The sequence below is a fragment of the Sceloporus occidentalis genome, unplaced genomic scaffold (genome assembly GCF_023333645.1).
Source record: "Sceloporus occidentalis isolate IW3139 unplaced genomic scaffold, rSceOcc1.0.p SCAF_18, whole genome shotgun sequence".
In the NCBI taxonomy this organism is placed as follows: Eukaryota; Metazoa; Chordata; class Lepidosauria; order Squamata; family Phrynosomatidae; genus Sceloporus; species Sceloporus occidentalis.
This window is the reverse complement of record NW_028316998.1, coordinates 15,833,868-15,905,956: the sequence shown is the minus strand read 5'-3', so window position 1 is coordinate 15,905,956 and position 72,089 is coordinate 15,833,868. Positions and strand designations below refer to the sequence as shown.

At 42.0% G+C, this 72,089-nt stretch overlaps 1 protein-coding gene across 1 annotated transcript; it reads right to left on the bottom strand.

The window, feature by feature from the left end:
* Positions 1-37,429: 37,429 nt before the first annotated feature.
* Positions 37,430-52,464, bottom strand: LOC149302704 (ribonuclease P protein subunit p40-like). Its single transcript, XM_089482347.1, has 8 exons — positions 52,348-52,464; positions 51,577-51,721; positions 41,240-41,308; positions 40,595-40,690; positions 40,360-40,485; positions 39,421-39,613; positions 38,613-38,747; positions 37,430-37,628 (listed from the first exon to the last, which is right to left on the bottom strand). Exons 1-8 carry the CDS (start codon positions 52,462-52,464, stop codon positions 37,430-37,432), a joined length of 1,080 nt encoding a protein of 359 aa, XP_089338473.1.
* Positions 52,465-72,089: the final 19,625 nt, after the last annotated feature.

Genomic DNA, 72,089 nt, shown 5'->3' with positions numbered 1-72,089 from the left:
GGGAGCACTGTGTTTGTTTGTGTTGTGTTCAGTGTAAAGTTTTGTTGAAAAAAGCAAAAAAAAAAGGGGTAAGGGCTATTTCAGGTGTGTTGCTAATTAAGTAATTAAGTCTCTGTGAGTTCTGCTTGGCTTTTGCAGTTGCATTTAGCTTGGACACACAAGCGAATCCTGAGCTGGGGCGAATCTTCTAAGTGACATCTCTAAGTGAGGAGTTACAAGCAAAGAAGGAGTTAAAAAGCAAGAAGGAGGGTAAAGTATAAATCCTTGTGATTCCATATATTTATATATATTGCACCTTACTGTCTGTTTTTGCCAGTTATTTGAGCTATCCCCATTGCCAAGATGTCCTCCATGTTTGACAATGCGGTCAGGTGTACATCTTGCTCAATGTATGCAATCCTTGATCAGCGCTTCGAAGGTACATATTGCTGTGCGAGATGTGTGCGGGTTGCTCATTTGGAAGCACAAATCCTGAGTCTAGAGGAGCAACTGGCAACACTGAGATCTATTGACAACTTGGAGAGGAGTCTGCTGCTCACTGAGCAAGCTCTCTCGGGGGTAGAGGTGGGGGAGGATAGCGGGATGGAGGTACAGGACAGTCAGGCAGCTAGCTGGGTTACAGTTAGAAGGCGGGGTAGGGGGAAAAGCGCCAGGGAAGCTAGTCCTGATCTAGCACACCCCAACAAGTTTGCCCGGTTGGCAGATGAGGGGGATGTTAGTTCAGAGTTAGCAGTACTGCAGCAAGTCACTGCCTCTGACCACCAGAGGGGTGTCTGCTCCAGTAAGGAGGGAAGGAGGAGCGCAGGGCAGGCCAGACAGGTGCTGGTAGTGGGGGACAGACAGGGCGATCTGTCACAAAGACCGGGATCGCCGAACAGTGTGTTGTCTGCCTGGCGCTCGCGTTCGGCACATCGCGGATCGGGTTGACAGATTACTGGGGGGGGCTGGAGAAGACCCAGCAGTCATGGGGCACATTGGCACCAATGACAAAGTGAGAGGTAGGCGGAGTGTCCTTAAAAATGATTTCAGGGACTTAGGTAGCAAGCTTAAGGCAAGGACCTCCAAGGTAGTATTTTCTGAAATATTACCTGTACCACGTGCCACACCAGAGAGGCAGCGGGAGATTAGGGAGCTAAACAAGTGGCTCAGAAGCTGGTGTAGGAAGGAGGGGTTTGGGTTCATGGAGAACTGGGCCGACTTCTCTGTCGGATACAGGCTCTACGGTAGGGACGGGCTGCACCTCAATGGGGAGGGTGCAGCTGTGCTCGGGGAGAAGATGGCCAGAAGGGTGGAGGAGTGTTTAAACTAGGTAAAGGGGGGGAGGGAAACTACAATATAGAAGGGGAAGATAGTGTAGATAGAAAGCTGGGGCTTATAAATGTACCTGGGGGTGGAGCGGAGGGAGGGGTTAGAATAGTCAATAGGGATAGGCTTCATAGGGAAAAAAACCATACACCTCTAAATTGTATGCTTACTAATGCCAGAAGTCTGACCAATAAAACTGACGAACTGGAGTTAATAATGTCTGAAGAAAACTATGACATAGTAGGTATAACAGAGACATGGTTGGATGATAGCTATGACTGGGCGGTTAACATACAGGGTTATAGTCTATTCAGGAAGGATCGAAAAAACCGAAAAGGGGGAGGAGTTTGCCTTTATGTAAAGTCCAGCCTAAAGGCCACACTGCGGGAGAATATATGTGAGGGAAATGATAATGTGGAGTCATTATGGGTAGAAATATATGGAAAGAAAAATAATAAAATACTGATCGGGGTTTGCTATAAGCCACCAAATATAATGGAAGCAGCAGAAGATCAATTATTAAAGCAAATAAACAAGGCAGCAAATAACAATGAGGTGGTTATTATGGGGGACTTTAACTATCCCGACATAAACTGGGAAACAGAGACCTGTGAATCTCATAAAGGAAACCGGTTTCTGACTATAAGTAAGGATAATTATCTGTCCCAAATGGTACAGGACCCGACCAGAGGGGGCGCCCTACTGGACTTAATATTAACCAACAGACCTGACAGAGTAACTAATGTGCAGGTCAGGGGGCATCTAGGAAATAGTGATCACAATATGATACATTATAACTTGTCCTTCAATAAGGGAACTCTTAGAGGAGCCACAAGAACCATGAACTTTAGGAAGGCAAAGTTTGATCAACTAAGAGAAGCCCTTAACACTGTAAATTGGGAAAATGTCCTCAAAAACAAGAGTACAGACACTCAATGGGAGATTTTTATGGATATCTTAAATTCTCACTGTGAAAGGTACATACCGTATGGGAATAAAAGAGTCAGGAACAAGAGAAAACCAATGTGGATAAATAAAAATGTAAAGGGGGTAATAAATGGCAAAAAAAAGGCATTTAAGCTACTAAAACAGGAAGGCAGTGAGGAAGCACTAAAAAGCTATCGGGAAAAAAATAAAATATGTAAAAATCAGATAAAAGCAGCAAAAGTGGAGACAGAAAGACTCATTGCCAAAGAGAGTAAGACAAACCCCAAAATGTTCTTTAACTATATAAATAGTAAAAAGGTTAAAAATTAAAGCGTTGGCCCCTTAAGAAGTAATGAGGGAGAAGTTATAGACGGGGATCAGGAAAAAGCTAATCTATTAAATATATTCTTCTCTGCTGTATTCATAGAGGAAAATGAAATGCCAGGTAATATACAGCAGGATGAGATAACTGCCCCAGTACATGTCGCCTGTCTAACCCAGGAAGAAGTGCAGTGCCGCCTAAAAAAAATCAAAATAGACAAATCCCCAGGTCCAGATGGCATTCACCCCCGCGTTCTAAGGGAGTTAAGTAATGTAATAGACAGACCCCTATTTCTAATATTCAAGGACTCTATAGTGACAGGGTCTGTTCCCCAGGACTGGGGCATAGCAAATGTTGTGCCAATATTCAAAAAGGGGACAAAAAGTGACCCGGGGAATTATAGGCCTGTTAGTTTAACTTCTGTTGTGTGTAAACTGTTTGAGGGTTTCCTAAGAGATGCTATTTTGGAGTATCTCAATGAAAATAAGTGTATGACTCCATATCAGCATGGGTTTACAAGGGATCGGTCCTGTCAAACTAACCTGATCAGCTTTTATGAGGAGGTGAGCTCAAGACTGGATCGGGGTGAATCGCTGGATGTCGTATATCTTGATTTTTCCAAAGCATTTGATACGGTGCCACATAAAAGGCTGGTACATAAAATGAGAATGCTTGGGCTGGGGGAGAATGTGTGTATGTGGGTAAGTAACTGGCTCAGTGATAGGAAACAGAGGGTGGTTATTAATGGTACATACTCTGAGTGGGTTACTGTTGCTAGTGGGGTACCACAGGGGTCAGTTTTGGGTCCTATTCTTTTTAATATATTTATTAATGACCTTGTAGAGGGGTTGTATAGTAAAGTATCAATCTTTGCAGACGATACTAAGCTCTGTAACGAGGTTAACACAATAGAGGACAGTGCACGATTACAAATGGATCTGCATAGGTTGGAGGCTTGGGCTGGGATGTGGCAGATGAGGTTCAACACAGATAAATGTAAGGTTATGCACATGGGGAAGAAAAATCCAGGCTGGGAATATGTATTAAATGGGAAAACACTGGGGACGACTGACATGGAAAAGGACTTAGGAGTTTTAGTTAACAGTAAATTTACCTGTAGCGACCAGTGTCAGGCAGCTGCTGCTAAGGCAAATAAAATCATGGGGTGCATCAAAAGGGGCATAGATGCCCACGACAAGGAAATAATTCTACCACTGTACAAGTCACTAGTCAGACCACACATGGAATACTGTGTACAGTACTGGGCACCAGTGTACAAGAAAGATATAGTGGAGCTGGAGAGGGTTCAAAGACGGGCAACCAGAGTAATAAGGGGAATGGGAGGACTACAGTACCCAGAAAGATTATCAGAATTAGGGTTATTTAGTTTGGAAAAAAGACGGCTTAGGGGGGATTTAATAACTATGTATAAATATATAAGGGGACAGTACAGAGATCACTCCCAGGACCTATTTATACCTAGGACTGTATCTATAACAAGGGGACATCCTCTACGGTTGGAGGAAAGAAGGTTTCTACACCAGCACAGACGGGGGTTCTTTACAGTAAGAGCGGTGAGATTATGGAACTCTCTGCCAGAGGAAGTGGTAATGGTAAACTCAATAAAAGTTCAAAAGGAGCCTGGACGTGTTTCTTGAAAGCAATAATATTACAAGTTATGGATATTAGATTAATAGGGACAGAACGTTGATCCAGGGATTTATTCTGATTGCCATATTTGGAGTCGGGAAGGAATTTTCCCCCTGGTATGGGGCAATTGGCATCTGCTTCATAAGGGTTTTTTTGCCTTCCTCTGGATCAACACAGTAGGGACACAATATGTATATAGGTTGAACTTGATGGACTTTGGTCTTTTTTCAACCTTATGAACTATGTTACTATGTTACTAATGAAAAACCACCTAAACAGATTCTAATATTTGTCCTGGGTTTAGAAATACCCAATGTTTTGTTTAATTTTTATTTTATTTTTTGCTTTTTTTTCTGGAAGGTAGAGTATTGCCATTTCAAAACCAGTGGAAATGTCCAAATTGGGCCCAATTACCCATTTTCCCTCCCCGGTGTCAAGTGACTCGTCTCAGGTGTGAATGGGGAGCAGGTGTGCTAAATTTGGTGCCATGGTCGACCAAAGAAGTTGAGTGCACATGCTCAGCATCATATCCAGAGGTTGTCTTTGGGAAATAGATGTATGAGTCCTGCCAGGATTGCTGCAGAGGTTGAAGGGGTGGGGCGTCAGCCTGTCAGTTCTCAGACCATACGCTGCACACTGCATCAAATTGGTCTGGATGGCTGTCGTCCCAAAGGGAAGATGATGCACAAGAAAGCCCGCAAACAGTTTGCTAGAGACAAGCAGACTAAGGACATGGATTACTGGAACCATGTCCAGTGGTCTGATGAGAGCATAACTTATTGGGTTCAGGTGGTGTCAAGCGTGTGTGGCGGGAGTGTCATGGTCTGGGCCTGCATGAGTGCTGCCGGCACTGGGGACTTACAGTTCATTGAGGGAACTATGAATACCAACATGTACTGTGACATACTGAAGCAGAGCATGATCCCCTCCCTTTGGAGACTGGGCCACAGGGCAGTATTCCAACATGATAACGACCCCAAGACGACCACTGCCTTGATAAAGAAGCTTAGGGTAAAGGTGATGGACTGGCCAAGCATGTCTCCAGACCTAAACCCTATTGAGCATCTGTGGGGCATCCTCAAACGGAAGGTGGGGGAGCGCAAGGTCTCTAACATCCACCAGCTCTGTGATGTCTTCATGGAGGAGTGGAAGAGGACTCCTGTGGCAACCTGTGAAGCTCTGGTGAACTCCATGCCCAAGAGGGTTAAGGCAGTGCTGGAAAATAATGGTGGCCACACACAATATTGACACTTTGGGCCCAATTTGGTCATTTCCACTTAGGGGTGTACTCACTTTTGTTGCCAAGGTTTATGTTTCATTATTGGCTGTGTGTTGAGTTATTTTGAGGGGACAACATATTTACACTGTTATACAGGCTGTACAATCACTACTTTACATTGTACATGAAAAGATATAATAAAACGTTTACAAAAATGTGAGGGGTGTACTCACTTTTTTCAGGATGTACATGGATGTAGGGGGAAGATTCACTTCCATCAAATTATCTGAAGATGATGGAGGTTTTTAGCACTCTGAATGTCTGGCTTCTCTGGCTAAGACGGCAATACATCCAAATTAAATCCGACAACAAAGCCAACGTAGTTTATTTAAAGAAACAAGAGGAACTAGAAGCAAGCATACCCTGAGAATCTCGAGGGTCTGCCAGAGTGGCCACCAGAGCAAACACCAAGGTTAAATTTGTCTTCTCCCTGAATCCAATAGGGTGACTCAAGATGCCTTTGCCCAAACATTGCCCTTCAAGCTGGCTTATATTTTCCCACCTCTTCCATTGTTCTCAAGGGTCATCAGAAAGATTTAAACAAACTCTACATCTGTGATAGTAATTACCCCAGACTGGCCAAAAAGAGAGTGGTATTTATACTTACTACAGTTCAGTGTAGCAAAACTGTTCCATCTCCCTATCAGGAAAGAACTTCTACTTTGCCTCAATCTCGGGACCACCTCGAAATTAAAAGGTCATTTTTGAGGGAATGAGGGTTTTCTCCAAAGAAGAAAGCTGTTTACTTCTTTAAGAAATATTGACATTTGGAACAAATTTTAAGCCTGGTGCAAGTACAGTAAATGATCTATGAAACCCAGTTCTACCTCTCTGATTCTAGACCCGGGCCACAGGTGAAGCTCTCTTCATTGGATCTCAACATAGTCCTCAAACAACACTTTCTCCATTTAAACCTCCTACAGAGGAGTGTCTCTACCCTGTTTATTAAAACAATGGCTTTTCTTATCGCCATAAAGCCAGAAGGATGAGTGAGCTTTAGGCATTACCTATAAAAGAACCCTTTCTCCGCATCCTCCGAGATACAATTGTTCTTCTGCTTCAACCAGAGTGTTAGGAACCAGGAACAAAAGGGACACAAAAAGTAAAGTGCAAAACACCTTAATTGTAATAACCAAGCTGATAATGCCAAATGTACTTGCAGCCAGAAACAACACAAGGGCAAGGAGGAAGTGAACCTTTGCTGTTCAAATAGCCTGAATAGGCTGGCTGTGGGCTGGATAATGGGCTGGTCCAAAGGAGAGTAGCTGTGGTAACTCTGACAGGCTGTTAAGTAGCCTTCCGCTGAGTAACTCTGTTAGCATAAAAGCAGCCAGACCATAAGACATTTGCTTGAGTAGTTAAGTGCAAAATTTCTAAAAAGATCTAATTTGAGCTTCTAACCATTGTTATGTGTGTTTTATAATGGATGCCGCCTCAGAGTAGTGTGCAATTATAATAGTGTATAGTGTGGAATTATTTGTGCAATTAATTGTGAGTGATGAAAATTATTGCGTTTTATTATGCTTAAAAACATTAGTTTAAGATGCATAGTGTGTGATGGTAAAGTATTAGAATCATGTTTAAAAAATAACATATAAAAAAAAAAACACAATCATCCTGAAATCCCGAGAATATTATTTCTAAACATTCACAAAAACATATCTTGAATTACAAAACATAGCCTGCATAAAACTAAATATTAGATAAAAGCATGTACAGATATTTAATTTTAAAATTACTGAAATTATACAGGGTGTTTTTAAAATACAATATATAATTTAATGGAGAATGTCGATTTAAATGCAGAGATACACCAAAAAATGTATATACAGTTGTGCTCAAAAGTTTGAATACCCTTGGAGAACACATTTCTTTTATTTCTTATGGGATTCATATTCAACTGTAGGTTATAACGGAACAGCACAATCATAAAACAAAACATGGCAACAAAGAAAAAAATAGTTCACAAGTATTCATACCCTTAGTTCCTAATAGTATTGCCCCCGTTAGCATCAATGACAGTGTGAGGTCTTTTGTAATAGTTTTCTATCTTGCAGGTGGTATAGCTGCCCATTCGTCATGGCAAAATGCCTCCAGGTCATTTCAAGTCTTTGGTCGTGTTGCATGAACTGCATGTTTGAGATCTCCCCAAAGTGAGCCTATGATGCTAAGGTCAGGAAACTCTGATGGCCACTCCAGAACCTTCACCTTTTTCTGCAGTAACCACTGGAGTGTCAACTTGGCCTTGTGCTTATATCATTGTCGTGCTGGAAAGTTCAAGAGCGTCCCATGCACAGCTTTTGTGCGGAAGAATGCAAATTGTCTGCCAGTATTTTCTGATAACACGCCACATTTATCTTGCCATCAATTTTCACAAGATTCCGTGTGCCTTTAATGCTCATCCCCCCAAAAACATCCGTTTGCCACCACCATGCTTCACAGTGGGTATGTTATTCTTTTCGCTATAGGCCTCCAAACATAGCGCTTATGGTTGTGACCATAAAGCTCTATTTTGGGCTTGTTACTCCAAATTACAGTGTTCATTTCACTTGTTAATATCTATAGTGTCTTTAATGTAAGACTTCTGTGCAGTTAGAAATGGTTGTGGAAAGACATCAATGTAATTGGAGAGATTTGTTGTTAGTGATCCTATTCCTGATATAATAGATCGGCCTAGGGGCTTTTTACAAGTTTTTTATGTATTTTGGATTATATATATTTTTGGGGTTGTTGGGTATTTACAGTTTATAAAGAGATACTCTTGGTCAGTGAGTGCCATTTTGTTTTTCCTGGTGGATTAGTGTTTAAAAGGGGTCTTAGCTTAATTTTTAAAGTTGTATGTAATAGTTGAGAATGAATTCCTTTATCAGTAGTATTTACAGGTAACCTCTGGCGGTAATTGTACTTACTGGTGTCAGATTGAGTTTTTGAGCCATGTTTGGTAGAACTCTATTTGTACTGTTTTTCTTTTTATTAATTTATTTTCTCCTAAAGGTGTCGTTCTCTATTTCTTCATTTATTTGTAATGTTCTACTGGAATAGTGGGATATACCATGATAGTTGTTTATGGGGTTTCTTATATTATTTGAGCAATCACAGATTTTATATGTTCTTATTCTTCCTTTGGCATAATTTTGTTCATCCTGTGAATATTTTTGTTTCTTTAGTTGAATGATTTCTTCTTCTGTACTTTTGAGATTTTTGAGATCAGGATAGTTTTGAATCATTGGTATTGGGGTTATCCTAGGCAGCCACTAATAGTTTCCTATGTATCTTCAATATGTCCAATTTTTGAGCATTTCAATGCATTTGGCTACTAGGATGCCCATTAGAGTAATTTCATCTAATGCTCTGTTCCATTTGTCCATAATACATGTGTCCCATAGACTTATTACCAGGAACTGTACCCCCTCGGAGCAAAGCATAAATATTGTCTGTCTATCCCTGAAACTGCTGCCATGGAACAATATATTGCTGAAAACCGGAAGAAAACCTTTATATGGTGCTTCACTTCTCCTGCAGGAGCCGGATCCACGCATAGGGAGAGGAGGAGGCCTGCATGTCCTGCATGAAGAGGTCACCCGAGGTTATAAGAGCATGTCACAAATGTAACATGCTATATTAAGATTTGACCTGCCGTGTGGTTGGCCATGCGGTGAAAGAGATTTCAACATTTTCTATTGTTGTTAGTTGCTGGTAGCATTCAAGTGTTATACAAAATAAAACTCGTCGATGGGGTGCAGCAACCCGGCAGGACATGTCAAACGTGGGGCAATAGCCGAAGACACCTTGAAAGCAAGTCGCATCAGGAATGCCCAAAGTGCGAGCTCAGGTGAGTACGGGCACTCACGGAGAGGGCGTAAGGCGGAGAGCTAGATAACAAAACAAACTAGAAGATACAAAAAACAAAACAAGAAGAAAAAAGGATGGCGCTTGACTTCATGGACCAAATTATAGAGTGACGGAAAAGTCAATTAGATGGCTAGAAAAAACCAGGAGGGGCAGGAGAGATGCCACAGATGGGATACTAGGAAGGGCCACGGCAAGTAACTGCAACCATAATGCCGGAACACGTCAGGGCGATCGAAGCAGCTCAGGGAACCTCGGGGAGGAGATGAGCCCCTTCCACCAAAACCAGCGCTCCTTACCCCTGGCAGCCCAGACTAGGTCCTTAAAAGCGCCTTTATAAGACCAGAGCTTGCCTGAGAGATCCATTCATTTTTCGCTGTGACTGCTTTGGCAACACTGCTGTGCTGCATCCGAGCGTTACAGAAAGAGATTGTTCTGTTCTGTGTGAGACTGGTAAGCCTCAGCCTGCCATTTCTCACAGTGTACTCTTCCTCACTTCAGTTCTACTGAATTAATAATTTTATTAATTTAGTCATTTTTTTATTTAATTTTTTTCCAGTGCTTCTGTCATCAACTGTGTAATGCTGTTGAGTTGACAGTGCACCCAGTGCCTCAGTGGCACTGGGGTGCCCTTGCCCTGGGCTGGCACTAGTGCCTACTGTTTGTCCTGTCTTCAGTTAGATAAATTAAATAATAGAATTTATAAATAATAATTTAATAGAATATATAATAATTTAATAGTACATTAATTTATAATATATATATTTGTCAGTCATATATATATTATATACTATAGTATACTAATGTAGAGTGTACTGTAGACATTCAAGACACCTACTAGTGTCTAATCTAAAATCATTATATTAGTAATATTATATAATTCATTTTAGCTAGCTTAATAGTTAATTAGCTATAAATAAAATTAATAATTAATTACTACTAGCTTATAGTTCAGCTAATCTTATTAGTACTGGTGCTGCAGCTCTTTAGTTTGTGCTTTGTTTTAGCAACAGCAAGAGACCAAGTCAATTTTTCTTAATTAATAATATTTCCTTTTATTTCATTTGTTTTGCTCATCTGTTTTGATTTTCTCATTTATTTTACATTTTATTTTAATTTTATTAAAAGTACCATTAGTGTTTTGCTCACCTCAGTCCATCAGTGAAGTGAACTTGTTGGGCTAGTGAGTGCAGTGAAGCTAACTGTTTTGCGCTTACATTTTATTTTCTATTCTAATTTCTTTTCAAGAAAGATTGACTGTGTGACGACAACAACTGTACTAAGCAAAGCTTCAAGGTACTAGCTGTAGTACTAAAATAATTCTAATCTTCTTTAATCTTAATCTATAATATATTATAGATATATAATATAATATAAATTGTAATTCAGAATCTATAATATAAGTAATTCTAATTCCTATTCTATATTCTTCTATCTATAATACATAATATAAGTAATTATTTCTAATCTATTAATATTATATAACTTAATATTAATTAATAAATCATATACTGAATCTGATTTAACCTCACTTTAGTTTAGTGGGCTTGAGAGCGTCTGCCTAGAGGCAGACTTATAGTAAGGAAATATAGCTTTAGCATAGTAGTAGGCTAAGCTCTTAGGCCCGTGTAAATTCAAATTAAAAATAAAATACTGCTAGTTATATAAATAGTTAATCTTGAGTTAATAATTTAAATAACTTTAGCACTTTGGCAGATTGCACACAACAGCACAGTGCAGTTGTGCATAGTTTTACTTTTTAAGCAGTAGCACTGAAGAGAACTTCCTCTAATTTTTTTGTCTTTAATTTGTTTTTCCTTTTTTTTTATTTTTATTTTTTTATAGTTTTTTAAACACTACACTACACACACAACACAACATTTTAAATGGATCCTCCTTTTGGGACTAAGGAGGGACAAGCTCCATCTACCACCACCACCAGCACCACCACCAGTTCTAAGATGCAGCCTTTGCGTCAGTCTAGTCGGCCAAGTAGGCCAAGCTCTCGCTTATCATTTGGGGAAGCATTGCTTGAAGGATCATCAAGTAAAGCAAAGGCACCACAAGCAGGCAGTAGTAGAGCTCTATGTTTTTTTACGGAAAGCCTAAAGCACCAGAAGCACGTTCAAAGTTAAAGGGTAGCACAACTAGTACTTCTACTAGCCCAGTCAGTAAAAAGAAGTGCCTTTTGCCCCAAGCAGCATCTTCCCCATCCACGAGCAGCATGCAAGGTACCAAGCAGAGCCAAATTAGCAGCAAGACTCAGAGGGGTTTTCCCAAACCAAAGCGATCTCATTCCTTTGTAGGGAAAACCACCACCACCTCTACCACCACTAGTGCTGCGCCTACTGTTCTCCCGAGTACCGCCACGCCATGTCCTCCTAGCACCTCTAGCAACCTCTTTTGTAAAGACAGTTAGAGAGATGGCTACACATAGTGGAACTCCAGCTAGCGAGGTAGCAGAGGAGCCTGAGACTGAGAGGCCAAGTGCAGAGTCTGTTCTTCCTGCTCGCACTACTACTAGTCACGATATCAGTCTTAGCTCCAGCCTAGAAGAAATTCCATTTGTTTAGCCTTTGGGTGGGAGCAGAGGCAGGCACCAATGTTGAAGTTGGTTTTGTGGTAACTGACGGAGGTGCCAATATGGTGAAAGCGCTGCGAGATGGTCATATTGTTGGTGTGCGCTGTGCAGCCCGCATCATCCATTTTGTAGTGAAGGCAGCAATGTCAGAAGGAACTAATGTAGCAGCAGTAGTTCTGTCCCGCTGCAGAAAGATTGCTGGGCACTTTCACCATAGTGTTAAGGCTAGCCAACTTTTGAGGGAAGAGCAAGAGAGGGCAGGTCTTCCCGTACACTGCCTACGACAGGATGTCAGTACGCGGTGGAACTGCACTTTAGAGATGCTGGAGAGGATTTTGGAGCAGCAGAGGGCAATCCATAATCTTGCCTCAGAGCATAATATTGGGATTACATCTCCATTGAATAGGGAGGATTGGACAGTCATCGCCCAGCTAGTGGCAGTCCTTAAACCATTCAGGGATGCCACTGAAAATTTAAGCTCAAACACTGCCAGTCTGGCCCAGGTAATCCCAGTGTTCTCCCATCTAGGCAGCAAGATGGATGTGTTCCTTGAAAACCGTGAGGCTGTTCAAGGTGGCACTCTACATCCTGACGTAGCAGCCATAGTCAGGAAGCTGAAGGATCTGCTAAAAGTACACCTTCGCAAGCGAATGGAAGAGAGTCCCGAAATGATGCTAGCGTGCCTTTGTGATCCAAGAATTAAGGGAAAGCTAGCTTTGAAATTCAATGTTCTCAGTAGCTACCGGGAGCAATTGGTCAACAAGGTGCGTGACTGGCAGCGTAAAATGGGAATGCTGTCCGAGGAGGGTGAGGTGCAGGAGGAGGAAGAGATGATGTGGTCTGCTACCCCTAGCAGCAGCATCAGCAGCAGTGCCACAAGCAGCACAACACAGCTGAGTGGAGCAGCTGCGTTTTGGGAAGAGGCACTTGGCAGTATAGTTGGACCATCTGACAGAGCTAGCAGCAGAAATGAGAGAAGTGCTGCTGAAATGGTCAAACTTTACCTCTGTGAAGTTCCTTCTGCGCCTAATGTTGATCCTCTTAGCTACTGGGATGAAAAGAGTGTGTGCCCTGCACTCTCATGGGTTGCGCAGCAGCTACTATCATGTCCGCCAACCACTGTCCAAAGTGAGCGCGTCTTTTCTATGACTGGAAACATACTGAGTCCACAGCGCTCACGCATGGCACCTCATCTGATGGAGTAAATTGCCTTTCTTAAATTCAATCTGCCCAAGTTGAGTTACCCAGCTCTTAGCTTGGAAAGTTAATTTTCCCTAATGGAAAGGGTAGTTTCTCCCCCTGGTTGCACTTGCTGCGGTGTGGCAACGCCTGCTACCTCCGCCGGTGTAGCCAATTTACGCTAGGGCCTTGTGTCTGAGCTCTGGAAGTCCGCTCCCAAACGTCTAGGACTGACAGTCTTTGGATGCTTTGCCCTGGGGTGAAACAGGTGAGCGGGTCGTCAATTGCCCACTCATTCACCTTTTTCCGTTTCCAACGCTGCTGCTGGTGGTGGTGGCAGCATCTTTTGCCAGTTCGCTTCCTCGCTGAAATCATGCCTCAAATGTCCCTAATGGTAAGGGTAGTTTCTCCCCCTGGTTGCACATGCTGCGGTGTGGCAATGCCTGCTACCTCCGCTGGTGTAGCCAATTTACGCTAGGGCCTAGTGTCTGATCTCTGAAAGTCCGCTCCAAAACGCCTAGGACTGACAGTCTTTGGATGCTTTGCCCTGGGGTGAAAAAGGTGAGCGGGTCATCAATTGCCCACTCATTGACCTTTTTCCATTTCCAACGCTGCTGCTGGTGGTGGTGCCAGCATCTTTTGCCAGTTCGCTTCCTGGCTGAAATCATGCCTCAAATGTCCCTAATGGTAAGGGTAGTTTCTCCCCCTGGTTGCACTTGCTGCGGTGTGGCAATGCCTGCTACCTCCGCTGGTGTAGCCAATTTACGCTAGGGAAAAGAAAAAATGTCGGTGCGCTAAGCTAGTCTCAGGCTCAAATAATACAAATGTATAATATGAGGCCTACCAAACAGTGTGAGCATGCTGCAAATACAGTGTGTTGGCTGTACAATGTATACAAAAAACAAAATACTGTCTGCGCTTCTCACCCTAATAAAGTTGGCAACAAATATATAAACATAATATAAATGAGAGGTTTTGGTTATATGAATTGGCCAAAGCATAATTAAGCTCACCCGCCACGTCAAGGCACACTCTCAATAGGGTGAGATCCTACTCTCACCTCCTACATAGTGGGCACACAAAGCAGTGTATACTGCTACCAAAACCTTATTAATGTGTTGGGGGAGGTGCAATTAAACCTCCTCCCATTTAACCCCTGGACAGCAAGCTGCAACCAGACTGATGAGGAGCCAACAACCTCAAATATGTGCAAACAGGGAAAAGAAAAAATGTCGGTGCGCTAAGCTAGTCTCAGGCTCAAATAATACAAATGTACGCTAGGGCCTAGTGTCTGAGCTCTGGAAGTCCGCTCCCAAACGCCTAGGACTGACAGTCTTTGGATGCTTTGCCCTGGGGTGAAACTGGTGAGTGGGTTGCCAATTGCCCACTCATTCGCATTTCCCAATCTTGCTGCTGCTGGTGGTGGTGCCAGCATCTTTTATCAGTTTGCTTCCTGGCTAAAGTCATGCCTCAAATGTCCAAAATGTTCAAGGTAGTTTCTCCCCCTGGTTGTACTTGTTTGCGGTGTTGCAACGCCTGCTACCTCCGCCGGTGTAGCTAATTTACACTAGGGCCTTGTGTCTGAGTTCTGTAAGTCCGCTCCCAAACGCCAAGGACTGACAGTGTTTGGATGCTTTGCTCTGGGGTGAAACAGGTGAGCGGGTCGCCAATTGCCCACTCATTCGCCTTTCCCAATGCTGCTGGTGGTGGTGCCGGCGTCTCTTCTCTGCCAGTTCACTTCCTGGCTAGTATCATGCCTCAAATGTCCCTAATGGTAAGGGTAGTTTCTCCCCCTGGCTGCGTCTGTTTGCGGTGTGGCAACGCCTGCTACCTCCGCCAGTGTAGCCAGCTACGCTAGGGCCTTGTGTCTGAGCTCTGGAAGTCTGCTGCCAAACGTCTAAGACTGACAGTGTTTGGGTGCTTTGCCCTGGGTTGAAACAGGTGAGTGGGTCGCCAATTGCCCACTCATTCGCCTTTCTCAATGCTGCTGCTGCTGGTGGTGGTGCCAGCGTCTCTTCTCTGTCAGTTCGCTTCCTGGCTACAGTCATGCCCAAAATGTCCCTAATGGTAAGGGTAGTTTCTCCCCCCTGGCTGCCTCTGTTTGTGGTGTGGCAACGTCTGCTACCTCCGCCAGAGTGGCCAGCTTACACTAGGGCCTAGTGTCTGAGCTCTGGAAGTCCGCTGCCAAACGTCTAAGACTGACAGTGTTTGGATGCTTTGCCCTTGGGTGAAACAGGTGAGTGGGTCGCCAATTGCCCACTCATTCGCCTTTTCCATTTTTCAGTGCTGCTGGTGGTGGTGATGGTGCCAGCGTCTCTTCTTTGCCAGTTCGCTTCCTGGCTAGTGTCATGGCCAAAATGTCCCTAATGGTAAGGGTAGTTTCTCCCCCCTGGCTGCCTCTGTTTGCGGTGTTGCAACGTCTGCTACCTCCGCCGGAGTGGCCAGCTTACGCTAGGGCCTAGTGTCTGAGCTCTGGAAGTCTGCTGCCAAACGTCTAAGACTGACAGTGTTTGGATGCTTTGCCCTGGGGTGACACAGGTGAGTGGGTCGCCAATTGCCCACTCATTTGCCTTTCCCAATGTTGCTGCTGGTGGTGGTGCCAGCGTCTCTTCTCTGTCAGTTCGCTTCCTGGCTACAGTCATGCCCAAAATGTCCCTAATGGTAAGGGTAGTTTCTCCCCCCTGGCTGCCTCTGTTTGCAGTGTGGCAACGCCTGCTACCTCCGCCGGAGTGGCCAGCTTATGCTAGGGCCTAGTGTCTGAGCTCTGGAAGTCCGCTGCCAAACGTCTAAGACTGACAGTGTTTGGGTGCTTTGCCCTGGGGTGAAACAGGTGAGTGAGTCGCCAATTGCCCACTCATTCACCTTTCCCATTTTTCAATGCTGGTGGTGGTGCCAGCATCTCTTCTCTGCCAGTTCGCTTCCTGGCTAGAGTCATGCCCAAAATGTCCCTAATGGTAAGGGTAGTTTCTCCCTCCCTGGCTGCCTCTGTTTGCTGTGTGGCAACGTCTGCTACCTCCGCCGGAGTGGCCAGCTTACGCTAGGGCCTAGTGTCTGAGCTCTGGAAGTCTGCTGCCAAACGTCTAAGACTGACAGTATTTGGGTGCTTTGCTCTGGGGTGAAACAGGTGAGTGGGTCGCCAATTGCCCACTCATTCGCCTTTTCCATTTCCTTTGCCATTTCCATTTCATTTTTTTCCGTCTGATACACAACCAACCAAACATAACACACACAATAACACACATAACACAGTGACATAACACATAACACACACAACACACAACACATAACACAATAACACAGTGACATAACACACACACGTACAATGCACAAATCACAAGGACCTTTCCTCCTGTTATTTACCCTGGCCTTCACTTCTACACTCACTAATAGCATTACATTAACGCTATAACTGACACTTCACCCTATAACATTTTTCCATCCACATACCTGCCAACAGACCCAACTTTTTCAGGGACAGTCCTACTTTTTTCCTGTCCCATCAAATTTAGCTAAACTAGGTATGCTAGTGCACATAGGTATAGCTGGGTAGGGTAGCACTACAAAATTAAATAAATATAATAAAGTAAATAATAAATATAACTTTAAAATAAAATTAAATAAACCCATTAAAATTAAATTATTATTTAGACATAATACATCTTTAACCAAAACAGTGCACTGCTAATAATCTTAAACATAACCGTACATTAACCCTAAGCTATTTTTTAGTTCTTGTCCAACATTTTTCCATTCGCATACCTGCCAACACACCCAACATTTTCGTGGACAGTCCTGCTTTTTTTCAGTCCTGTCCAGTAAAAGTTGGGTTGTTGCAAAGTATGCCATTATAAATAGGTAGCAAATGTTAGGCATGTATTAAAAGTGGTCCAAAATCGATTTAAAAATGTAAAATGATCCCTATTCTTTTATTAAACATCTATGGATGTGTGACTGTGTATGATAAAAAGGAGGCCAAGTTCCTTGGAGCATTTGTCTAGGTCTCAGACAAGACAACTGCTCGGAGGAACGTGGCCCTCAGTTTCGGGCAATGTGTATTGTGTACAGTACATCTCGGTACGTGTGTGCAACTCTATTAGTCGTTTCGGCAGGGTGCACACCTGCCATCAACGAATGAAGTGCATTCTGCAGTTCTGCAATTCATTCGTTGATGCCAGACCAGCCCCCTGCCGAAACGACCAATAGAGTTGCACACTCGTACCTTCACGGCAGCTGCTGCTGCTCTGATGTGTTCTTAACCCCGTATTAACCCCTGCTAGGCAACCAGGAGGAAAACGAAGATGAAACGAGCACGAAGAATGTCCACGAATACGAAGATTTTTTTTCCCCGAAGACGAGCACGAAGAGGAACACGAAGAGCCCCCTGGTGCCCAAGTCTAATGAATATGTTTTTGGGATTATTTCACATTTATACTAGTTGTGGAAAATTTCTATACCTATAAAACTTAAATAAGGTTTTTTTTATTGAAACAGATGTCTTACATACATGAATAGGGATGACCAGAAAAAAATGTAGAAAGGCATAGCAAAAAAAACAAAAATTGCTCTGGTTCTATAGTGTAAAAAGGCCCTAGTCCTGAAACCATATTCCTACATATAACACAAAACTTATTAGACTTAAAGCTGTTTTTTTTTTTTAAAAAAAGGCCCCAAAAAGTTTCACAATTGTTCCCTTTATGAATTGTACACATCTAATGTAAATAAAAAAAAAAACAAAAAAACCCCACAACATAGTAGTAAAACCTTAAATGCCTAGGATTTTCATCTATCTGTAACATCCACTCCAAGTGAAGGCTAATCCAGGCTGTTCAGGCAGTATCCAGTTTCTCCAGGTTTTCCTTCTTGCTGTGTTTCTGGTCTTGCTTTGTTTATTTGCTCCTCCTTTGTTTGTATATTTATATGTGCCACACCAGTGTGTTCTGAGTTTGTTTAGTTTCCTGTTTGTCCAGCTAAAGGTATATACATTCATATGTTCCCTGAGTTCGGTTTATAGTCTTTAGTTATCACTTATTATGTTAGGCAGGTTTAGTGTTAGGACCCACCGATATATTCAAGTATTTTGGTGTAGTGGTGGGCTAAGCATAATATGGCCATAATATGTGACTGAATCTCCAATCTTGTTAACTTAGAAAGGGGTTCTGTTCATGCCTTTGTCTAGTTTGTCCTGTTCAATCCTGTTATTCCTGTATAGCCTTGTCAGTCATGTCATGGTTAACCTGGCCAGTCTTGTCAGCTGCACGCTGTTGTTCTGTTCTGAGCCCCAGTGGTCAGGTGTCCTGAGGGTCGGTAGAGGGGTCTCCTGTCTTAGACCCTGGTGGAGGGGTGTCCTGTCCTATTTCGGTCTGATCTTGTGTTTAGTCTGTCCCTGTAACCTGTATTGTTGATTATGTAACCTGCTTCTACTTCTCTGGCTCTGCTGTGCCTTTTCTGTCCTTGTCTGCAGGATATCTCTAGACCCTGTTACATGTACTGGTTGTCTCCTGCTGCTACTGCAGGGTCCTGGTATGTGGCTGCACAATCCTGGTGGCTCAATACTCGGGGGACTGTGGTTACTCTGCACCAGGTCCCGTGTCTCCGCTTCTGCACTGTGACTCCTGAATTCCATCATTGGGCACTTTGGGTCATTACAATAGTCTGTATGGACCCCGTTCGTGAAACTATAATTGGCGTTTTCAGGAAAATATTAGATGTTGCACAACATGGTGTTGCGCTTACCGGTGCTGCTGATGTCCCACGACGGTCGGCTGCGGGTGGGCGGCGCGCTCGCGAGTACGCACGCGCGCCCTCTCCGAGTGACATGCATACTGCACGCACACGGAGGGGCGTGCGTGTAGATGCGGCGCGCAAAATACTGTTTCGAGAGCTGCCGCAGAGTACCGGCAGCACTCGCAGAGTCATAAGCGAGGTGCTGCGGCACGCTCGCGGCGCTCTACCACTGCTGATGGGTGCTAGACCCGCGATACTCGCGGGTTTAGCACTCATTTACGTTTGTTTTGTTTATTGCACCGACGCCATTCTTTGGCGCCGGTCGCAATGACGTCACTGCCTCTCCCATTGGTCCCCAGTCCGTTTTCCCGCCCCCCTTGTTCCTATTTAAACCCACTCCTTGGTTCTCTCAGTGCCCGTTCAATGAGTCACTGTATGTACTCTGGGTGTTTGTACTCTCTGCCTTGTATCTCATTTGCCATAATTGTGTACCAGACCTCAGATTGCTTCTTGACTTCGCTCTCGTGCTGCCTGCCCCGACCTTGGATTGTTTTTGGTTCTCGCTCCCGTGCTGCCTGCCCCGACCTAGGATAGTCTCTGGATTTTGCTTCCGTGCTGCCTGACCCGACCTCGATATCTCCTGACCACGGTTTCTGCCTCTGGCCCTGTATTGTTCTTCCGCCTTGGACTTTCTGCCTGTACGCTCCGTGACGTACATACGTCTCTGCATAGTGGGTCCATTACCTGAGTTGTCTAGGTCCCGACGTAACACATACACAGCTTTTTGCATGCTATTTTTTTTTCTAATTTGGTATGGTGTAGCTTTAATATTGCTCACTAATTGTTTCTCACACAGCTCACTAGGCAGCAAGTAGCTGCTTGATTGATTCCCAGCTTGTGTTCATATGCCAGATACCCTGCTGCCTCAAGTCTATACCAGTGACTGTCCAGGTTATTGGCTTCTCTGTAAAATCTGATCCAGTTACTCACAAAATCTTTCCACTTAACATCACCATGCAGGATCAACATGCAAAGACTGTAACTTTGGATGTTGTCTCTTCACTTTTGTTGGTACATACAAGTTCTGTATGTTCCGGTGGGCCGGATTAACGTAGAGGCTGATGGAGCTGCAGCTCCAGGCCCCTATCTTAAAATAGGCCCAGTCAAGACCGGACTGACTGGGCCTATGAGGCCTCTACGGCCGTCCTTAAGGCAGGGCAAAAGAGGCACCTGCCCCTTAAGCCCGCAGCAACTGCGACCAGGCCTGCTACTCTAGGGGGCCCGGGCAACCCCCACGATCAATTTCGTGGGGGCCCGCTACTTACCTGGTAGACGCACGCGAGCAATGTCTCTTCTACCACCAGGGGGACGCAGGAATCCAACAGAGTCACGTTACGTACATCACATGACCCTGCTGCGCGTCTGCTTCACCTGTGCAGTAAAACAGGTTGTTCGCAGAAGTCTGCGAGCGGCACGTATATCTTCAGTTCAGGTAAGGGGGTGGGGGAGGCTGTATGAAGGAGTATGTGAGATTAAGTGAGTGAGTGAATTAATGAGTATCTGTGAAGGAGTGAATGAATGTTTGTGAATGAGTATATGTAAATGAGTATCTGAATGAGGGAATTAATGAGTATCAATGTATGAATGAATATCTGAATGAGTGAATGATTATCTGTGAATTAGTGAATAAATATTTGTGAACGAGTGAATGAATATGTGTGTGTGATAGCATGGATGTGTAAGGGGGGCAAAGATGCCATAGGCAGGCTGTTTTGGTGGCAAAGATGCAACAGGCAGGCTGTTTTGGTGGCAAAGATGCAACAGGCAGGCTGTTTTGGTGGCAAAGATGCAACAGGCAGGCTGTTTTGGGGGCAAAGATGTCACAGGCAGGCTGTTTTGGGGGCAAAGATGGCAAGTCCTATTCTTCCAATCTGGGTCCTAGGCAGGTCTGGCTGGCACAAATACACAATGTGGTGCTGGCTGGGGGCAATACGCAAGGGTGTGGGGGCATTAATTCACAAGCGGTTGCTGGCTAGGTCATCACATAAATCAGTACTAAAGTGGGGCTGTCTGGTGGGATAAATATACAATGTGGGGCTGGCTGGGGGCATAAATACACAATGGGGGGGCTCTCTGGAGTGCACAAATACACATGGCGGCTGGCAGCATCAATACACAAGAGGGCCAGCTGCGGCCATCACATAAATCAATACCAAAGGGAAACCGTCCATGGAAACCCTCCGGATGCGGGTGTCAGTGTGGCAGAGCCTGTCCTGTTGTGTGTGTTTTCGGGTGTCGGTATGGCAGAGCCTGTCCTGGTGTGTGTGTGTTTGGGTGTTGGTGTGGCAGAGCCTGTCCTGGTGTGTGTGTGGGGGTGTCAGTGTAGCAGAGCCTGTCCTGGTGTGTGTTCGGGTGTCCGTGTGGCAGAGCCTGTCCTGGGGTATGTGTTTGGGTGCTGGTGTGGCAGAACCTGTTCTGGTGCGTGTGTGTCTTTGACAGTTTAGAATACTAGGGATATATTGAATACTAGGGATATTGAAGGGCTAATGCGGCCAAATAGTCTAATGCATACAGCACCTACAATGTGGATTTTAATGTTTCCATCTTAAACTTTAACAGCAGGAAAAATCAGTTTAGAAAACAGAGGTTTACAATGAGTTTTAAAGCTCCTGAGGCACAAAGGTGACTGGAGAATAGACTCCCAGACCCACACATTCTGCTGGAACAGGAACTAAAACTTCCTTTGTCTGTAAGTAAAGAAAAATGCCCAGGTCAACTGAGAGGATTGAGAGAAAGGGATAAAATCAGAAATCTATGTGAACATATGACTTATCCATATAGGATCTGGAAGATCTGCGTGCTTCAGAAAGGAGCTTAATTTAAAACCTAAGAAAATTCTTGCATTGAGACACCTAGCCATAGGATCAGCAAAATGAGTAGTAACTTCCAGAGGATTAGTGAATCTTCTCTTGACATTTGTCATATCCCCCCAGACTGAAAAAGCATTTAACCCTGAGTGGCTCCATTGGTTCAAAATCAGGTTCAAAATCAGGTTCAAAATCAGGTGTTTAAATGGCTCTAGAACTTTTAGAGTGATTGGCAAATAAGTTGTCAGATTTCTTGTGTATGGCTTTCATGTTTTTACAGGTGAGATGAGTTTGTCTACTTAACTGAAAAAAAGAATGCATCTTTTCTCATCTCCCCTTCTTCTGAAGAAAGAGATTCATAAGACAGATCTTCAGGCTCAGAGGCTGAAAGGCCAGAAGAGGACAGGGACAGGGAACGTAATTTGTTGGCCGAAAACGAATAGGCCAAGCATGGATAAAAAAAAACATTATATGTCTATCAAGGAGGTGGTAAGTTTATTTCTGTTGCTTCTCAACTTATTTGGAAGACGAGTGGGTTACACTCTTTCCTACAGCAGAATTGGAAATTATTCTAGCCTTGGTGCACGAATAATTATAATTTTAATAAAGACAGGAGGCGAGTATTTTGCATAGTCTTCCTTTACTCTCACAGTAGCAGCAAAGAAAGAGTTAACAACATAAGTGGAATAACCAATAGAAAAACACTACATAGGAGCTATATAAACCCCTAAGCCCTCCTCCTCTTCCTCTTTCGTTGCTGAGAACCGGACTGAAGAAACGTCCTCCAAACCGGCTGATAGTCCAACAAACTGACGGGAACCCCGAACTGAACTGGAACCGGAATCCGAGTCCTCCAGAAACGATGGCGTCACCCCAAACGAAGCCAACAGAGCCCAAACACGGGTAGGCTTAGCGTTAACACGCCGCAGTGAGTTCACGCTGAAAGAAAGAGAAAACACATAACAGGACCAGATTCCTTAAATACTGAAGAAAAGATTAATAAAGACCATCGTAGCCTTAAAGAAAACGACAAAATGAGCAAACACAATCATAGAAAAACATGCAAAGGAAAAAACCCCCAAACAACTTACCCAAACACGGGAGGGATGGGAGGGAAAATACTCGCCTCCTGTCTTTATTAAAATTCTAATTATTCGTGCACCAAGGCTAGAATAATTTCCAATTTTAAGGCAAGACAGGAGGCTTCCTATTTTGCATTTTTAACGCCTGAAATCAAAGCCACCGCCGCGGAAGACACCGGGCGAAAGTAAAATTCCCGGAAAGTGGAAGCCCGGGACCAATCCGCCGCCTTGAGGATATCGTCCAGCGCTGCCCCAGACCGAAGGGCGCAAGATGCAGCGGCCCCCTGAACCGAATGTGCCCCAAAGCTAGCATCCACTCCCGCCAGAGAAAGGAGCCAACGAATCCAACGGGCTAAAGTTGGGGAAGAGACGGCCTTAAACGGCTTAACATAAGAGATGAGAAGCTGGGACACCGAGGAAGGACGTACCATAGCAGAGCGAGATAAGTACGACCGAACACATCTGGCCACACAGATCTTAGGATCATCAAGGAAATAAGGATAGGAGACAGACGAGGAAAAAGTCTTAGTCCTCCTGTGGATCTGGAACACCAGACCCTCCGGGGAAAAAGAAATGGCGTGGGCATCGAGAGCCTTGACGTCTGAAACCCTACGAAAAGAAAGAAGACACAACAGGAAGGTAAGTTTCGCCGACAATTGACGTAGAGAAAGAGACTCGTTGTCCGGCCAGGAACGTAGAAAATCGAGCACCACAGCAACATCCCATAGAGAAGTATATTGCGGTGCCGGGGGCCGAGATAAATGAATGCCGCGGAGTAAGCGGCAGACCAGAGGAGCCTTACCAACCGGCTCACCCGAGATGCCCACATGACCGCCTGAAATGGCCGACCGGAAAACATTAATGGTACGGTAAGATTTTCCCGAGGAAAACATCTCCGCCAGAAAATTAAGTACAAAATCTAAAGGGGCTGAATGGGGATCCACTTGCCGTCCCACACCAAGCAGCCCAACTTCGCCAAGCTGCCCGGTACGACTTTCGGGTACCTGGAGCCCAAGATTCGCGCAGCAAGGATTGAGCTGCGTCCGATAGGCCCGAGCCTGCTCTGGGTCCCCCGAGATCGTCCACGCCACCAGGAGAAGACAACCCTCTTGGATGAGAGGATGAAGTTGGCCGTCCGAGCCCGACAGGAGAGAAGGAAAAGACGGAAGTGCCAGAGGGTCCCGCACCGACAGTTGCAACAGAGCTGGGAACCACGGCTGCGCATGCCAGAGGGGTGTCACCAGGACCAGAGAGTCGCCGCTGCGACGTAAGTGGTGGATGACTCTTGAAATGAGGGCGAAAGGGGGGAACGCGTACGCACCCCAGGGAGGCCACACCTGCATGAAGGCGTCCGTCGCCAAAGCCTCCGGATCCGGAAGCCAACTGTAGAAGTCTTCCGTCTGACGATTCGTCCTGGACGCAAACAAGTCCAGATGAAACGGGCCCCTCCGATGTTGGAGATCCTGGAAGATTCTCAACGCCCGGGAGATATTCCGCCTGTAGGGTGATATTGCGAGCTAGGCAAAACTCGAAGATATCCTTCGTTACTTCCGTGAGGCGCCTGGAGCGCGTGCCTCCCAAGCGGTTGATATAGCGGACTGCTGAGAAGTTGTCCATCCGCAGAAGGAGACAGCAGTCTGAGCGGTCAGCTCCAGACAATTGATATGGAGTGAGCGTTCCTCTAGAGACCAACGACCTCCGGTCGCTTCTGAGTCGGAGGCAGCGCCCCATCCCAGCAGACTGGCATCGGATTCGAGAACGAAGTCCGGTTGAGAACCGAAAATCGCCCGACCGTTCCACGCCTCCATGTGGCGCAGCCACCAGAGCAGCTCTTGGCGCACCTCCTGCGTTAGCTGGATCACCTGGTCATAAGAAGGTATCTTTCGCAAATGATGGGCTTTGAGGCGTTGAAGCGCCCGATAATGGAGAGGAGCGGGGAATATCGCCTGAATGGAGGACGAGAGAAGTCCCACCACCCGAGCCAGGAGACAAAGGGAGCAAAAATCTCGGCGGCGAAGAGCCCGAATTTCCTTCCGAATGGAAACTATTTTGGTCCTTGGAAGACGAAGCATGGCCGCTTGAGAGTCTATCTCGAAGCCCAGAAAAAGAATATGTTGACTCGGGATTAGCGCCGACTTTTGAGTGTTGACAATAAAGCCGAGCTCGTGAAGGGTCCGAACGACAAAATCCATCTGCGAGAGTAGAGTCTCTCGGCAACCCGAAAACAACAGGATGTCGTCCAGGTACACTATGCACCTGACGCCCCTGGATCTGAAGAAAGCCATGACCGGCTTCAGGAGCTTGGTAAAGCACCATGGGGCTGAACTGAGGCCGAATGGAAGGGCCTTGAACTGCCAAACCTGTCTGCCCCAGCGGAATTGGAGAAAACGCCTGTGGTCCGAGTGTATGGGAACAGAAAGGTAAGCGTCTGTGAGGTCCAACCTGGTGAACCAATCGCCCTCCGACATAAGGTCTCTGAGGAGATGGATGCCCTCTATCTTGAAGTGGCGATAGACTACGAAGGCATTGAGGGACCGAAGATTTATCACGGGGCGGAAATCGCCGGTGCGTTTGCGCACCAGGAAAACAGAGCTGAGAAAACCTATGGGACCGGGGGCTCGTTGAATGGCTCCTTTGTCGCGCAGTGCCCGTAGCTCCTTCTCTATAAGCGCCTGATCGGCCGCGGATCGGAAAGCAGGACGAGGTCTGCATATCTGAAAGGGGGGAGAGACAAAGTCTATCTGGAAACCCTGGACCATTTGGAGCATCCAAGGGTCGGACGAAATCCACACCCAGTTGTGGAAAAAATGGGATATACGGCCCCCAACCCGCAGAGGGAAAGAAGGATAAGAAACAGTTGGACTTATCGAAACAGGAACGTCCTCTGGGGAATCCCTGAGCGCCTCTGCCTCTGTAACCTCCACGTGAGATGACGGACCTTTGGTGGTAAGGTGGTCTGTATGAGGCCTGCGGTTGAGGGAAGTTCCTGGGGCCTTGTGATGAAACACGGCTGGCGGCCCGGCCCCGCGGTCGTCCAGCCCTCCCAGAAAAACGAAGGTTTGGTTGGAAAACCTTTTTCATGGAAAGCTTAGCTTTGTTCCAGGACGTCATAAGTGACACATGGCGATTAAGCTCTTTCACAAATGCGTCGCCGAAAAGCAAGCCGTTAGCGGCCACTCCTAAATCCTTGTTGCCCAACTCCGCCAGGCGGGGGTCCATGCGCAGTAAAGCTGCCTTACGTCGCTCGGTAGCAAAGGAAACATTAGCGTTTCCCAGGAGACAAACTACCCTAAGGGCCCAATCACGAATAACTTTAGGGTCTAGAGGGGTATTTTGTAGGAATGCCCTGTCCGCCAGGGATAAAATTTGGGTAACGGGTCATACCAGATCTAGGACCTTGTCCTGAGCCGACTTAAGGCCTTGCTCCAAACCCCATCTTGGGTCTTTTTTATGTACCGACAATAGAGCGACCACATTGGGGTCAAACTCTGGAGTAAGAGCCACTTAATCTGGGATGCATGGCCGGGGGCATTCGGCTCGAAGCTTATTAGGAACCTCCTTGGGAAGCGGCTTTCTGAGCCATTTATGGAGGTATAGAGCGATATGCTCGGGGGGAGCCCACTCGGTGGCCCTAGGGTGGCGTATGGTGGTGGGATCAAACATAGAAGACCCAGTAGGGTCAAGGACCGGGAGGTCAGTTGATGTGGAGGCGGAATGGGATTGAGGGGGATCGGCAAGGTGGGGCTCATCCACCAAATACTCGCGGACGAACCCGGAGTCAATATCTCTGGACGAGGCCAGATTCACTGATATATCAGATCCATTAGAGGAATCTGCACGCCATTCGTCCACTATGGACAGCGGATCATTATCAGGAGTGCTGGAGGTTTTAGGGCGTTTAGCGGGTGCCTTGCCCTTGCCTGCAGATATACTGCTGCCCTTCCAGGGGCGTTTAGAGCCGGAAGCCTCCCCTTCCGATTTATCAGATTCTGACTCTGACGGAACATGAGAAGGGCCGGACGGGACAGGAGGTTGCCCTTGGTTAGGTAAGTTGGCGGACAATTTAGAAAATAAGGACTCTACCGAAGTAGAGAACTTTGCTTCCAACCAAGCCATAAAGGCATCTTGGGAGGGCATGTTTTCCTGAGACATATTGTCTGTAAAGAAAAAGAGAGGGAAGTATAAGGGCAGGTAAATGAAGTCAGAAGGCACTGTATATATATATATATATATATATATATATATAATATGTATGTTATAGCATCCACAGGGGCTCAGCCTGGGACCTAAATAGCCGATATTTAATCCCCCAAACAGAAGGAAAATACAAAACAGGGCTTAGCCTGCTAAATATTACCTGTAAAAGAAAATAAGAGAAATAAAAAGCACCTGGAAAATAACAGAGAAATGGAGCTCACCCTTTTTTGAAGTGGAGAGCTAAGTAAACCTGAAAACGTCACCTGGTATGAAAAAACGCAGTTCAATAAAGCCAAACGAATAGAAATGGCGACCGGAATTCACCAGAACCTAGTGAGGGCCGAACGCAATGCTGAGAAAAACGGCCGAAAGCCGAGTATACAAGGGGAGTAGCAACGTGGCCGCCGCACGCGAGGACAGTGTGCAACAATATGGCGGCTAAATCTCGAGATGCGAGACCTCGCCGCCAAACCAAAATGGCGGCTGAACCGCCGGCAGCAACCAAAAAGCCCGCAAACCGCGGGTGAACGAAAGAAACGACCAGGGAAGTGGACTGGAGAGGTAAGAGGTAGGAAAAAACAGAAGGGGAAAGAGAGAAGAAGAAGCCGAGAAAATCGGCGGAGGTAGAAATGGGAAAGGCTATGAGGGGAGAAGGGGAACCTCAGAGAGGGGAAAGGTAATACCGGGAGACCCGGGATACCGGGAAACCCGGAGGCCTGGGAAGTCAGAAAATCGAGGAGTCCCGGCGACCGGGAGAAAGGGAAGGAAAAAACCTCCCCAGAAACTGAACCAGAGTGTCCGTTGACCGGGCGAAATATACATTACTAGAAGCAGCAAACGCACCAATATCCAAAAATACTGAAATCAAGTAGAAATAACAGGATATAGATATGTTTAAATAATTGACAAAAGGAAGAGGACTGACCTGCAGCTACGGTGAGCAGCAAAGAAAGAGGAAGAGGAGGAGGGCTTAGGGGTTTATATAGCTCCTATGTAGTGTTTTTCTATTGGTTATTCCACTTATGTTGTTAACTCTTTCTTTGCTGCTACTGTGAGAGTAAAGGAAGACTATGCAAAATAGGAAGCCTCCTGTCTTGCCTTAAAATTTGTTTACAATACCAAACATGATCAGAAAGTCTCCCTTTATCACAAAATATGGTTTTCATTCAACTGTACTACCTAATGTTGTACCTCACACCCCGGTTACTGATCTGAATACACAATTTTTTTTCTCATACAGTATTCTCTCTCTGATCCAGGACGCTATCAAAGAGGGACAAGAGGGCCACACTACTGCAACTTACCAGCTAGAGGCCTTCTCATGTTTACTGTCCTGTGACCTCATATGGCTACTGGCCGTGAACTTAAGAATATCCTGCCTGTTTAAAAACAAAATGGTAACTAAACCTGGTTGCAAATCATTTGGCCTTACTTTTGTTGTTAGAAAAATCCTCAATGTCCTCAAAATGCGGCATATTAGATGTTGACTGCGTCTTGGACTGATTATGTTCTCAGGTTTGCGCTGGTTATGAATTATACATCCACACATGTCAAATGTGTGTTTTTGTTTGGCACTAAACTCTCTATTTAACCCTGACATGTTTTTCAGTCAGTGCTTGGTTATCTAGCTTCTGCGCGGTTACGATGCATTCCTGATTCTTGTTGTTTTTAACCCCAGCTTCACCTTCTGGACATTTGGGATATCATCTCTTAGCCAGTCCCCCTACTTTACTAGTATATATTTTATATGTAAAAATTATCTAAATTGAGGTTCTTAACACTGTTTCATCTATCCTGCTGTAAAATATATTTTACCATCTCAATTGATTGAGACCTTTCTAATTCTTTCCTCTCCTATTTGTAGGAGTGGTCTGTTAGGATGAGATATTTTGTACTAGCCAGAGACAAATTATTTTGAAACTGTAAAAAAAAAATAAAACACTGTTATTCAAGGGACACAGCTACTGGTGTTAAGCTCATCAAACTTCCTGACAACATGTGAGTGAGATGAGACCAATTAGTTCTAGCACCTTCTTCCTACTTTACCCCAATGAGATAACAAGATGAACAACAAGAGAACAAGATGATTTCATTATTTGTAGATCACTCACTACTCTCAATTAACTTTAATATGTAATTTCAAATGTAAAAATTATCATTTATAATCACATTGAAATAGTGGCATCACCCATGACCATTATTATACTTTGTGTCTGGTCCTCAAGTCACATTATAAAATTAGCTAAATTCAGCCAACCTAAGCACAAATATAAGTGTGTATAACATAACTGTATTAACAACAACACAATGTACAGGAAGCATGGGGGAAGTTGAAAGAAAGAGCACAAAGTTTCTGTTTTTATAGCTTTTTTCGTGGCAGACATTAACACTTTATCTATAGAGGGATTTGGGTTCTTAACAGGGAACAGCGCTTCTAAAGAGGGTAATTTGGGAGGTATGGTATTTGGTAATGATGAATATTCTTGTGTGGATGATGTGTTGGAAATTGGTAATCGAGCAGGAGAAGCATTATAAATGACTGCTGTGTCTCTCCACCTGTCCTTGCACTATGTAAAAAATTTGAGATAAGAAGTATTGTAATGTGGTCCATACCTTAATTCCCATTTTCAACGTCTTATTTCTCAGGATTTAGCAAAGCTTATCATACAGGTACCAAAGAAATAATTTTATATAAATGGTAAGGTCCCTCTATTCGTAATGAATAAGTGAGGGTATAATAGAATAAAGGGACTTGAGAATTGTAAACCAAACTCTGTTTATTGAGTATATATATAATACAAACAATAATTAACTTTAATCCAAAAATGTATCTATAAAGCAGATTTCATAAGTATAATGCTTGCCAATAAAGATAATAATTTGCAATATACCCGTGAGATACAGTTTCTCAGTAAGCGCCGTACTCCACCCCCCAAAAACTTGCGATCTCGCTATCTTATGGACTTTTGTCTTAGCCAAAAGTTGGCATTGCCCCATGGGATGACCTTGACTATGCCACTCAAAGTTGTTTACCACGAATGGACACCTGCAAACTTGGATATGTCACTCAAAGTTGTTTACCACGAAATCCACCAATAAGATCGTGACACATAATATGTAAGTTTTATAAAAGCAGAAAGCTAAAATGTAGACAGTTGACCATCGTACGTTATGACTGCCTGATATCTACTAGTATACTTACAATATTATAAATGAAAGTGTGAGTACACTAAATCTTAATAGATAATTACAGTGGGGCAAAAAAGTATTTAGTCAGCCACCAATTGTGCAAGTTCTCCCACTTAAAAAGATGAGAGAGGCCTGTAATTTTCACCATAGGTACACTTCAACTATGAGGGACAGAATGGGGGGAAAGAATACAGGAAATCACATTGTAGGATTTCTAATGAATTCATTGGTAAATTCCTCGGTAAAATAAGTATTTGGTCACCTACAAACAAGCAAGATATCTGGCTCTCACAGACCTGTAACATCTTCTTTAAGAGTCTCCACTGTCCTCCACTCGTTACCTGTATTAATGGCACCTGTTTGAACTTGTTATCAGTATAAAAGACACCTGTCCACAACCTAAACAGTTACACTCCAAACTCCACTATGGCCAAGACCAAAGAGCTGTCGAAGGACACCAGAAACAAAATTGTAGACCTGCACCAGGCTGGGAAGACTGAATCTGCGATAGGCAAGCAGCTTGGTGTGAGGAAATCAACTGTGGGAGCAATTATTCAAAAATGGAAGACATACAGGACCACTGATAATCTCCCTCGATCTGGGGCTCCACGCAAGATCTCACCCCGTGGTGTCAAAATGATCACAAGAACGGTGAGCAAAAATCCCAGAACCACACGGGGGGACCTAGTGAATGACCTGCAGAGAGCTGGGACCAAAGTAACAAAGGCTAACATCAGTAACACACTACGCCGCCAGGGACTCAAATCATGCAGTGCCAGACATGTCCCCCTGCTTAAGCCAGTACATGTCCGGGCCCGTCTGAAGTTTGCTAGAGAGCATTTGGATGATCCAGAAGAGGGTTGGGGTGAAACCAAGGTAGAACTTTTTGGTAGAAACTCAACTCGTCGTGTTTGGAGGAGAAAGAATGCTGAGTTGCATCCAAAGAACACCATACCTACGGTGAAGCATGGGGGTGGAAACATCATGCTTTGGGGCTGTTTTTCTGCAAAGGGACCAGGACGACTGATCCGTGTAAAGGAAAGAATGAATGGGGCCATGTATCGTGAGATTTTGAGTGAAAACCTCCTTCCATCAGCAAGGGCATTGAAGATGAAACATGGCTGGGTCATTCAGCATGACAATGATCCCAAACACACCGGCCGGGCAACGAAGGAGTGGCTTCGTAAGAAGCATTTCAAGGTCCTGGGGTGGCCTAGCCAGTCTCCAGATCTCAACCCCATAGAAAACCTTTGGAGGGAGTTGAAATTCTGTGTTGCCCAGCGACAGCCCCAAAACATCACTGCTCTAGAGGAGATCTGCATGGAGGAATGGTCCAAAATACCAGCAACAGTGTGTGAAAACCTTGTGAAGACTTACAGAAAACGTTTGACCCCTGTCATTGCCAACAAAGGGTATATAACAAAGTATTTATGTGAACTTTTGTTATTGACCAAATACTTATTTTCCACCATAATTTGCAAATAAATTCTTTAAAAATCAGACAATGTGATTTATGAACTTTGTTGTCTCATTCTGTCTCTCATAGTTGAGGTGTACCTATGGTGAAAATTACAGGCCTCTCTCATCTTTGTAAGTGGGAGAACTTGCACAATTGGTGGCTGACTAAATACTTTTTTGCCCCGTTGTATATATTGCATTAATCTTATCATAAGCCATTACATTAATCATGAAGTAAATTTTTTATCATAAGCCTATAACAAAAGTAGCATATAGGGGGTAAGCAAAAGTTATTATTTATGATATTAATGATTGTAAGCTGACAAAACGAAACTAGCTTATGTCAGTAAACCAGTTCTGATCCAGAAATAACTCACCAAAGCAAGCACTTAAAGAACATAAATAGTCTACTGCATCAAAGACAACAAAAGTGCATATAGGCAGGGGAAGGCTGTGTTAGCATCAGCAATGCCCCAGATCGAGAGCATACTACACAACAGCTGGACAAATGACATGGTCCCACGTTCCAGCACAGCTACAAATTAATAACTATTCAACAGGTCTTTTTTATTACACTTAAAACAGGGTGGTTATTGTACAGCCTTATCTGAATGGACAGTGGTCCAAGATCCCGCCATCATTGTGCGCAAAGACCGTACAAATACTATGTCTGTCACACTATGTCCATGTGCCAAGAAAGCAAAAAAGCAAGGGGAAAGATTAAAAGAACAGAACATCAAGAAGAAAGAACAGCTGCAGGGGTACTAAGGAGCCATTAAATACTTGATTCTTGGCTCCTAATGCTCATAGAGTCACTATATACCAGTCCTCAGTGGTGAGAGGCAAGGCCTCTGCTGTTTTGATGTGGTGTCATGTAGAGCCGGTTTGACATACAAAACCATATGAAACATTTGAGCAATTCAATCCTCAAAACCTGTAAGCCAATAGATTGAAGCTGTTCAGCCACCCTCCAAAACTTTGGTGGGGAGTTTTGGCAAAGCCCACCTTTAAAGGCTCTACTCATTTCATATACCGTAATGTTTAATATGTTTTAAAATGTTGTCAGTTACTTTTGTTCAACAATCGTGCAATTGTGTAATGGATCTTAAAAAGTTGTCTGCTCCATCACGTCACTCATGTTTTGGAAACATAAGTTTCCCGCCAGAACCTCATGCTAGCATGACCAAACTGGAAGAAAAAAAAGATTGAGGTTTAGTTACACCCTCCATCAACACAAATATTTTTTTGACTGCTAATCTTTTACTTTCACTTCCAGGACTTAGCTGAGTCTCAGTCATTCTCATATTTTTCATTTCTAGGTCTCGTTCTGTTTTCCATCTCTCCTTATTCAACACCTTTCTTACTACTACTGCAGGGCCTTAATCAGTAAATTACGTTTGTGACCCTATCATCTTCGATATGGGTATGTGAATCTATTCTTACCTGCCACATCCACCACCTGATTTCGTCCCTTCAAGGCATGTTGGTGTAATTTTGTGTATTTGTTCTTCTAAACGTCCATTCTTGCACTCTATAAAGCCTGCAGCTTGGAGGTGATAGGAAATGTGGAACTAAGGAGTGCCAGAATCCAGATATCCAACAGAACTTAGTCTTTTTACATGTTTGTTGGTTCCCTCAGTGTCCAAAGCTGACTGAAGTATGGTCTTTCTGTGCCATACTCAGAACTTTTGACTTGTATTTTGTAGTCATTGATGGGCCACCTTCGATTTTGAATCAATCAAGGCACTGAGTTACTCCCAGTAAATTGTCATTTTGATATTAATTATGCGCCCCCTGAGATTTGTACTTTGTTTAATATAATAAAGTCTTACATAATGTAATGGTTCTTATCTGCTATCAAATTCTATGTTTCTATTACTCTTTTACATTAAAGAAAAATACAAATCTCAGTGGACCTCGGGCTTCTTCTGCCACATAACCCACATATCTCCACTGAGATTTGTACTTTTCTTTAACGTAATAAAGTCACATCCCATGCCTTCTGCTGGGAGAATGTTCCATTTATCTACTACCCTCCGAGTAAAGTCTTACTTAATGTAAGGAAAATTGGCAAAAGTTTAAGGACCACAGGATCCATAAGAATTGTACATTTATTTTATGTAATAAATCATTAGTTAATGTAAGGAAGATTTACTCTACTAAGAGGGTGATCGATATGTGGAACAGCATTCCAACAAAAGAAGATTGAGGTCTACAGAACTATGATTTTTACTTTTACTAAATTTAATAAAGTTTTACTTAATGTAAGGAAGATTTACTTTACTGAAAGGTTGAGGGACATTTTGAACATTCTCCCAGCAGAAGAAACTTGGTCCATAAGACCTCTGAGCTTTATATTTTAATAAATGTAATAAAGTCTCATTTAATATAATAGTTACTTTACTGGGGGGGTTAGTATGAGGAACCGTCTCCTAGCAGAAGAGTTTTAAGTCTTACTTAATTTATGGAAGAGTCACTTTACTGAGGGGGTGTGAATATGTGGAACGGCCTCAGTAACCTTAGGTCCATAGAACACTTGAGATTTTTATTTTTCCTTTCCTCATCTTTGCATCTTTCTATTATAAAAGTTATTGTATTGGCTAAGATTTTTTAAACAGGGCCAGGCCTAGGGTCATTGATGCCTGGGTGTCTTTTTTTGGGGGGGCACCTCCTTAACATAACCCCCTCTAACTACGCCACCACTTTGGGCTCCTCAAGTTCACTATGTAACGTCACTCAATTCCCACAGTTTTTGATGGTGGTACAGTATAACTCCCATAAATATATATAATTAGTGATATGCCCCAACTTCCATCACTGCAACAGTATAACTATAAATATATACCATGCAAGGCATTGACAATGATACACCCAAACTCCCATCCCTATATATTGAGCAAGATGCTGACAGTGGTACAGCATGCATTGTATGTGATGAGCTATTGGGGCAACCCCCGAAAACTCCCAAAGTGTAATCAAACAGGCATACTATAGATCACAGCCCTGGCACCCAGGTTGCATATCCAGGATATGCCAGCACCCAGGTTGCATACCCAGGACATGCCAGCACCCAGATTCCATACCCAGGACATGCCACAGCACCCAGGTTACACACATAGTAGCTGCTGCCGTACTCAGATTGCACTTATAGGAGTTGAGTAGCACCCAGGTTGCATTCACAGGACATGCCAGAGCCCAGGTTGCATTCACAGGACATGCCAGAACCCAGGTTGCATCATTGTCTGGCCTCACAAATGCTGTACTGGATGAATGGACAAAAAAATCCCACAAAAACACTCCAAAATCCTGTGGAAAGTCTTCCCAGAAGAGTGGATTCTGTTATAGCTGCCAAGGGGGACCAACTACATGTCTGTGTATTTAGAATGCAATGTCATAAAAGTCCCTGTTGGTGTGATGGTCAGGTGTCCCATTACTTTTGTAGTATATAGTATATGTTTTTCATGTGAAAAAGATAGTACATCCTATTTGAATTCTATGGCTTTACATATCAGGACATAATAACAATAATCTGTTTCTTAGCATGTCTAAAAATTAAGTCAGATGAACAACGCATGACATATTACACCGCGTCATGATCTACACCCAAATTTAACAATTGACATGCCAGATATGTCATGGAAATGTATCTCCTTAATGACAATTGACATGCTTGGTGTCATGGTGTTAAACTCGGCGCCCGGCGGCTAAAAGGAAAGTACTTAGAGGCAATTAACGATCACCTCCTGACTTTAGCCACTGTTGCTGAAGTGCCTCTGTATAGAGGCATTCAGCGAAAAAAAAAAGAAAAAAAAAAGTCAAGGGCCCCGTTTGATCGTAGGAGCTTTTCAAATAGCCACCTGATGGAGACATGCTGCCACTAACAAGATGGCGACTCATTTTTCTTCTTGAGAACAGGTACTGCAACCAACCATGCAGGTCAATGGAGCCCACCTCACTAATCACTATGTGATCAGTGAGATAATTAAAAAGAAATGTAAAAAAAATAACAAAATTAAAGGATGGTCCACTTATGCAGAATTAAAATGTATAAATACAAAGTAATACATGTAATAAAATTTTAATGGTGGAAGTTACAGTACAGCTGTCAAGAAGTTTTCCACAATAAATTCTTTGCGACATGAAACGGCTCGATTATAAGCCGCACCCTTAAAAGTTGGTGCTATATTAAAGATACATTTATTTTGAAAGAAAAAATACACATTAATGGAATGGTAAAACAATATTTTATCTAATGGACATGAATACATGTATTTTAATATTATTGGTATCTATTATACAGACGTTTGGAAAGCCAATAGCCATTTACAGCCCCTTAATTCATAATGCACCTTTCTAGTAGATATGCCCCTCTGCCCCCTGGTATGCCACTCTGCCTCCTGATATGCTTTATTCACCCCCCCTGATATGACACACTGCTCCCCTGATATGGTTTATGCCCCCCAGATATGACGCTCTGCCCCCATGATGTCATATTCCAGTGCTCAGCAGTGAAGCAGCGTGCACCGCGGCAGAGCAGGGAGGTAAGTGAACTACAACGGGGGGGGGGGGGGTCGGATAGATAGTGAGAAGGTAGGGGGAGGGGCTAGATACTGAGAAAAGGGGAGGGGCTAGATACTGAGAAAAGGGGGGGCTAGATACTAAGAAAAGAAGAGGAAGCGAGGTCTAGATACTGAGAAAAGGGGGAGAGGGGGCTAGATACTGAGAAAGAGGGTAGAGTGAGAATGAGAGAGAGAATGAATTAGTGTAGATGAATTGTCTGAATGAGGGAGAGAATGAATGAATTTGTGAGAATGCATTAATGAATATGTGTAAATGGGTGAGAATTAGTGAGTGACTGTAAAAGCGTTTGTGTGCATCGTAGATGTATAATCGAGTTGTGACACCAAGATGGCACAGGCAGGGTGTTTATGAGACAAAGACAACATAAGACGGGCTGTTTGGGGACAAAGGTGACTCATGCTGGACTGTTTGGGGACAACGATGGCAAGTCCTATGTGTGTTATCTGGGTACTGGTCAGGTTCTATATGGGGAATGGGGACGCCAGGGCTGGCTTTGAGGTGTGCAACCTGTAATCAATGCCTGTAATTTTTAGGGGGGGGTTATCTATACTTTTAATGTTAAGTTTTTATGTGAATTCCAATTGCTCTATACATGCAAAGCTGGGTTTGTGTGTTGATCTGCAATGCTATCTTTCCATACATTATTTATGTATACCTGCAAATATAAGGTTTGCGTGTCTTATTCACTTGATCTATACAAGTGTTTTATGTGTTGTTTATTTGATGTATACCTATTTTTTGGTGCAGGATCAGAGGAAGCGAATGCATGCTAGGGAATGTGGAGCGGGGCCCAAGGAAATGCTTGCGTAGGGTCCAATTTTTTCAATTTTAAATGTATTGGCAGCAGGGTCTTATATACAGGTTGTAAAAGTCTCTGTTGGTTGGATGGTCAGGTGTCCCAATACTTTTGTCCTTATAGTGTATATTTATTTATTCAGAACTAGAAAATACATGATTTGTAAGAAGTGAAATATCAGATATAAAATATCATATCTTGGCAAAGCTTTGCTTTACAACAAACGTGAAGGCAAAAAAACATTAGATTTATATTGTAAGAGGCACTAAATGATGGCACGAATATATTCAAATAATAAAAAAAAAAGTTAAAAAAAAACTGCCCTTTTATTTTTTAAGGTCCAAAACATATCTAGCACAAATATTCCATTCACAGAATAAATATTTCAGATTCAAATTTCAACAAAATTCTGTATTCCAAAAAGCTGCTTCTAAAATACGATATTAAGGAGGGCAGCCGTCAAAAGTTCCAACAGCCATGTGAATCCAGTAGTCCTGATTGTTAAAGACAACAAAGCTGTATAAATTTTCACCACCCTTGCAGAATCCATGTTCATTTTCTTTCCATGAAACAGGGCTGTCTGCAAATCCATGGACCATCAGGGACACCCAAGGTGCCAGCTTGGGTTCAGCAAAATACTCACTGCGGTGAAATTACAAAGGTTAGTTCTTAGTCTCTTTTGCTCCAGGAAATGATTTGCATTTCTAATATTGCACACAAAATCAGTGGCCAAAATAAACTATATTTATCTGTTTAGAATAGTTTTACATTTTTTTTTACCACATTTTCATATTATTGTATGATTCATATATTATTTCTTTGGTAGAATCGCAAGTGTTTTTGGTTTATCAACACTGTTGCTTTCTGTAATGGCAGAATAATTTTTTAAAATAAAAAGTTAGATTGCCACACCTGAAATCACCTAACATGCTGCACCAAGTTAACTGAGATCTCTCATCCGTTAAAAAATGCAAACTCAAAAGATCAGAATACAAGATGAGAGACATATAATGATATACTGTATGTTCCACAGCACATACCATATAGAGTGCTGGCCCAAAACATTGTGCTGCCTGGGTCCAAGAATAGAACACTGCCCCCCCCAAATCAATTAAGTGACTCCCACACACATGGAAAGCCACACCAACACACCTAGGCACTCAACACACAGTCAGACATTCACACGAAAATACCTTCACAGACACACACGTGGGCACACTAACACTCAGGCACTCACACTAACGCAACTGGACACACACACCAACATATCCAGACACTTATATACCAATACAAACATACATAAGCAGACATACACTAACATACCCAAATTTACAAAACTAACATACTCGGACACACAACTCCATTGTGAAACCTCAGCCGGTCCTTAATGCTGCTTGCAGTGCAAGCTGCGCACTACTACCGTGAGCTCATGCAATTGGATGCAACCCTGCTTAACTCCACCAACTCTTGCTGTTAAACACATACAGGCCCCAGAAAGAACATGCTTTGGGATGGCAAATTGTAATGTACCTTTTGGTTTTGTTTTAATTTTAAACAAGTTCCTGAAAGTATCATCCATTTCACACAAGAGATACAATACACAATCTAAAAGTTCAAATGTTTTACCGTAAATAAATCAGTATTTGATTTATTTTATTTGGCGTTATAAACCCAGTTATTGTACACAAATGCGCTTGTTCCACTATGGTATTTGGGACTGGGCAGCAATAGGCAGAAATGAAGCTGGATGACTTGTTATTACTGCAATATAAAAGGATAAAATTATTGAAAAAAATTTATTAAAAGAGAACTGTTCAGGTAAGTAAATACAATAAAACCATATACATAATTTTAAGTTAACACCCTTTATATGAAAACCCTTGTTATATCTTTATAATATATCCTTGTATGTTAAATTGTATATAACATATCCTTAGCTGCTCTTTATATATAACTGTAAAAAGTGTTAACATTATAGCGTTGCAGCTCATTTACAGAGCCAAGTGGCAAAAACTATTATATATATATATATATATATATATATATATATATATATATATATATTTTATTTTTTTTTCTTCTTCTTCTAAGCGAGATCTGTCTAAAGCAATGTAAATAATAAAAACTGACTCCCATCACACAATATCTTGCAATTATTTGCAGCTATTTTAACAACTGTTAAAATGTCAAATATGGTAATACACATTTCCCTTTAATGTAGCAACCAAAAACCCCAGTTAATGTTAAAATACTCCTTTACAATTTTACACTAGCCCCCACTTTTATACACAGCATATTCTTTAGGCCAGAGAACACACACAAAGAAATATAGGTGCTAGTCTCCAATCTTTGAGATTTGCCAGATACAAAAAACCTCGAAGCTACCCTAATGTCACCTTGACAATTCAAATATTATTTTGGCAAATACACTTACCAGTCAATGTTATTGCTGACTGCACCAAGCCATTCAAACAGCTCCTCGGAACCACAAGATTCCCCAGGTGAACCCTGTAACTGTCCACTCTTTATCACAGGACAATGCAAGTTCCTGGAAATTGTGGAAGAGACTTTGTAGGGGCACTCCTTAATGTCATACTTTGAAAAATAAGAAAGTATTGATGGGGTTTCTGGAAAAAGGAACCAAAATATTCATAAGGCATAACAAAACGCCTTTAAACAAAAATGCATAAAACAAACAAATGATTAGATCTTGACTAGAAATTAAACCAAAAACAAGTCAAACATGGCAATGGCTTACCTGTGCTCAGACAAGACTGGACATTGCCAAATGTCTTTTTCATCCAAAAGCAGATATATCTAAATATTCTTAAATGTTTTTGATAAACTGAGGGGTTCTCAGTTAAGAGCAAACAAACTAAATAGGAAGTCTAATTTGAAAATTTGACCAATAACTGCAGTGTACAAAGTTGGTAGTTTAGTTCTACCAGTACCAAAATAGTCACATATTTAAACATGAAAGTATTTAAATATAAATGTTTGTGATGTCACACATAGCATTCCCTCCACTATAGTTTTTTTGGTCAAACAATAATAATCCTTTTATGTGAGCTACGTGACAAAAAAAAACATTTAAGTGGTTTTGAGCACAAAGGCAATCATTTAATAAGATGAACATTATGTGTATCTCCTAAGTGTTCATTGAAAAGAAACAAAAATCCGTTTGGAGTAAAGAGTTTTCTGTTATTTTGAAAATAATTTCAGTTTGAAGAAAAGGATTACAAAGGAGAGGAAAATGTCAGGGAAATTATTTATATCTCAAATTTTTCAACTGAATGTAATGTAAAAATAAAGATCTTAAAAACATTTTGTCACTTGATTATCTGGTATTATACAAGAGCAGTTAGAGAATTACCTTCATTGTCCGAAGCTAGGAGAAAATCAAATGCTAACGGCTTCTTTTCAGCTAGACACCAGTGCACACGCTGGAATTTCTTTCCATCAGTGGTAAGAGATCTGTCTGTCAGGTCAACACTGACAACTGCAACAAAAAAGTATACCATGTTCAAAGTGTCCTAGTGTCATAAGAAAATGTACACAGTGTATAGACAAAAGCCCTGAAATGCAAAATACATAGATATAGTACTTACTATAACGCATGGCATGTTTTCCAGAATATAGAGATGGCTTGCCTTGAAGACCCAACTCCTCATAAGTGTCCTTGGCTACAGATATAAGTAGCTTTCCTAAATATAAAAATAAAAATTAGTTCAGGAATACAGAGCAGCTTGCCAACTTGTATAATTATTTTCTAATTATCAAGAAAAAAAAAATGTCCTAGTCGTCAAACAAAAAAAGTATAATATATCTATCCGTATATGCTGAAAAATACATAATGTATTTTGTGATTAAAATAGAGTGATATTCATGTTAACATTAGTTCAAGAGATCTCCACGTTGTTGTGAAATTTAAACATAGTCTTGTCCAGAACACTATCATGCTTTGATTAAAAAACAAACAAAAAAAACCCATAAGAAATATGAAAATGAAGACATTTATAATTGGAACTGAAAAACAGATGCCCAGAAAGTGGTTTAATTTGGGAACAATTTGGTACAGCTTCTGCTCTTTTACGTCTTGTTTAAAACAGTGTAGCAATTACCAACCAAGACTTTGTATTGTGCGAGTGTATATTAATCGTCCTTATCAAAAAAACGGAACATTAAAAAATCTTAATTATACATTTTTCCAGACCTACATGTGACCATGTAATTCTTGTTTCATAAATTACTACCTGTTGGTAGGAGAGCTGCAGTATTATCCTGGTCAATCCTTGTTTGATACGAAAGAGCATAAAAAGAACCTATATCATTTGCAAAAAAACAAAAACAGCATTGGTTATCAGTAAAATGTAATGGGTACCTACAAATACCAGAGACATAAGCGAAATCTGTAATTGCATATTACCCATTTCACATTTTTAATACTAGGTTTGTAAATAAGACAATGGGTGGCATGTAGGTCTATAGAACTAATTCTTAAGTTAGTTAACTCCTACACTTTAAAAAATAAAATAAAAAATATTATTATTAGTTATCAGATTAACGTTTTCAAAAAATATTGTCCTTTATAGTATGCAAAAATGTTAACTGTTTTGGAAATGTAACTGCTGTGGCCTTACCCCAAGTGGCCTCATCATAAGTGGCTATTTAAGAGTTACACTGGACTATCCAGACCTCCATCCCCGGTCTTCATGCTTTTCATCCAACTACTCCTCTGACAATTACTAATGTCTGCCATCTCACGGGTATGAATATCACATATTTAATTTGAACCCCTCATCTCCTGCTGTTACCCCTGTTTTCCACCTGGTATGTCTGTATCCTGCCTGTCTCCCTACCCTGCTGCTCTCAAAGAGTTACATTTGGTGCCCTCTAGTCTAGCTTAATTGCATTTGTTAGCCAAGGTGTGAAACATCTGCCTCCTGTATGCAATCACCTTATCTGACCAATTGTGAGGCAGCCCTATAAATTCCCAGACCTCACTTGGAAATGTAGCAGCTGTGGCCTCTCCCCACGTGGCCTCATCATAAATGGCTATTTAATGCTAGGTTTCCACTTGGGTTTTTGTCCTGTGTTATTTTCTTGATGAAAAAGGCCAGGAAAAACGCCAAGAAAACTGCCACTGCATTTTCCCGCGTTTTGGCGTTTTAGCCTTCCTGTGGAAATTGCTTTTTTGACCTTAGGCAGTTTTTCCAGCCTTTATACGTTGGAATTTTCACCCAGCTAAAAGGGATTAGGATAAATGGCAAGTATCTGCCCCCTCCTGATGTCATTTCCTTGGTAGAGTTTTACTTAAACACGCCCCGGCAGACCCTTTTGTCTCTTTTCTGTGGTTTGTAAGGCATGCTTTATTCCGAATGTCTGCTCTCTTGGAAGATTGGCCCCAAATGATGGTGCAAATTGTTTGCTGTTGCTTTTGGCACGCAGGATCCAGTTGGGTATGTTTGTTTGTAATGGCATTTGTTCCAAATGGTGTAAAATTCACCATGAACTTTGTTTTGTGTGAAACCGTTTGTTTCCAGCCTATTTCTCGTAGGACACACAGATACTGGGTCCATCCTCTGCATTGTAACTGTGGAAAAAAAAAACGCCATAAAAAAATGCCATGGCAAAACCCACATGGCTTTTTCATGGCGTTTTTTTCTCTCCCATAGACCTCTATTGGAGATAAACGCCAGAGTGTCAACATGCTGCGATTTTGAAAAACTGCCACAGAGCCCAAAACGGCAGAAAAACGCCAAAAAGGACTGAAAAATCGCTAAACAGAAAAACGCCAAGTGGATATGGCATTGTGCGATTTCCTATTGAAGAACAGCTAAAGCGTTTTTTTCACTAATAAAACGCTGTGTGGCTGAATTGGCGTTATAATGGGCGTTTTAATGGGCGTTTTTGCAAAAAAACCAACCCAAGTGGAAACCTAGCCTAAGAGTTACACTCGAGTTAAACTGGAGGGAAACAACATACCAGGTACCACTGCAGAAAGTGTTCTTGTTTTATTTTAAATCAGATGATCCCATTGTGGAAAAAGATTAAAAGAAGCTTGAATATAGGAACTAATACTAGAAACCATTGAAAATGATGAGAATTTGACCCTAAAAGAATCGAAGACCAAAAGTAAATAAGATCAAACCCTTCGAAACTTAGAGATCAACCTTTAACCTTCCTAGTAATGAGATCTTTAATTTCTTAAGAGTCAAGAACTATCTGACTAATACAGGTGCAGTATTTAAAGACGAGACTTAGTTTATTAAGATTAGTCTTTAATTCATTAAGACAAAAAAAAAATTGCAATAAATTAATAGAACAAGCTCTAAAGAAAACAGCCATCATAACTTGGAATAAAGAACATTATTATAGAAGTTGACTGGTTTAAAGCATTTGAAAGATTTAACAAAGAAATACATAGTATCTCGCTAGTTTAGACATATTACAAATTAATAAATAGGTAGTACCTAACACCAATAAAATTAGCTAAAATATATTCCTCTTGTGGAGATATATTTTGGAGATGTAAGGTTGAGAAGGCAAATTATGTACATTTCTGGTGGCACTATATTAAGATCAGACCTTTGTGGAATGCGACTATAAAAATTATGCAAAAGTTAGGAAGTGTGAAACTTCCAATAAAACCCAAAACAATATTACTACATGTAAATTGGCCTCCCTTCAACAAAATCCAATCCGCTTTGGCTATCCAAAATTGCGGCAAAAATTATAATCACAAGAAATTGGAAAAATGATCAAAACATCCCGATTACATCTTAGGCTATTATATCAGCTGCAAATGGAAAGAGACATTAGAAGATCTAAGATGTCAATAAAGAATATACAAAATTGGGATAGATGGATTGGTCTACTTCAAAAAAACAATTTCGGGATGTAATTAGACCAGTTGAAAATTCAGACAATCTTTTGCATTATTTATTTGGAATTAGCTTGGCAAGTGAGAGACCACCAGTTGGCTGAAATGTGGTGTCTCGTATTGTAAAAGTATTGTTTTTCTTCTTTGTTATATATATACTCCTCATCTTGGAGAGATATGATGCGTAAAGCTTAATGTTTGATGGAGAAAAAAAAAAATAAAAAAAAAGAATCAGTTTAGTGTGGTGTTTGAGCAGGGAAGTCACCCAAAATACCACATGACTGAAAACAATGGCAGCATCCAGGTATGCAGATAAAGGAAGTTCAACAATATCAGGTAACCTACCTACGTGAAAAATAACTTATCACAGTAACTTAGTAAGTTATTTCCCCAAACATTATTTGAAGCCGCCTTTATGCTTTTAAACATTTTATTCATTATTCTAAGTATTTTTAGTTTTAATCCATTATTTTACAGCACATTTTCTTTGCATCTGTGCGCTTAACCCTTTTAGTCCCCATAGGACCTGCCTGTGCATCCTTAACATTTGTGGAAAGAAGCCTATTAGACATCTCCTTGCCTCTACACCAGCGATCAGGTTGTCAGTCGCCCCGGTGAACACTGGGAATGCCCAGTCACGCGAATATGCACTCCCTTTCCGTAAGTGTCACTGCTGGACTGGAGGTTCACTTGAGGAAAGGAGAGCCTCAGCAGAGTCGTTCTAGGCCAGTGATGGCAAACCTTTTTGAGCCCAAGTGCACAAACTGCAAACCAAAACGACTTATTTTTTTCAAAGTGCCAACACTGCAATTAAACCTGAATAACGAGGGGGCGTGGCCAGGGGAGGGCTGGCAGCCTAAGGCCTGGGGGGCAAGTCAAGTGAAGTGGCTCCGCCCCCTCGCACTCACCTTTCACCCCTCATGCTGCTCCCATCACTATGCGGCCATCAGACTGCTGGAAAACGGCCGCTGGGTGCTGATGCCACTGGCCGGAGCTACTTTAATCCTTTTTTTTTATTTTTTTATTTATTTAATATGCCGGATCGGCTTGCCATATTAAAAATAAATAAAGTATTCAAGTAGCGCCGGCCGGTAGCATGAGCACCCAGCGGCCGTTTAGATAAGTTTTCCAGCAGTCTGATGGCCGCATAGTGATGGGAGCAGCGTGAGGGGTGAAAAGTGAGTGCGAGGGGGCGGAGCTTTCACCCCTCACACTGCTCCCATCACTTGGCGGCCATCGCATACGGCCGCTGGGTGCTGATGCCGCCGGCCGGCGCTGCTTTAATACTGTTTTTTTTTCATTTAACAGCCGATCCGGCTTGCCATATTAAATTTTTTAAAAAAAGTATTAAAGTAGCGCCGGCCTCCCCAGAGTATTCTCTGGGGAGGGTTCCCCCCAGAGAACCGTGGGAGATGTAGTCCGCGGGAGCCGACGCCGTGACTACAGTGTATGGCTGTAGTCACGGCGTGCCCACAGAGACGGCTCGGTGTGCCAACAGCGGCACGCGTGCTACGCGTTCGCCATCACTGTTCTAGGCCCTGCTGGGCTCTTCCATTGCTCCTCCTGCTGGCTCATTGCAGTTATTGCATTCTGCAATGCAGTACTATGGAGCCCTGTTTCCTGATGACATTGTAATCAGCATAAAGAAAGTTTTTCTTCCTTCAATTTGTTTTAAACAAATAAAAATTACGGGGAAAAAAAGAAAAAGAAAATATATTTTTTATATCTAACCCCCCCAAAAAACCCAAAACAATATATATATATATATATATATATATATATATATATATATATTATATATATATAACGTGGGTTAATATGTAAAGCATGGATGTGGACCACTGGATTAAAAAAATATGTATGTGGACTATGACTGTAATCAGGAGATGTTCCTAAACATAAGTTGGGTCATTGGTCAGCTGTGGCGCCTACATTATAAACGCAAATGTAAGCAAGATTGTAAAAATGTGATTTGTTTTCTATTTTAGTAAAGGTTTTATTATTACTGATAATTATGCTTTATGTCAGGGGCGTCCAACATGCGGCCCGCGGGACCTCGAGGTGCGGCCCGCGTGAGATCGGCAGCCAGGATCACAAGAGCCCTGCAGCTTACTTGTGGGAGGGTCTATTCTCTGCTCCAGCTGCTTCCTCTGTGGGGAGAACGAGGGAGGCCGCGCCCCCTGCTGAAGTCTGTGAGCGGCATCGAGAGCTGTAGAGCAGGTAAGGGGGTGGGGAAGGTTGTGTGAATGAGTATGCCTGATTGAGGGAATGAATCTGTGAATGAATGAATTTGTGTGTGTGTGATAGCATGGATCTGTAAGTGCTGGAACCTAGGCATGATGGCACTGTGATTGCTGTTAACAATCCCACTCCTATCATGCCAAGTCAGCCAGTACATGCTGAAACCTGGCTAGCTGCCCCCCTTGTGTATTGAGGCTGCCAGCAGTATGGGGTCTGCACTCACAGCCACCCTCTCCCAGCATGTATTGGGTGACTTGGGATTATAGGAGTGTGATTGCTAACAGCAATCTGCTAACAGCAATCACAGTCCCATCATGCCTAGGTTCCAGCATTTACTGGTTGCCTGGGTATAAAAAGAGTGTGTTTGCTGTTAGCAATCACACTCCTATCATGCCAAGTCAGACAGTACATGCAAAAACCTGGCTAGCTGCCCCCCTTGTGTATTGATGCTGCCAGCAGTATGGGGTCTGCACTCACAGCCACCCTCTCCCAGCATGTATTGGCTGACTTGGGATGATAGGAGTGGGATTGCTAACAGCTAACAGCAATCACAGTCCCATCATGCCTAGGTTCCAGCATTTACTGGTTGCCTGGGTATAAAAAGAGTGTGTTTGCTGTTAGCAATCACACTCCTATCATGCCAAGTCATATTGTTGATTTTTTTTGTCCAATTGTGGTGTGTTACTTTTAATAAAAGCGTGGTTACACACTAAAATTGGACAAAAAATACCGGTACAATGCCCAGCCAACCAGTACATGCTGGAATCTGGGTATGCCTGAGATTGCTGTTAACAATCATAATATATAATTGTTTGTACAATTTTGGTGTGTAACTTACTTTTATTAAAAGTGTGTGGGGGGTCATTTTCAGTTTCGGCTAAGTGAACCCTGAATTTTCGGTTTTGGTCCAGAATTTTCATTTTAGTGCATCGCTAAAATAAATAGAACTATTTTATTTTTACTTATCCAGAATCCTGAATTTGTAGGCCCAGAAATCCCAGAAATCAGTGAGAGGAAAAGTAAAGGTTTTGTCTCATTTACTTTTTTTTAATCTGCATATTTTATTAAAGGCCATATTTTCTCACAGTGAAAAATGAGTGCGGCCCGCGCACGTATACAATTCTGATGAAGTGGCCCACTGCAGAAAAAACTTGGACGCCCCTGCTTTATGTATTTCTGCTTCTCCTGAAAAAAAAATGTATAATTTGTGTGGGTTCATCAAATATGGAATATTTGGTTATGAAAACCCCCGGACTGAATGGGGTTAATGGATCAATGCATTTTGAACTCTTGATGTCTTCTGAGAACCAAATCTGAATCCAATGTTCCTATCAATTTATTTCCAAGAGTGTTGAATGGAGTACCCCAAGGATCTTATATAGGCCTTATTCTTTTTAACCACTTAAGGATAGTGCTATGTATTTCCTCATCTACTATTTCCCTCTTTCCCATTTACTGTGCCTACACTAATATATATGTACCAAATTCATGTAATTAAAAATTGTCTTTTTTAAAAAAAAAAAAAAAATTTAACTGAATAAGTGTGTGATTTAGATATTAAATTATAAACACCTAGGGTAAATGGGAAAAAATAACTTGTTCTGATTTGGAAACCACCCTATATTCTTAACGTATTTTAAAATACATTTAATTTATTTTAAGTTTCTTGTTTTTTGCCTAACCATAACAACAGCAGTAAGCCTGTGATCACCTCAGCGTGAGATTCTTTTTTTGTAGAGACACGTCATGACAGAACACTGAAAGCAATATCCTGATAATTTGCAAATTACACAAAATATAAGACAATCAAATCAGAAATAAATTCCCGCTAATTTATTTTGACACAATAAGACGGTGTGATTTGTTTTCCCAACCAGTGTAAATATGTAAAAATGTAAATGTGTCAGGTGTAGTTTTTGTTAAATGATTTGCTTTACCTAAAAAGATATGTCTCAAAATATGCTCTTCATGTTCTATTTTATACAAAATCCACTATTGAATTAATGCTATAAAGGGGGGGTGAATAACCTGAGTGCATTTATATTTATAAACCACTTTACACTGTAAATCTCTAAAGCAAGTCCTGTAGGTGAGATATACCCCCACAACCACCAAACAAAACATGCAAAACATTTAAGATGCAAAAAAAGGGATAATGCAGGACCTGGCAAAAAAATAAAAAGTATTATAAAAGTATAAATCTGTATGGAAGTCACGTACAGATGGGTCCTCAATCAAAATGACAAAAATAGCCTATTAACGCTACTACAATCTACAAATACGCTGACCAGCCTTAAGATTATGACCACCTCCCTAATATTACGTAGGTCCCCTTTTTGCTGTGATAACAGCCCTGACACGTGGAGGTATGGACTCCACTAGACCTCTGAAGCTGTGCTGTGGTATCTGGCACAAATACATTAGCAGCAGATCCTTGAACTCCTATAAGTTGTGAGGTTGGGCCACCATGGATGCATCCTGGTGCCATGTGTTCTCCAGGTAAGCAACACACAAGACTATACACGTGATGTAAAAGAAAACGTGATTCATAAGACCAGACCACCTCCTTCCATTGCTCCGTGGTCCAGTTCTTATGCTCACGTGCCCATTGTAGGCACTTTCGGCAGTGGAAAGGGGTCAGCATGGGCACCCTGATTGGTCTGCGGCTACGCAACATACACAACAAACTGCGATGCACTGAGTGTTCTGACACCTTTCTATCAGAACCAGCATAAACTTATTTTAGAAATTTCAGCTATAGTAGCTTGTCTGTTTGATTTAACCACACGGCCAGCCCCACCCCCATCAATGAGCCTTGGGCGCACTTGACTTTCTCTACTTTTCCTTTCTTGGACCACTTTTTATAGGTACTGACCACTGCAGACCAGGAACACCCCACAAGAGCTGCAGTGTTGGAGATGCTCTTACCCAGTCATCTAGCTATCACAATTTGGCCCTTGTCAAAGTCGCTCTGACAGTGGCGTCGGCAGGGGGGCCATGGCCCCACTTACATTATGCTGTGCCCCCTCATGTGCCCCCCCAATTGAAACGCCGTACTCATGTATGAAATCACCCTGCCCACCGCCGGGAAACCGGGACATTTCCCGGTGTGCCGGCATACCAAGATCTAATTGCAGCCGATGCGGCTGCCAGTTTCAAAGCGGCTGAAAAACAGCCTCCGCTGGCCGCTTAATGGCTTGCCTGCATGCCGAGCAAAAAAGTAAGTATTTTATTTTAAATAAATAGTTGAGGTGAGAAAGAAGGAGGGACATTAACAAGGGCGGGGGCTGCCTTGGGAAAATTAAATAATACAAAAAGATGGTGGCTGGGGACATAATAACACAACAGGGTGGTTAGAAGGAAGTCACATAAATCAATACACAAACGGAGGGGGTAATACACATGGGTATGGGGGCCATTACATTAACCAGTACAAAAGGGGTTGGTGCATCATTACACAAGGGAGGGGGGCTGGCTGGGGGCATCAAATAAATCAATACACAAGGGTGTATTGCAAAAATGCACAAAGGGGGTGGCTGGGGGCACAAATACACAAGGGGGCAATACACACAAACAACAAAGCAATGTGGAAAGCATTTTTTATACTCTTAGTAGCTTATCCCATCCTGATGTGGGGGTCCATATGGCAGAGCCTGTCTTGGGGTGTGTGTTTGGGTGTCAGTGTGGCAGACCCTGTCCTGATATGTGTTTGGTCATCTGTTTCCTGGCACTTTACTTACTGTAGGGATAAATAGAACTTTGTAATTTTTATTTATCCAGAATTTGTAGTCACTTCAGAGGACAAAACTTTCTAGGCCTAGAAATCAGTGAGAGGAAAAGGTTTTGTGTTATTTACTCTATTTCAATCTGAATATATTATTAAAAAGGAAACTTAGATGTTGGTTTATAGTTTGTGAAACACAATTCTTCATTATACAGGACACTATTCCCCTTTGGTTTCACAGTCCTTCCCTGTTAAGGGAGACTAAGCAGTATTCATCTTAGTTATATGCAACTGTACGTTATCTGTTATTAGGTATTCATTTGGTGATGCAGTGCTAGGATGGTTGCGTTGCATTAATGGCTAAAAGTTTTGTTGAAGTTTCATATTTCGTTTTGAAGAATATTGTTAAGTATAATGCTATCACTGTTTTGTTGCGCTGAATTAAACTGAACTTTTTCATGTAAAAATGTTTGCAGTAGCAAATGTTTTGATTCCATTATGTCTAATCTCCTTAATTTATTTGGGCCTTTTAACTTTTTGGATTTCTGGGATTTTAATAATGTGATAAAAAAGAATGATTTATAGTTATTTGGATGTCAAATAGTGTGACTCAACCATGCGATAAAACATATGGGGCTGGTGTCCAAATGTTTCCAGGGCTACTTTTCATCCTCAGTCCGGACCCACCTAATAAGGAGGCACCAAATAAAATACCGTATTTGCTCAATTATAAGACGACCGCCCAAAATCTGAATATTAATTTAGGAAAAAAAGAAAATGCGTGAATATAAGACGACCCTATAGGAAAAAAGTTTTACCAGTAAATGTTAGTTCATGTAAACTATGTAAACTATTGATTGAGAAAATTATTTAGTTTTTATTTCCTTTTATTTTCCAACCTGCCCCCCAGTTATGCACATCTGCCCCTATGTCTTTTTATGTGTCATTTATACAATAAATATAAATATACAAAGGATGTGAACTGCCTTCATCTCTAATTTTATACTTTCATGTTAAAGCTACCATACCAAGGAGCAATGTTAAATGTCCATATTCTATTTTTGTCAAATATTTATAAAAGTACGTTTAAAGTTCATTCAAGTTACGTTACAAATTATTGTGAACATAAAAATATTTATAATTAAAAAAACAATATCATGAGCTTTTGGTACAATGCCAGTTTAGCTGTTATAATTTTGAAATCATCTTTCAATTGTGGACTTAAAAGAGATAAGTATAGATTATGTAGTTTAAAAATGCATGTGTAACGCATGTGTATACATATATATATTTTGTATATTATTTTTTATTTATATAGCGCCAACAGTTTACGTAGCGTATATATATATATATATATATATATATATATATATATATATATATATATATAGTGTAAATGTAGCGTTTTATAATTGCCCCCCTACTTTGGTCCTTGGCCTATGTGCCCCCCTAAATATGAAAGCTGGAGATGCCACTGCGCTCAGATCCTTACGCTTGTCCATTTTTCCTGCTAATGCATCAACTGAGGACGAAATGTTCACTTGCTGCCTAATATTTCCCACCGACTGACATGTGCCATCATAACAAGATTATCAGTTATTCACTTCACCTGTCAGTGGTCATAATGTTATGGCTGATCGGTGTATGTAAAAGGAGGTTCCCATTGCCATTTTAATATTTACATTTAATAAATATTTACATGTTCTAAACTCACTTATGATGGAATGTGCCATTGTACTTACCCTTCTTTACAAATTTGTTAATAAATTCTTGGGTTATAAACTCATATAAGGGGAGATTCTTCACAACATAATAATTTCCAAAGCTTTCAATAGTGTTTTTAATCTGTTCAGGTAAAGACCCACATTCAGGTAGCAAAACAGATGCCTGTTGAAAATGAACATTTGTAATTTTATTCATCAACTAATATTAAGATAATATTTAATGTATTAAACTTATATTAAAAGTACGGTATTACTAAAAGTATAACATAGAAAGAATAGCAAATGTCTTGCTAAACATACACACTATTGCCAAATTTGGTGTGTGTGTATAAACAGTTCTACATTTGTTGATAAACACTAGCTCTTAAAAAAGTCAAATAATTAGAATGTAAATTGAAGTATTATTTCATTTGAATTCCCACCAAGTCATTAAACATCTCTTTTAGTCAGATGGTATAAAATGCTACTACAGGAACTGGATTATGGGTTCAGAAAACTAATGCAAAGATTTAGATATTATTCAAAAGAAACAATAACAAAAGGAGATTTGGTAACTTTTCATTTATAAAACCCAAAACCATGATATGAGATCTATACAAAAATTTTTATGACTCACATAAGACTCCTGGTGCTGATATTGCTATGATTAAAGCTAGCTTTAAGACCACCGTAAAAGCTTTGCTACCACACTAACAGCATGCAGTGTACTCCAGTAGGAGAAACTCCATAACCTGCAGTGCCCACTATACATGTGAAAATGATGGGGGAAGTATTCCATGTTGCACTCACCGAGCAGTTAAAGTAATGGGTTTCCACGTGAGCCGAATGTCTGGATTTCTCTTGCAGGAAGTTGGACTTCTCGCAAACCAGCAAGTGCCGGGAACAGGACTGCAAACTCTGTAGCATGTTTTCACCGAAGCTGAGAGAAATACTGCTGCACAAGGAGTTACTGTATTACCAAAGCATCGCACATTTCATATACAAGGAAGAGGAGGTTCCTTGCTGCGTTTCCTGACATGCGGCAGTGTTGAACAAAAGAGGATTACACTGCCACCTGGTGTTTTACATAGAGTATTGCAGTGGAGATGCTAAACAGCGTTTCTGTAAGTTTTTACTTTCCGTTTTCTTTTTTTTTGCACTGTTTAGTTAAAATGAATAGCTGGCATGAAGCAAGTACTGAGCCGAGTACATCTCTTGCAAAAACCACATGGATTGAGTTTAACATTATACATGTGGCCAATAGAATCACCAGAAACATAAGTAGGTGTGGGAAAGTACACAGAGTATTTGCCACCTGGAGCAGATCCTGTATGTGGCACCCCCCCACACACACACACTTTAAAACTGCATAGCTTCTATCATTATATATATTGAGGCACACATTGATGGGGGTACAGCATAACACCCATCACTATATACTGAGGCACAGATTGACGGTGGCAGGCCCGGACTGGCCATCGGGCACACCGGGCATTTGCCCGGTGGGCCGGACCACGGCAAGGCCGCATTGATTTAGGGGCTGATGGAGCTGCAGCTCCAGGCCCCTACCCTACCTACGGCCGCATTAACCGCCGCAAAAACCCGATGTTTTAATTTAAACCCTGTGCGGCCGCAGACCCCTAAGGCCGGCCATGGTGGGGGCTTCCCGGCCCCTTAGAGCAGGGCCGGCCTTTGGGGTGTGCGACCGCACAGGGCGCCACACTCCAGGGGGCGGCGGCGGGGGGCGGTCCGCACCGGGTGCCGCTCATCAGGGGGTGCCAACTTGCGGCACCCGGCACCCCTCCAGAGACGGACAGTAATGTCCGCCGCTGGAGGAGCAGGCTCGCAAGGGAGCGGTATCGGAGGTCTTTAACAGACCTCCGGTTCCCTTGAGTGATTTTAAGCCGGGTTCAACCCGGCTTAAAATCACTCAAGGGAGCCGGAGGTCTGCTAAAGACCTCCGATACCGCTCCCTTGTGATCCGCGCGGCAACAGCTGCTGTGCGCCGGGATTTGTTGTCAGATCCCGGCGCACAACACTGAAGCCGCGCCCACCGCTGTTCGTGCCCTCTGACCCGGAAGAAGACAGAGAAGACAGAAGAACTGAAGAAGAGGAGGAAAAGGAGCTGTAAGGAGAAAAAAAGGAAAGGTAGGAAAACATTCAGTGAGAGTGGATTGGTATATGTGTGGCTTAGTATATATGTGTGGCTTAGTATATATGTGTGGCTTAGTATATATGTGTGGATTGGTGTATGTGTGGATTGGTATGTGTGTGGATTAGTATATATGTGTGGATTGGTATATATATGTGTGGATTGGTATATATATGTGTGGATTGGTATATATGTGTGTGGATTGGTATATATGTGTGTGGATTGGTATATGTGTGGATTGGTGTATATGTGTGGATTGGTATATATATATATGTGTGGATTGGTATATATATATATGTGTGGATTGGTATATATATATATATGTGTGGATTGGTGTATACGTGTGGATTGGTGTATACGTGTGGATTGGTGTATACGTGTGGATTGGTGTATACGTGTGGATTGGTGTATACGTGTGGATTGGTGTATACGTGTGGATTGGTGTATATGTGTGGATTGGTGTATGTATATGTGTGGATTGGTGTATGTATATGTGTGGATTGGTGTATGTATATGTGTGGATTGGTGTATGTATATGTGTGGATTGGTGTATATATATGTGTGGATTGGTATATATATATGTGTGGATTGGTGTATACGTGTGGATTGGTGTATACGTGTGGATTGGTGTATACGTGTGGATTGGTAGGTGTGTGGATTGGTAAGTGTGTGAGAGTGATGGGTGTTATGCTGTACCATTTCCAATGTCTTTTTCATGATCTAATTATGCTCTAAAAGTACATCATAACTCCCATCACTCTATACTGTTCCATACAGTGGCAGAGCTGGGAGGCAGAGGCCTTGCACCCCCACCGCAGGACTCCTGAAAGGTAAGTGAACTTCAAAGAGGGAGAGGGTAGATAGTTAGGAGGGGGTAGTTGCGGCGGGCTTAAGGGGCTCTGCGTTAATGCGGCCATAGAGGACCAGTCAGTCCGGTCCTGACTGGGCTTATTTTAAGGTGGGGGCCTGGAGCTGCAGCTCCATCAGCCCCTAAGTCAATCCTCCCCTGCCACAGGTGCGGTCGCAGTTGCTGCTTGTTCCGGCAACAAGGTAAGTAGGGTGAGGGAGGGGGGTGCAGTGAGAAGAGGCAGAGGGGGGTTAGATAGTGAGAAAGGGGGAGAGGGGATAGATAGAGGTGGTACATATTGAGAAGTGGGGAAGGGGGTTACATAGTGAAAAGGGGCAGATAAGATGAAGAGAGGAGGTAGTGTGAATGCGTATGAGAATGAATGAATAAATGTGTGGATGAATTGTGTGAATGCGTATGACAATTAATGAATTCATGTGAGGATGAATTGTGTGAATGATTTGTGAGACTGCATTAATGAATGTGTTAATGATTTGTGTGAATCATTAAATGCAAAGATGGTACATGAAGGGTGGGCTTTAACAATAAATAAATAAATAAATAAATAAATATGGGCTGCTCAGGCTTAAATGCCCGGGCCTATTTTTTGTCCCAGTCCGGGCCTGGACGGTGGTACAGCATAACACCTATAACTATATACTGAGGCACACGTTGACGGGGGTACAGCATAGCTGTTATTATATAATGAGGCACACATTGACGGTGGTACAGCATAACACCTATCACTATATACCGAGGCACACATTGACGGTGGTACAGCATAACACCTATCACTATATACCGAGGCACGCACTGACGGTGGTACAGCATAACACCTATCACTATATACTGAGGCATACACAGAAACAGAGGTTGGAATACAGCACTCAGTAGTGAGATGGTGCACTATCCTGTGTGTAGAAACGTTGCCTGTGTGAAATAAACTCACCTTACCGTTTGAGTGCTGAGCCTCTGCTTCTTTATTTTGGATTTATATAATGAGGCAGACATTGACGGTGGTATTGATGCTACTACAATCTGTTTTGGTGCTTTTTGACGAAATAAAGGGGAAAGACTGTATATAGGAGGCTACATATGAGACTTGTATTCGTTTTCCTACAAACTTTATTTTGACAAAACCAGGTATTTTAATGGGTTTGCACACATTTACCAGGGGCAGGCTGGGCAGGGGGTGGCAATTGCCCACCAGGCCACCCTGAATCTAAATGAAACGGCAGCGCCAGGGCCGTCTTTAATGCAGGGCAAAAGCTGGGGGCACAAATGCACATGGGGCAATACACAGGGGTGTGGGGGGAATACATTATAACAAAAGGGGGGCCTGGCTGGTGCATCAATACACAAGGGGGAGAAACACACAAAAAAATGTTATGCTTTGTGTAGATTAACCCGTACTGATGCAGGTGTCGGTGTGGCAGAGCCTGTCCTGGTGTGTGTGTTTGGGTGTCGGTGTTGCAGAGCCTGTCCTGGTGTGTGTGTTTGGTGTTTCGATGTGGCAGAGCCTCTCCTGGTGTGTGTGTTTGGGTGTCTGTGTGGCAGAGCCTGTCCTGTTATGTGTATTTGGTATTCTGTTTTCTGGCACTTTACTAACTGTAGGAATAAATTGAACTATTTAATTTTTATTTATCCAGAGATAAAACACCCTCCTGAATTTGTAGTCACTTCAGAGGACAAAACTTTCTTGGCCCACAAATCAGTGAGAGGAAAAGTAAAGGTTTTGTGTTATTTACTCTGTTTCAATATGCATTTTTTATTAAAATGGATTAGTGGCACTAAATTGTGGCTTCAGGCGTCCCGTGTAGGATGACTTGAACTACCCTGACCAGCAGCTGCAACAGTACTGATGAATCTACTACTAGTGCTATATTTTGTCCACCACACCTAGTAAGTAAGGCACAGTTTTAGTCACATTTACAACCAAGGACTGAGGGGTCAGGATCCAGGGCCAATATAGCTTGCAAACTATTTTATGGTGAAGCACAGAATAAAACCACCACTACCAATGCAACCACAACCACACATGGTACTACCACTACCATATGCTCTGGTGCTACCACTACCATATGCTCTGGTGCTAGCTAGTAGCTACCACTACCATATGCTCTGGCAGAACTCTCCAGAGCAAAAATGGGCAGTCAGATGGAAAAGGATATGTTGATGACCTGGATTTAGATCATAAGCTAGTCAAATGACACATCTTCCAGTTTCTCTGTTGAAAGTGTCCCTCCTTCCACTTTGCAGAAGCAGCATACTTATGCAACTGGTTCCCCTTCATGCACTGGCAACAACACTACCACCACCATCCGGAACACAATTATGGAAAAAACCAGAACAAAAAAACACTAATATCACTACTTCCTCATCTGGGGACAACGCCATAGTAAAATGTGTGTCAGGGTTTCCACCTCTCTTATTAGCTGCTTAACTATGTAAGGGTTTTGGCCTACCTGCATGGTTTTCCTCGTGGTTTTTTGTTTGCTAGGCCACTTTTTCTTAATGCCTCTGAACTCTGCTAACGCCTCCTTCCATTAGGTTGTAGCTATAAGTTCTGTGCTGCTTCAGTAGCTGCTGATTCCTGTGTATGACCTGGCCTGGCTGACGTTTCTCTTTCCTAACTACTGATTCTTGCCTGTTCCCATATACGAGTCCTCTCTGTTCCCAACCTTGTCGTGTACGACTGCCTGTTCTAGCTCCTGACCTTGGCTAGTTCTACGTTTATATTTTTGGTTCCTCTTTTGGCTTATACGTCATTTGTCATTAACACACCTTTATTAAAGTAATGAACTAGTATGACTGCTTCCATCCTGATTTTTGGTACCTTGACAATAAGGGAACATTTTCAGACTAGGATGAATCAACATCTATGAACACACACCACAGTGCAGCTTCCCTTCATGGGGAAACTGAAACAGCTGCCAGCAGCAACAGCTGCCAGCAGCAGCAGCTGCCAGAGCAAAGGGCGTGGTGAGTGGTGAGGCCTCACCCTTCTCGAGGAGTGTGACTGATTCCCAGAGACAGGAAGGGCACAGACATCCACTACACCAGCCTACCCTAGAACATTTTGGGTGCATGGTTTTGGTTTTGGGCATCTCAAAACTGCAGTCAAATAATGTGACACGGGTGCCTCCTTCTCTATGATTGAGGGGAGCCCTTCAGGCCGCTGCTAGAGGCTCTCGCTCCCCACTACCATCTCTCCTGTCACACCACCTTCAGCAGGACTGTAGTGCCCTCCCTTTACTAGTCTTGTGTATCATTGTTGAAGGCCAAGCTGTCCATTGGCATCTGGACAAACCATCCACTTCAAATATGGAGTGCCACTAGTGTACAGCTTGCCCTACGGCACACTGGTGGCTGCCCAAATATTTGGACGACAAGGACAGGACAACTGTAGTCGGTATAGGCAGAGGTACACAAGGTGAAAGGAGGGGTGGAACAAGAGCAGAAGGCTTATAGATCCTTCCTACTCCATGTAGAGGTTATTGATGAGTAGAGCATATCAACTCACATTTTGGCAGCTTTTTTCAGATACCATTGTTTTGATTATATTATCTACCGTATTTGCTCGATTATAAGACTGGGTTTTTTCCAGAGCAAATGCTCTGAAAAATACCCCTCGTCTTATAATCAGGGTTGTCTTATAATCAGACCTCAAATAGATCCAGATCACCCGCAGCGATGCAGGGGACCTGGATCCTCCTGTGTTATGCCCCCCCAACTTACCGGTGCTTCTGAGTCCCCGGTGCTTAGTCCGGGCAGCGTGTAGAGCTCTGCGCGATTCGCGTAGACCTTTATTATTATTATTATTATTATTATCCTTTATTTATATAGCGCCAACAGTTTACGCAGCGTTTAATACAATACATAAATTCAAGGGATATGACAAGACAAGAATTGACAGACTAAGACAAACCGATACATTTGGTGGAGAGAGCCCTGCTCGCAAGCTTACAATCTAGAGGGAAATGGGGTGACAAACATAAGGCATACAGAAATGGTGAGAGGTAGTGTGGTGGTTGTATCGATGACAAGGAAGTTCTAGCAGCTAAGATGGTATGCTTCTTTGAAGAAGTGGGTTTTTAGATGTTTCTTGAATGTCGGGAGGGAGGGTGAATGCTGAAGGTTCCTTGGGAGTAGATTCCAGAGATATGGGGCAGCTCGAGTGAAATCTTGTAGACGGGAAAAGGAAGAGGTGATGAGTGAGGAGGAGAGCCTTAGCCCATGGGAGGAACGTAGGGATCGAGTAGGAGAGTATTTGCTAATGAGGTCAGAAATGTACAGAGGAGCAGTATTATGGATGGCCTTATATGTCAGTACCAGGATCTTACATTTAATTCTAAAGGTAATTGGGAGCCAGTGGAGGGTTTCACAGAGGGGGGAAGCAGAAGAGGAGCGACGTGCAAGGAAGATGAGCCTAGCAGCGGAATTTAGGATAGACTGTAGAGGAGAGAGTCGAGACAGTGGAGTGCCAACCAGAAGAGTGTTGCAGTAGTCAAGACGGGAAATGATAAGTGAATGAACCAGAGTTTTTGTAGATTCTTGGGTGAGGAATGGGCGGATACAAATGTTTTTTAGGTGCAAGCGGCAGGATCTGGCGAGGGACTGAATGTTAGGGAAGGAGAGGTTTGAGTCAAGGATGACCCCAAGGCATCGGGCCTGGTTAGTAGGAGAGATAGTCGTGTTGTTAATGATGATAGAGAATTCAGATAGTGGAGTGGAGATGGAGGGAGGGAAGATAATGAGTTCAGTTTTAGAAAGATTAAGTTTCAGGTAGTGTTGTGACATCCATGAGGAAATAGCAGACAAGCAATTGGTAATACGGGACATGAGAGATGGAGAGAGATCAGGAGAAGACAGGTAGATTTGGGTATCATCTGCATATAGGTGATACTGGAGGCCAAATGAGTTGATTAGTTTGCCAAGTGAGGAAGTATAAAGAGAGAACAGCAGAGGGCCAAGGACTGAACCTTGGGGGACACCAACCGAAAGTGGAAGGGGTGATGATGTCTTGCCAGAGAAGTTGACAGAGAAGGAACGGTTAGACAGATATGAGGAGATCCAGGAGAGAGCTGTATCTCGAATGCCTATAGAAGCAAGTGATTCTCGAAGAAGGTGGTGATCAACAGTATTGAAAGCAGCAGAGAAATCCAGTAGTATTAGAATAGAGTAGTGACTAGGGCTGCAACTAACGATTATTTTCATAATCGATTAGTTGGCCGATTATTTTTTCGATTAATCGGATAAAAAAAATGAATGTAAATTTTTCATTTATTTAAAATAATGTAATAAACAAATTATATTAAATACAAACAGCATAATAAAAAAACTTTGATAAAATGCATTTCTTGCCTTTATTTCGCAACCAGCCCCCCCCAATTTATGCACGTTTGAGCCCAGGCTTGCCACGCTGCCTCCCAGACATGCCACGCTGCCTCCCACATATACCACTCCACTCTGCCTCCCACATATGCCACTCCACGCTGCCTCCCACATATGCCACTCCACGCTGCCTCCCACATATGCCACTCCACGCTGCCTCCCACATATGTCACTCCACGCTGCCTCCCACATATGCCACTCTGCCTCCCACATATGCCACTCTGCCTCCCACATATACCACTCCACGCTGCCTCCCACATATACCACTCCACGCTGCCTCCCACATATACCACTCCACTCTGCCTCCCACATATGCCACTCCACGCTGCCTCCCACATATGCCACTCCACGCTGCCTCCCACATATGCCACTCCACGCTGCCTCCCACATATGCCACTCCACTCTGCCTCCCACATATGCCACTCCACTCTGCCTCCCACATATGCCACTCCACGCTGCCTCCCACATATGCCACTCCACGCTGCCTCCCACATATGCCACTCCACTCTACCCCCACATATGCCACTGTGCCTGATACACCTTATACCCCGATACACCACTCCATCCTCCCCAGACATGCCACACTGCCTCCCAGACATGCCACACTGCCCTCCCCACATATGCCACTCCACTCTACCCCCAGATAAGCCACTCCACTCTACCCCCAGATATGCCACTGTGGCCCCAGATCTGCCTTATACACCCTGATACACCACTCTGTCCTCCCCAGACATGCCACACTGCCCTCCCCACATATGCCTTATATACCCTATATGCCTTATACCCCCAGATATGTCACTCCGTCCTCCCCAGATATGCCTTATACCCCCCAGATATCTCATAGTCCCCTCATGGAGTCACAGACCATACTTTTATAAATAAGTACTGGGTTAATCTTCACTGCCCCCAGGATTTAGATTCCCCTTAGTTTGCCCCCCTTTATCTCTAACTGCACCTTAAGTTAACTTTAATAAATTAATAAAGTTAACCCTCAGTCCTCATCATTAAATTAACCCTAAACACCCCATTAACCATAACTGCCCCTAAATTAACCCTAAAGACCCCATCAACCACAGCATCCCCTAAATTAACCCTAAAGACCCCATGAACCACAACAGCCCCTAAATTAACCCTAAACATACCATTAACCAAAACTGCCTCAAATTAACCCCAAACACCCCATTAACCACAGCTGCTCCTAAATTAACCCTAAACACACCATTTACCATAGCTGCCCCTAAATTAACCCTAAACACCCTATTAACCATAGCTGTCCCTAAATTAACCCTAAACACCCCATTAACCATAACTGCCCCTAAATGAACCCTAAACACCCCATTAACCATAACTGCCCCTAAATGAACCCTAAACACCCCATTAACCATAACAGCCCCTAAATTAACTCCCACCTCCCCTAACTTTCAGTAGCCCAAATATTAATGTTATACTTACAGTTAGATGAGTGTCACAGCCATGTGGTTCTGGCCTTCTGGGAAAGGGAAGGGGGCGGGGCCAGTTGTCACAGTGATTACAGGGAGGGACTGGTAAGTAGGAGCTGCTGCTGTGAGTCAGACTAAACGGATTATATAATGAGGGGTATTTTTCAGAGCGTTTGCTCTGAAAAAACCCTCATTTAATAATTGATAAAAATCGATTCAACTAATCGATAATGAAATTCGTTGGCAACGATTTTCATTATCGATTATTATCGATTTTATCGATTAGTTGTTGCAGCCCTAGTAGTGACCTTTTGCTTTGGCAGAGAGCAAGTCATTGGAGTCAATGCCACTATGCCTCCAGAAATGCCTTTTAACCCTCTATACGCCACTCTGTCTCCTGAAATGCCTTATACCTCCCTATATGACACTCTGCCCCATAATATGCCTTTTAACCCCCTAAATGCCAGAGTGGCATATAGGGGTATAAGGCAATTCTGGAGGCAGAGTGGCACATAGGGGGTCAAAAGGCATATCATGGGGCACAGTGGCATATAGAGGGTTAAAAGGCGTATCATGGGGCACAGTGGCACTTAGAGGGTTAAAAGGCATATCATGGGGCACAGTGGCATATATGGGGTATAAGGCATTTCTGGGGCAGATTCGCAAGCCTGGGGGCAGATGTGCATAACTGGGGGGGAAGGTTGAAAAAAAAAAGGAAATAAAAACAAAATATTTTTCTCAATCATAGCTTTTATTAACAAACAATTGTTCACATAGTTTACATGAACTAACATTTACTGGTAAAACGTTTTTCCTATAGGGTCGTCTTATATTCAGGCTTTTTCTTTTTTTCATAAGTTAATATTCAGATTTTGGGGGGTCGTCTTATAATCAGGGTCGTCTTATAATCGAGCAAATATGGTAATTTCCCATAAAAAATATAATAAAATATGATGAAAAATGTAAAAAAACCCCCACATTTTCTGACTTTTACCCAAAAAATCTTTTACTCATCCAAAAAAGCTAATGAAAAAACCTACTAAATATATTCTACTATTTTTCCTGAGTTTGGAAATACCCAATGTTTTTATGTTTTTTTTGCTTTTTTCTGCACGCTATGGAGCATTAAGTACAAGTAGCGTTTTGCTATTTCAAAACCAAGTCATATTGCTAATTTTTTTTGTCCAATTGTGGTGTGTTACCTACTTTTATTAAAAATGTGAGTTTTTATTATTATTTTTAAAGATGGGGGGTCCTTTTTGGTTTTGGCTAAGTGAACCGTGAATGTTTTGGTCCAGAATTTTCATTTTGGTGCATCCCTAGAATAAATAGAACTATTTCATTTTTAATTATCCTGAATTTGTAGTCACAAAACTTTCTAGGCCCAGAAATCAGTGAGAGGAAAAGTAAAGGTTTTGTGTAATTTACTTTATTTTAATCTGCCTATTTTATTAAAGGCCATATTTTCTCACAGTGAAAAATGAGTGCGGCCCGCGCACGTATACAATTCTGATGAAGTGGCCCACTGCAGAAAAAACTTGGACACCCCTGATATAGAGGATACACCTGATTCACATATATTTGTTGAAAGCACTATGATCTTTTGTTTCTTTTTTGTTTCTACATATTGATACATGATTCTGATACAATGAATGGAGATTGGAAAATCAATATAAGTATTGTTTTTTATTTTTATTTTCACTGCACATTATTTTGGTGTAATAATCAATTGATTGTCACTTTTACAATTATAGGCACAACACTTTATTATATTTTTATTATTACTATAGGTATTTTGGGGTCATACTATTAGTGTTTGCAGCATTATTTACAATCACTTATATATAATTTTATATATATTTTTCATATTTAATTTTTTTTTTTAATATAATTATTTATTTAATAGTACAATATTTAGCGCCTGATCACTTATTATCACAATTATTATTACCACCTGTCATCTGAGATTGTAAATATCATCTAATAGTCGTGAAAGCTGTATAATCATACCTGTTTGTGTAGTTATCTGTTTTCATAATGATTCCACTGCAGTGTGAATTTTAGTATTATCCTCCTCAAGGGATGAGACCTGTTTATGTCGTCATATCCGGCGCCCAGCAGTGAAGCCGGCAGAACCAGGGATACAGAGACCTCGCGATCTCACCGCTGGACAAGCCCAAGGTAAGTGAACTTCAAAGGGGGGGTTAGAAAGTTAGGAGGGGGTTAGAGAGTCAGAAGAGGTAGGAAGTGAGAAGGGGTAGATAAGGATAGATTGGGAGGGAGAGGGGGGTAGATGGGATAGATTGGGAGGGAGAGGGGGGTAGATGGGATAGATTGGGAGGGAGAGGGGGGTAGATGGGATAGATTGGGAGGGAGAGGGGGTAGATTGGGAGGGAGATGGGGGTGGATGGGATACATTGGGAGGGAGAGGGGATAGATAGGATAGATTGGGAGGGAGAGGGGGGTACATAGGATAGATTGGGAGGGAGAGGGGGGTACATAGGATAGATTGGGAGGCAGATGTGGTAGATAGGGAGGGAGAGGGTGTAGATAGGATAGATTGGGAGGGAGAGGTCTTTATGGGACAAAAACGGCGTACGTTCAGCTGTTTGGGGACAAAGTTGACATAATGTGTAACTTAGGTGCTGGTCAGGTTCTATGTGGGCAGTGTGGACACCAGGGTTGTCTTTGGGGTGTGTGACCAGTGATCTATGCCTGTAATTTAGGGGGTTTTATCTATACCTTTAATGCAGAGTTTATATGTAATTTCCAATTGATTTATATCTGCAAAGCTGGGTTTTGTGTCATTCTGTTCATCTGTATCGGCTATATTTCCATACATTATTAATGTTTACCTGCAAATATAGGATTTGCATGTCTTATTCAGTTGATCAATACCTGGAGTGCTGTTTCCATGTGTTGATTATTTGATCTAAACCTTCAGTGCTGAGTGTACATGTGATTTCCAGTTGATATATACCTGCAATGCTGGGTTTGTGTGTTCTGTTGGTTTATACCTGCAATGCTATGTTTCCATACATTATTTATGTATACCTGCAAATACAAGTTTTTTTTTAATCTCATTCAGTTGCATGTGCTGTTTCCATGTGTTGTTTATTTGATCTATACCTGAACTACAGGGTGTAAGTAAAAGAGCGCTATGGTTTAGTGAATGAGGGGACAAAGGGACTCTGGAGATGATTACAGGGGAGAGGACCTCTCAATGTCACGGTGCAGTCAGAAGGAGGGAACACTGCACTGACTCTCACTGTCTTCCCCTGATCTGCAGTCAGTGTGGCAAATATATTGGCAGCAGGGTCTAATATTAATATATATTGGCTGCAGGGGCTAATATTAATATATATCGGAAGCTGGGACTAATGTTTATATATATCGGCTGCAGGGCCTATTATCAATAAATATTGGCTGCAGGGGCTAATATTTATATATATTGGCTGCAGGGACTAATAATATATATCGGCAGTAGGGGCTAATATTAATATATGTTGGCAGCAGGGTATAATTTCTATGTATATCGGCAGCAGGGTATAATATAAGTATGTATCCGCAGCAGGGGCTAATATTAATATATATCTGCAGCAGGGGTTAATATTAATATATATCTGCAGCAGGGTCTAATATTTCTATATATCTGCAGCAGGGTCTAATATTTATATATATTGTCAGCAGGGGCTAATATTAAAGAATGAAAAATAACTGTCACTTTAGCTGTTATTTTGAAATCATATTTTAATCACAGTCTTTACTTCAAAGAGATAAGTGCATATTATGTAGTTAAAAATGCACGTCTAACGTGTGTGTGTGTGTGTGTATATATATATATATATATATATATATATATAGTGTATATGTACCGTTTTATAATTGGCCCCCCTACTTTGGTCCCTGGCCCCCCATGTGCCCCCCCTAAATATGAAACCTGGAGACGCCACTGGTTAGATATCTAAGAGGAAGAGAAGAGCAAGAGAAAAGGAAGAAGAGAGAGACAAGAAAGAGATAGATGAGGAAGTGTGTTTGTACTGTTATAATTTCGTTGTCACTCAGATATAGTTTTGTTTAATTTTAGTTTTGTTAATGCTTATTGGATTTGTATCTTGAGTGAGTTGAAGGAATTTTCCCATTTTTAAATAGCAAGGTTCCTTTTTAAATTTGTACATTTTATACCTTTCACTTCTCCATGGCGTTAGTTTTATCTGGAAATCTTTGCACAATGGCAAAAGGGTGGGTGATTGCCTTCTATAATATCTTTATTGTCCAATACCAAATATATTGGATGATGCTGTTCAGCTGGATCTATAACATGACACAGTGTTTTAAATTAAAATATTAATCAATCTTTGGGATACTAATCAAACTACAGAATACAAATGACTGATAAAAACCTAAAAAATTAATACAAAGTACATTTTTCAGGGATAATATTAATAAGAGCTCCATGTCATGTTTTTGAAGTTTAAATTAATAACAAAAAATATTTTCTGTAGACAATTAGTCAGAAATGTAGTACTTTTGTATTTACTAGAGACAGACTCATCACTGAGTTAATAAATGTAAAATAGTTAAATTCTATAATGAGCCATTTTTCATCTTTTATACATACACATTGCATACAAAGAACAATAACATTTATTAAAACATAAAGTATTACTGTAATTATAAAAATATTTTACACTTTTTCTGTCATATTTAAAAGGGTTTGCATTTTTTTAATGTATACATATGCAAACAATGAAGCCATTTTTAGCCTCTTCCCCATTCCTCCCATCAGGAGTGAGGGTGTGTGCTGAGGCTCCACCATGTTCGAGGAAGTAGTACACTAGGCTAGTATAATGTAGACAGATCTGGAGAGAAAAAGAGCCTTTTCTACACTTCTCTTTCTTCACAGATCTGTCTGCATTATTGTGGCCTCTTGGAGTACTGCCACAAAAGAGTAAAGAAGAGTGAGAGAGTGCAATGAAAAAACAACAAAATTCAAAAAAAAATTTCGAGCTCTCTTCTTCGCTTTCGTTTATTTCATTGTAGTCCCTATTTTTGGATATTTTTGGATATTTGTACAAATGAACTAAATTGGCAAAATGTGTTAAGATTTCTACAAATCCAAATGCACAGGGCTAATTAAGAACATAATTGTTTGTAGGCATAGCCATATTCATATATTTATTATACTTTGCTGGCCGTCCCATTGTATGATCACTTATGCAGACATTTGCATTTTTAGCATGTGAAAGACCAACAGAAGTATTTTAGCCTTTAGACTCCGGAGATGGAAATATATACCTACTGAATAATGCACAACATAACAATTTAGTTCTAAATGGACTTTGTGTCCATTGGGTTAGAAATTCCCCTATATGATACACTGTACATATACAGCTCACCAATCCCAGATTATAACATATTATGAGCCTAACCATTGCAAGTATTCTAGCAAACCCAATATGCATTCTATTTTACATTGCCTTCATTGAACTGTAGCCTAGACATCTGTGACCTCTTTAAACACTTTCTCCAATGACTGTTTTTTTCCCCATCTGCCTACAGTAATATAAATATAAGGGTTTGCACTACAGTTAACGGCGGAACACAGAGATGTGATATAGAACGTGATAGCCAATAATATACTGTTTGATTGTAATACATTGAAATACAAAAGAAGGCCTAATGTTTTTGCAGGTACAACAGAGATCAAGAAGACTGCAGCACACAAAACAATGACAATGCAAAGTTTTGGAGGATGGCAGCGTCTAGAAGCCTTTCTGATTTCAAGTAAAAGTACCAAACTGGACAGTAACAGGTTACACACAATAATTATATATAAGGCAGAAGTGAAAAGATAGACATTTGTACAGCTTTCAGAGCCTGGAAGGAGATAATTTTTTTCACCTGTACATACATAGGTTTCTAACCCAGTCACCAGCCCAGACAGCATCCAGCACAGGATGCAAATATAGACAGATAAATATCTGGGGCGTTGACACTGATACCAGATAGGATAGAGGACAGCACAACATCTTTCTAGACTTATTATCATAAGAAGATAAATACCAGCATTAAACCCAAAGGTATACAGTGTTGCAGTGATGGCACTTATATAATATGAAACATCTGAGGTTTTTAGTCCTATCAGGATAAAGAACATATAGCCCATTGACACTATTAGTCCAAAAAGAAAGGTGAAATCAGCTACTGCTAGATTGAGGATGTAGATTGTAAACTGATTTCTGTTTATTTTGCAACATAAATACCAGAATAAAATCCCATTACCCACCAATCCTATAACGCATAATATTAAGCCTAGAGAAGTCAATGGTAAAGCAAAGTTGATCATGGATGGATGTTGATCATCAGTACTGTTAGTATCTTCTAATGATGCATTGACAGTAGATTCAGTCATCTTAACCTAAAAATTAGAACAAGTATACAGATAACATTCATTAAGAAAAGTGTAGAGCAAAACACAAAAGTAGAATGCGGATCCATCAAAGCTCACAAATCACAAATGTCTCAAAGAACTCATATCAAATCTACAAAAAGCCATAAAAAATTAATATAATTTTAATTGCCATTTAATTCCATTACTCCACATCTCTCTTAAGGACAATATGTGTAATAGTACTTTCCCACAGACTGTCAGTTAAAGGGGAACTACCACTAGACCACAATTCTGTTGTTATTGTCTTATGGTTATAAGTAATATGTATGCAATAATTCTCACAAAATCTACATCGATAATAACCTTATGATTTACTTTTATGTTTCAGGTGAGTATTAACCTACCCAGTTCTTATTGGAAAGCAGAACACAACATTCAACATAATTACATAATTACAAATATTTATGCTGCCAATGGGTCAAATGTCCTTATGCAAGCTGTACTGTATTGTTGTAAATAGCAAAATGCATCTGTACATGTGACAACACTGTTGCTTCCCTTACAGCGCTTCTGATGTCAGCTCAGGCTAGTACTGCCCTTTTGTGTCCAAGGGCAACACGCAATGTAAAAATGAATGGATTTACTGCTTGTAAATCTAACTGGAAAATCCTGGAACCAAGGAACACTCATGCAGAACTGTCACCTTTCAGCGGCGGGTCTGTCCAGGGGGCTCCGCTGCTGCCGCCCGGCCGTCTCACGTCCCGCTCCCTCGGGTGGGGGCGTCCTCGAGGGTGCCCGCCGTCGGGTCCTCCAGCCATGCTCGCTGCCGGGGATCGCCCTCGTCGCCGTCCTCGGCCGTCCTGGCGTCTGTCTCTCCTGCCGGGGGGTCCTGGAAGAGTTCTTCTTTTTATCTGATTGGCTGATTATTGCCTGCAGCTGTTTGGCACCAAATTTAAACCCCCTGCTCGCTCTAATCTGAGCCCTTGTGTGGTACAAACGTTATCGCTGTCTCAGTGTGTTATATTCTGATTTACTGGTTTCCTGACTCCTGCTTTGTTCCTGACTACTCTCTGATTGCCGCCTGGATTGACTTTGGATTGCTTTTTGGACTTTGCCTGTTTCCCGCCTGCCTCGACCTTGGACTGTGACCTGTTTATGCTATTGGAACTTTCCTGCTGTTGTCCCACTATTCCTCTTGCTACTACCCGTCCTGATATCCCACCATTCTGCAAACGGGACCCGTCTCTCGTCGAATCGTTACGAGAACTTTATGTAAGTTTTTTTACTCTTCTGATTAAAGTGACATTACATTCTCCACGTTGCATTGGCAGGGAGATTTCATGGCAGCCTGATCTCCTCTCTGTCAATAAGAGCCAAAATATTATGATAAAAATATTAAAAACGAAAACTAGGTATTTATAGGTAACCCTATGGTACCATGTTACCATGATATTATCAGAATCCTCTCCTGATTGGCTATGTGTGTGTATGTGACTGTGCTTATCTGTTTGACTGTGTGTTTAATAAACGGCTTGTCAGTGTTATCTTTGTCCGAGAACACTTTGTCTGTGCCATATTTGCCTTCTATGGCTCCAATCATTACTTGTTACAAAACAATATACATTTTAAGACTTTCAAAAAAGAATCTGAAATCTTTACAGTTCTAAATAATGACCCTAAATAATGCTTGTCAAAAATCATCTTAATCAAATGTTTAATCTCACCTACAACTCAATGCTAAATTACGCCCCCTGAATAAATCCCTCAGTACCTTTTGTGTAAATCTAATATGCTCTTGCCCTTGAACTCAGCTTGTCTCTGATTACGCTACCTATTTAGGTGTTTGCCCTCCCTCTGTTGCCTGTATCTGGTTTGTCGCCTTAGTGCTGGTCCAGCCCTCTCTGCATTTGGTTAAATGGAGATGTTGCTGGACACATATTGGAGTGTTGTTGGTAGCGACATATAACAGGAGCTGTAAATTTATACCTGAAGTGCAATGTGTGTGAAAAAACGAAACAAAATACTAGTATGACGTTTGACAAAGGCTAGTAGTAGAATTAGTGTATGGTTAAAATGCCAGTATTTAAAGTACCCTGTGGTGCCTAGTTTTCAAAAGTACCATATTGTCCCGATTATAGGCTGCACTCCTCTCCCCACTTTAAAGTGGGGGTGCGGCCTATAATCGGGGTTTGGTGCAGGGATGCGCAATTTGTATCACCCGAGGCCCGGGACATGCAGTTTTTTTCTTTATCATTTAGCACTGCTTCAGGGGACCTGGATCCTCCTCTCTAGCAGCCGGTGGGCTTCTGCGCAAAGCGCATAGACAACCCCTGATGCTGCCAGCACTTCCGCTGCGGCTTCTATGACGGAGCACCAGCATAACATGACAAGACCTTCTAGTGCTCCGTCAAAGAAGCCCCGGCGGCAGTACCGGCCAGCAGCAGCAAAGGTTGTCTGAGTGCATTGCGCAGACTATGTGGTACGTGCAGATAACCTCCGATGCTGCCGACACTTCCGCCAGGGCTTTTTGACTGAGCGTCAGCATAGAATCCCCGGCGGAAGTGGCAAGAAGCAGCAGAGGTTGTCTATGCGCATCGTGCAGACGCCTACCGGCTGCCCCACTAGATACCATGGGGTCTGGGGATGCATTGGTAAGTCTGGGGGAGGGGGGGCAGAGCAGCATATCAGAGGGCAGAGTGGCATATCTGGGGCAAAGTGGCATATCAGGGGCAGAGTGGCATATCAGGGGTTATAAAGCATATCTGGGGCAGAGTGCCATATTAGGGGTTATAATACATATCTGGAGGACAGAGTGGCATATCTGGGAGACAGGGTGGCATATCTGGGGGGAAGAGTGGCATTTCTGGGAGTAGAGTGATATATCTATAGGTGTATTATAAATTAAGAGGTTGGGATCTTAAAAAGGCTATTGGCTTTCCAAATTTCTGTTTGTATATAACCTATGCTGACAATGCTGCATTATAGATACCAAAAATGTTGAAATACAGGTAATACTGTTCATTAGATAAAATACTGCTTTACCATTCTACTAATGTGTATTTTTGCTCAAAAAAATATTTTTTTCTTTAAAATAGCACCCAACGTTAAGGATGCTATTTTAAAGAAAAAAGTATAAGCCTATAATCGGGACATGGTGACAGGATAACCAGATTTGGAAAAATAGTTTTGAAATAGAAAACACTACTTGTACCCTAAAACTTGCAAAACTCAATGACAAACTCAAGGACAAATAGTGGAATCTATTTAGTAGTTTTTCATTAGTCTTTGTAGATGAGTCAAATATTTTAATATTTTGTTAGTATTATTATTATTAGGAAATTAAATGATATGATCAAAAGAAAAAAATGGTATCTGAAGAAAACCCTTCTTGTTCTGAAAAAAATAATACATAACTTCGATGGTTCACTAAATGAGAGAAAAGAAAATTACAGCTAAACATGAACACCCCAAAAAAAAATTTAAAATAGCCTCGGTCGCAAAGGGTTTAAAAAAAAATAACAACAGCCTGGTCCTTAAGGGGTTAAGTGGTATGATACAGGCAATTATAACCTACAGCTGATGTCAATATAATAGAGCTGGCTAAAACTGCTATCAGAGACACTTAAACATTGTAAACAGTGACTAGCAGATAATTATAGCCAAATTGATGTCAGATGATGGAATATACATGTTATATCAATCTTATGCTTCTTCAACAAACAAATCAATGAACAGCACACGGGGATCAATAATGATAGCATACAGCCACAAAAAGAGGATTGACACAACAGTGGGCCTGCACTGAATAAAGGGTTTGGAATTGTTTTTATACTAAAAGGAAACCTTAGAACAAGGTTAGAAACTCATGGATGTGACACACTAAAACACACTAAAACAGACATGCATCTGAGATTAAGCTTCATGCTCCAATATATATACAAACTGTGTGACATTGTATATCTAACAATCCTAAAACAGTGGAATTACTTCAAGGTCATGAGAACAATGATTATGTTAATGAACACAAGTACAATAGTCCTGGTTCTCTCTCCCTTCAAGTAATACCACTCAGATCATATCACTGATACACGCTTTGTCTCATTAGTTAATGCAACCTCTATTTCCTACGGTTTCCTGTTCTGGTATATTTTAATGTGTGTATTTAATTTATTGCCATGGTGTTGTAGCTTCCTTTGTTTAACTACATATGAAAAAGGGATCTCACATTCCAAGAAGATTGTGTTAACTATGGTCTAAGTTAGGAATTAAAGGTAATATCTTTTTATTAGACAGCTTTTTAAAATGTATTTATTACAAAAGTAAGCC

Bases quoted from the DNA above. Each gene is read 5' to 3' on its own strand.
- LOC149302704 (XM_089482347.1), bottom strand. From the start codon at position 52,464: ATGCTACAGAGTTTGCAGTCCTGTTCCCGGCACTTGCTGGTTTGCGAG. The intron at 51,722-52,347 runs GTGAGTGCAACA...CATTTTCAACAG, and splicing joins CCCATTACTTTAACTGCTCG to GCATCTGTTTTGCTACCTGA. The intron at 38,748-39,420 runs GTAAGTGTATTT...TTTATATTGCAG, and splicing joins GTCAGCAATAACATTGACTG to TAATAACAAGTCATCCAGCT.